This window comes from Gossypium hirsutum, chromosome D05 (assembly GCF_007990345.1).
Source record: "Gossypium hirsutum isolate 1008001.06 chromosome D05, Gossypium_hirsutum_v2.1, whole genome shotgun sequence".
Lineage (NCBI taxonomy): Eukaryota > Viridiplantae > Streptophyta > Magnoliopsida > Malvales > Malvaceae > Gossypium > Gossypium hirsutum.
The window spans coordinates 37,187,172-37,259,260 of NC_053441.1; the positions used below are offsets into that span (position 1 = coordinate 37,187,172).

General features: G+C 33.6%; 4 protein-coding genes and 1 non-coding gene across 7 annotated transcripts in view; 3 read left to right on the forward strand and 2 right to left on the reverse strand.

Moving 5' to 3' along the window:
* LOC107903943 (microtubule-associated protein 70-4) overlaps positions 1 to 3,637 on the reverse strand; it is a 6,007-nt gene extending 2,370 nt beyond the window's left edge. For all 3 annotated transcript variants that reach the window (XR_001686020.2, XM_016830168.2, XM_016830167.2), the window contains exons 1-8: positions 2,905 to 3,637; positions 2,705 to 2,790; positions 1,239 to 1,304; positions 989 to 1,159; positions 695 to 865; positions 416 to 571; positions 166 to 312; positions 9 to 80 (exon numbers count right to left, since the gene is read on the reverse strand). Coding sequence is in view for 2 of the 3 variants with exons in the window: in XM_016830168.2 (XP_016685657.2) it covers positions 9 to 80; positions 166 to 312; positions 416 to 571; positions 695 to 865; positions 989 to 1,159; positions 1,239 to 1,304; positions 2,705 to 2,790; positions 2,905 to 3,163 (1,128 nt within the window). In the remaining variant the exon portion in view is untranslated. The remainder of the gene's footprint in view (positions 1 to 8; positions 81 to 165; positions 313 to 415; positions 572 to 694; positions 866 to 988; positions 1,160 to 1,238; positions 1,305 to 2,704; positions 2,791 to 2,904) is intronic.
* A 2,799-nt stretch (positions 3,638 to 6,436) lies between these two features.
* LOC107903944 (E3 ubiquitin protein ligase RIE1) lies at positions 6,437 to 8,960 on the forward strand. The gene is made up of 5 exons (XM_016830169.2): positions 6,437 to 7,172; positions 7,308 to 7,427; positions 7,552 to 7,684; positions 7,776 to 7,934; positions 8,659 to 8,960. Exons 1-5 carry the CDS (start codon positions 6,598 to 6,600, stop codon positions 8,818 to 8,820), a joined length of 1,149 nt encoding a protein of 382 aa, XP_016685658.1. The 5' UTR covers positions 6,437 to 6,597; the 3' UTR covers positions 8,821 to 8,960.
* A 4,430-nt stretch (positions 8,961 to 13,390) lies between these two features.
* LOC121218033 (small nucleolar RNA R71) lies at positions 13,391 to 13,497 on the reverse strand. Its single transcript, XR_005914305.1, has one exon. It is a non-coding gene; the product is annotated as a small nucleolar RNA R71 (small nucleolar RNA).
* A 20,762-nt stretch (positions 13,498 to 34,259) lies between these two features.
* On the forward strand, positions 34,260 to 53,711 carry LOC107903945 (uncharacterized). The gene is made up of 4 exons (XM_041094801.1): positions 34,260 to 34,642; positions 36,142 to 36,228; positions 44,946 to 46,255; positions 52,527 to 53,711. The coding sequence occupies exons 2-3, from the start codon at positions 36,210 to 36,212 to the stop codon at positions 45,527 to 45,529; spliced, it is 603 nt and encodes a 200-aa protein (XP_040950735.1). The 5' UTR covers positions 34,260 to 34,642; positions 36,142 to 36,209; the 3' UTR covers positions 45,530 to 46,255; positions 52,527 to 53,711.
* A 14,087-nt stretch (positions 53,712 to 67,798) lies between these two features.
* The window catches only part of LOC107903946 (protein VAC14 homolog), a 6,877-nt gene continuing 2,586 nt past the window's right edge, over positions 67,799 to 72,089 (forward strand). The window contains exons 1-15 of the mRNA XM_016830174.2: positions 67,799 to 68,118; positions 68,235 to 68,348; positions 68,463 to 68,528; positions 69,102 to 69,191; positions 69,285 to 69,404; positions 69,498 to 69,526; positions 69,642 to 69,784; positions 69,863 to 69,957; positions 70,197 to 70,283; positions 70,487 to 70,594; positions 70,719 to 70,810; positions 70,981 to 71,062; positions 71,238 to 71,303; positions 71,639 to 71,754; positions 71,928 to 72,048. Of these exons, the coding sequence (XP_016685663.1) occupies positions 68,029 to 68,118; positions 68,235 to 68,348; positions 68,463 to 68,528; positions 69,102 to 69,191; positions 69,285 to 69,404; positions 69,498 to 69,526; positions 69,642 to 69,784; positions 69,863 to 69,957; positions 70,197 to 70,283; positions 70,487 to 70,594; positions 70,719 to 70,810; positions 70,981 to 71,062; positions 71,238 to 71,303; positions 71,639 to 71,754; positions 71,928 to 72,048 (1,419 nt within the window). The 5' untranslated portion in view covers positions 67,799 to 68,028. The remainder of the gene's footprint in view (positions 68,119 to 68,234; positions 68,349 to 68,462; positions 68,529 to 69,101; positions 69,192 to 69,284; positions 69,405 to 69,497; positions 69,527 to 69,641; positions 69,785 to 69,862; positions 69,958 to 70,196; positions 70,284 to 70,486; positions 70,595 to 70,718; positions 70,811 to 70,980; positions 71,063 to 71,237; positions 71,304 to 71,638; positions 71,755 to 71,927; positions 72,049 to 72,089) is intronic.

Below are 72,089 nucleotides of genomic sequence, written 5' to 3' on the forward strand. Positions count from 1 at the left end.
ATTATTACTTTCAACTGTGCTTCAGATTTTGCAGTTCGCTCAGTTATAGCAAGCTTGTCACGAAGTTGCTGCATTTCTCCCTATAAGAAATAAAGTCTGCAGTAAGAGAAATTACTAATTTAAGTGCCTATAGATTTATTTGATGGAGAAACTATCCACAAAAACCTGCAAGCATCTCCGCTCTTCAAGCCATTGTTTTACAGGCATCACTTTGTCATTAGCATCTTTCCACTCATTTGCTACAACTGTGGCCACTCTATTAGCACTTACTTTTGCACGTGCCAGCTCTCGATCAAGTGTTTTTCTTTCCTCCTAAGAAACACCGAAATAATCATTCATTTTGGGAAGAGCTTTAAGAGTATATCGCCAGAAAGTTATCAGGAAAGCTTGGATAGTTAAAAGCTGAGCACATTACATTCATCTCCTGAACTTTCCTCTGGTAGTCCCTCACTGCATTTGCAGCAGCACCACCAGCAAGAACTGCCTCTTCCAGCTCCCTAACTGTTTGCATAAGCTTTTCAACCTCTGCAACCTTTTGGCGATGCATTTTGTCCAAAATTTTGTTTTCTTCCTACCATAGACAGGTCATAGATATGTTACTTTCTTAAACATATGGCGTACTGAGTGAGCAAAAACCTATATACCCAACTCTTGATGCACCTGAAACAGGAAACGCAAAGAATGATGGGAATACCTGGCAAATTTCTATCTGCTTCATCAATTCCTGGTTTTTATTTTGGAGATCATCTACCATGGAAGCTTTCGCCAATGCAAACTCTACAGTTCTTTCAGCATCAATTAAAGCTGCTTCTTTTGATTTAGTTAGACGATCGAGAGCTTTGTTATCATCTTGAAGCTTTGCAATCTGCAGAGAACCAAAAAAAAAACCTAATCAGTGGGGGAATAACCTATCACATATAAGTTTATAAAACATTCTCCAATTCCCTTGGTGAGACAGAACCAGTTGTTGAATTGTCCCAAGAAATACCTCTTGCCGAGCAAGCTTCAGCTCAGCCTCCAAGGGTGCAAGAATTGCTTCAATTGGAGGCATATCATCGTCCTTTTGAGCAGCATGAACCCTCCGCAGAGTGGCCTCAGCTGCAAACTGAGCAGCCATGGATGCCTTCTTCTCATCATTTATTTTCTTGATTTCTAGGTTCTGGAGAACATGTTTCACAAATTAATATAACAGAACAACAGAAAAATAATATGGCTTGAAGAAATTTTTGAAATCATACCTTGCTTTCCAGAAGAGATTCTGTCAGTTTAAGCTTCTCCGCCATTTTTGAGAGATCATCAGTGAGCTATGATACAAAAGAAAATAAATTTGAAATAAAGTCAGTCTCCATCTCAATTACAAAAGGTGTTACAAAAATTCTGGGTCAGAAGACAGATATAAAACCAAATTTCAGATGTGTCCAACACCTTATATTATATATTGAATTACTACCGAAGAAGAAAAAAAAAAAGATAAACTAAAGCCTTTGATGCAAGAGCGTTGCCAAGTGTTGAAGACCTCTAAAATACATAAAGATCAGGAATTCTCCCGAACAAGACAAGATCATTTGCAATACGCAGAAATAGCAAGTCATAAAACAAAAAGGACAATAGATCATTAGAATCTCTCAGCATGAAAGCCAAAATTTCAATCATGAGATCACATGCTACCCTAAACCTCATCAAACAATTAAATTTAGAAAGAAAAAAACATATATAGAAAAAAATTTGTTAGTTATAGGAAGAAGATAACATGCATGGAAGAACATTTGATCTAATAAAAGAACTAACATAAGTTTTAGATTGCACGTAGCACGAAATCTTGTAACAGCTTTAATAGTGACAAGTCAAACAACATTAGAAGACAGGACAAAGCAACTGAACGATGCAAAACCTTAAATTAATTTGCCATAATATACAATCTTAAAATGAAAAGATACAGATACTACAAGGAATCTGACAAAGAAGTCTGATAAAGCATTAAAAAATTATTCATACTGCTAGATGAGACGGCCCATCACTGACTTTCTAAAATTACTAACCAATAACAATGATGAAAAACTCTACCAAACATGACTTCAAGAGTAAAATGCACAGTAAATTGTTCACCCAAAGACCAGAAAGCCAACTTTTCAACCATACAAAGAACAGAGATTTGCTATCAGCAATGTAGACAGAGGCAGGCAGAGCAAATTTACATATAAAGTTTACAGGATCTACTTCAGTAAAACAACAATATACAGTGAAATACAAACAGCCTATGTTACTGGGACACGAAATGAGTGTCAGATAGGAGTAGCATTCGACATGGGTATGTTAGTTTTCTACGTATTTGGAGAGTCCGTGGAGCGTCATCATCTCCATAGACCAATGTATGGATACGCATCAGCACTAATAATTCATGAAAATTGAAGACTGGAGAAACATGGCAAACAGCCCCTTCTTCCATCAGTTTCAGCAGATTATCCATCACTAAACTTCAAACAAATTAAATTCTTTTTCCCCAGAAATCAAACATCCAATAAAGGGGAGGAAAAGCAGTGAACTTTCCACTAAGAACAGACATAATTTAACGAAAAATAAGAAAATTTCAAAACATTTCGAAACAAATTATTACTTTTAACTACCAGTATTACTAAGGCGTTTTCACAATTTAATTATTTTATTAAATTAAAACCTAATAATTAATAATAATAATTTAATCAACCTCTTCGACAGCCTTTTCTCTTAGCCTTTCAGACATCCTTAATGCCTTAATTTCGGCTTGTGCTTCTCCCAATTCTCCATCTTTATCTGTAAACATATCCAAAATATTAAAATAAAAGGAAACGGTTAACCGTTAACTAAAAGCAGCTAAATTGAACCGAATCGAGGCGAAAAACAACTAGATCGAGCCACATTCCAGACCTCTAACTTCATTCTCCAACCGATTAAGCTCAACTTTCACCGGATCCGAACCGTGAAGCAACGTAATGAAGTCGTTATCCGCATCGAAGCTAGGTCTGACAGTTCTCCTCCTCGACGAACCTTTCCCTCCACTCTCCTTAAACGACGCCGACACCGCCAAAGGCGGAGGTGCTCCCGACGTGGTCGAAGTCAACCTCACCGGCGACTCACTTCTCGCATTGCCTGTTACCTCTGCCGCTTCGCCGGCAATCTCCGCCATCTCCGATCCAAACACTTCCTCTCACCACTTCAAATACAAAACAAAAAAAAAAAAGAAGAAGAAAAAGAGTAACTCTTTCCAGGCAGAGTAGTTTTCTTCACATCTAAACCTTGAAGTGGATCCAAAACGATAGGGTTTGAAAATCAGTTGAAATACACAACTGCTCAGCAAATTCTCAGATAATAGAAAAGATTGAGAGAGTGAAGAAGAATGGCTTTAGAGCTGAGAGAGAGATAAATCAGTTATATATAAAAATAATAATAATGTTTTTTTTTTCTCTCTGTAGATTATAGATTTTAAAATCTGGTTACAATGACAGAGTGAGGAGAGAGAAAGGAAGAGAAATGAGTGATGGAGACTTAATTAATTAAATTAAATTAAATTAAATTAAATTCGAGATTACTGTGTGTGTTTAAGAAGTGAAAGCTGCTGCTGGTTGCGCTTCGAAAATTGATTCCACCTCTCTTTTGCCGATGCTTAAAATTGCGACAGCCTTTTTCTATTTTCTCTTTTCTAAAATTACGTTCGCATTAAAAATTAAAATATATCTTCCAGAATTTTCCAAATATTTTTTGACTTCTGATTATTTTTTAATTTAAATAAAAAATTACATTCACAATAAAAATAAAAATAAAAACAAATTATAACTGGGATTCGAAATTTCCTATTTTTGTTAGCTGGCGTGTCTCGGTTACTTTATCCAAAGGGGAAAAGTTTGATAGAAAATCTCTTTAATTATTATTGGCAACTCGGAACTTTGTCCTATTTGTAATTAATTATAAATATAATATTGTGTTGTGCACATTATGATTACAGTTACTCATTAATCGGATCGATTGAAATTCAATTTCAAAATATATTTTGAGTTAGACTGTTGCTTGTTTTATTATTTAAAAATAATAAAATAATAAAATATATTTTTATTTTATATATTTTTATATTTTATTTTTATTTAAAAAAATTTTATTATTTAAATTAAATTTAAATTGAGTTGAGCTGGATCGACTCAAAGTAAAAAAATATTATCCAAACCTGACTCAAATTGGGTTAGGCGAGTTACTCAACCCTTGGACAGGTCTAATCGTAACTTATTGTGAGATGTGAGAACATTTCTGACCAATAAAGTCAAATGCTAAGGTTTTAGAAAATATAATTTAAATCAAAATAAATTTTATTAGAGACTCACACATAATTTATATAATGTGTAACTCGAATTTTTAATTTTAAAAGCTTTATCTTCTACAATTAAATTAATATCTTATTAAAAGAATTTGAGTTTTTATTTTATTTTTTAAGGATGTATTCAAAAAATTACTTAGCAATTGGATTTGTTGCAAGTTTTTGTAAATACAAATATATGGTATGTTTGATTTACACTATCCACTTCTCAAATAAAGTGTGAGAATTGGGTAATTACACAAGTAATTATAGATAATTACACTCAAATTAAATCATCATAAAATTTTTTAAACATATTCTTGAATTAAGTTTAAAATGTTATTTTTATACACTAATAATATTAGTGTCTTAATTTTTTTTAAAAGTTATATTTTATTTACTAATTTCATTAAAATAATTTGAAATTTTTATTAACAAAAGATAATTTTTCATACATTTTGACATGCTAAATAATTAATAAAATTATATATCATTTATACATTATGAAATGTTAGAGTAATTAGATAAAATTGCATCATATTGTCAAATATTTTTTGGTCTAGCATATTACATACGGTGATTTAATTTTAAAATTTTTATTTAGAGTTTTTTCTTCAAAATTATTATTTTTATAATATTTTTAAAATTTAAAATTATGTAGTTGTATAGTTATTATTGGCACTATTAAATAATATAATTAGATTTAATCAGCCAAACATATCTAAATTTTTTTATAATTAGAGATATAATTATGTTGATATTAATTACAATTTTATTCTAAAACCATGACATGCCCAAAATTAAGAAAGAAAGAAAGATACATTATAATAAAATTTGAATTATGCTTGAAGTTATAATGTTTTAATTCTTATTAAATTCAAACACGTCCAAAATTTTAAAATACATTTAAAAAATTGTATATATATTAACTGATGGGAGGAGGCTATCTTATTACATATTTAGATCTTTTCTTTTCTTTTTTTTCCTCAAAATTACTTATTTAGATCATCCTGTATAGTATTAGAAGTATTGATTAGATTGTGGTCCAAAAGATTTATTCATTTTTTGTCTACACTTGAGTAGGGCAGCTGCAATATCTTTTTTAAAATTGTTTGCTAAATGAATGATGGGTATTTATATTAAATGTTAAATTGTATTTCATCTTTTTTTTATTAAAAATATGTAAATTAATCTCTATATATTAGATTAAATAGTAAAATAGTTATTTCTATTAAAAATTTCATTCATTTTTACAGTTAAAAATTTGACTAACAGAATAATTAGACATCTACACATGGTGTGCCATCATGTTGACCTATAGAAACCAATTTTTAACAGTGAAAAAGGATGGAAGTTTTAACAAAATGACCAATTCGCTCTTTGATTTAAGGTTTAATTTTCTCATTTTTTGAGTAGATGGGACAAAATAAAGCCCAACTCATAATACAAAGTAGTACTTTTACCAAAATTGCTCTCATATTAATTTATACATATGTTATATGAGTTAATTGTACCATACATCCGTAAACTATAACCTTCATTCTAAATTGATCTCCAAATTCTAAAACATTCTAATTATATCCCTAAACTATTGAGAAAATATCAATAGAGCCCTCCAATTACTAAAATAATTAATTTAAGTTAAATGAGAAGTCAAATATTACACGGAATAGTTTAAAATAAAAAGTTTAAAGAAAATTGAATATTGTGAAAATCAAGGTATTGAGATTTTCAAAACTCATACAAGAACTTTATTTTACTTTAAAATTTTTATTTTAAATTAAACCATATAAAATTTGATATGTGATTTAAGAGCTAAATTAAATAATTTTAATAATTAAAGGATTTGGTCGATATAAAATGGATTGTATTAGTTTGTGTTAAGAGTATAAAATAATTGAATTTAAAGTCGAATCAAAGTTGGATGTTTTAGTAAAAAAAAAAAAAGGAATTAGTTCAGACAGCTGAATTCGCATTACTTATCCAAACAAACTTTTTGAATATTGAATCTAATTTACTGTTACAGCTGAAGGATTGTGGAATTGTGATTGCAATCCAAAATGGTTGTACGGTTATACAAAAAATTATAAGAACACTTGTACAATGAAGAATTAAAAACAATTGGGATTAGAAAAGAATACCAAAAAGAACAGAAAACGAACTGACAGTAATACCCTCTTTCAAGTTTCAACCATCGAAAACCAAACCAAACCAAACAGAATCTCTTTCTAAGCAGTCACCTCTTTCATTCAAACATTCCCTTTCCATTTCTATAAATGATTTTCCATTACTTTCCCCTTCTTTCAACCCCAGCAGAATTTAGAATCTCGAAATCAAATTCCCACATGTCTTCCACGTACTCAACCGAAACACCAGCAACTCCCGCCGCCGCCCCGTCTGATCCTCACGCTCCACTCCTCAGCCCCCGCCACTCGGATGCTGCTTCCGCCGCTCAGCTTGCAATGCCGGGTCGGCGGCGTGGAGGGCCGGTGCTCGCGAGGGAGATGGCTGCTCGTGAGCAGGAGGAGCAGAGAGTGGACTGCGGGTACTCGAAGTCGGTCGTGGCGCTGGACATGATGTGGAACGCGGCGTTCGTGGCGTTGTCGGTGGTGATGTTACCGTCTACGATGGATGAGAAACCGAATACTCCTATTAGGCTGTGGGTTTGCGGCTACGCTTTGCTGTGCATGCTGCATGTTGTTTTTGTGTTGTGGGAGTATAGGTGGAGCAACACAAGAACAACATCTGCCGTCGATGAGGAGAGAGGAGACGCTGCTGCCGAGCATGTTAATGATAGTGAAGATGAAGAAGATGGAATTGAAATGAGTCTTTTTGGTTCAAATCAATCTAGGTCAGTTTTTTTTTTAATTTATTTTCATGAAAGCGTTGCATTTTCTTTACATTGGAGCTATATTATGTCTAGAAATTGAAATTTAGGGTGATTAAACTATATTATTCTCACACGGATTTGCTAATGAATTGACAGTGTAGCTAAACGATGTGAATCCTTGAACACAATGGTATCGTTTCTTTGGTGTATAGTAGGCTTCTATTGGGTTGTTTCTGGTGGTGATATCCTTCTGCAAAATGCTCCACGCTTATACTGGTATGTCTTTTTACCAACCTGTTCTTCCACCAAGCAATTTATTTCTCCGTATTTGGTACTTTGAGAGAAATAAAGAGTTGGAGAGAAAGACTTTAGGATATTTAATTGTGCGATATATGTGCAGGTTGGTTGTGGTTTTTCTGGCATTCGATGTGTTCTTTGCAGTCATTTGTGTTGTTTTAGCATGTTTGATCGGGATCGCTCTCTGCTGCTGCTTACCCTGCATCGTCGCAATTCTTTATGCTGTTGCCAAACAGGTACTTAGAAACGCGCACACACAGACACACACACATTGAATAAATCGTTCATAGCTAAGTCATATATTTAATTTCTTGTGCTATTGATTAGGAAGGTGCAGCAGAAGCAGATCTGAGTGTCCTGATGAAATATCGATTTCAGATTATAAACAACGGCGAAATGCCATGTGTGGGGGCAGGGAAAATGGTTCCTGTAGAAATGAGCGGTGGATATTTGGCAAATGAGCACTTACTCTTACCAGAGGATGCTGTAAGTTACAACTTTATCATAGATTTGCATTGTTCTGGTATTAGTTTGAAATCTTTGTTGTTTCAATTCTTCAATTTTCTTAAAGCATCCATATGGATACGGAGATATGAGCTTTCAAAGATCCTTCAAATACTTAAAAAACTAAAGTTAAGCATAACCGTGTAGGACAAATACTTTGTATCTAACATATACTGAACTCCTAGTAACATAGGATTCAATACACTAAAACTCAGGGGTGAGTGTCAGACATGGGTATGTGTTGAGTAGTCGTGTGTTCAATTTTTTCCAAGGTTTCCATGCATTTGGAAAAGGAGGATCATATCCCTATACTCTTATCTCTATATGCAATAGACACGAATGCTTCAAGAAAAATAAAGAGTCGGAGCAACTTAGATTTCTGCTGTCTTGATGCATAAATCTGACTATTGCTAGAATGATAGATGACAAATCTGTGCACACTGCCATTATTAACGTGTCCGGTTATGCCAATCTCAAATGCTGAGAGAGGCACAGTCATTTACTGGGAACTAGCCTTTGAATTTTATCTACTTTTCTTGATTCTGGCCTTACTTCCCTAGCCCGGGGCAGACGGAAGGACCAGTGATGCATTCAATGTTCTTGTTTTCTTTTGGCAAACGAGTTCGTCGACATTTTAGTATCTGCTGAACTAAAACTCTTTTGAATGATTGCTTTACTAACATTCTCCTTTTTCTTCCTTTTGTAGGAGTGTTGTATATGTCTAAGCTCATACGAAGATGGTGTTGACCTCCATTCTCTCCCTTGCAACCACCATTTTCATTCAACATGCATCTTGAGATGGCTCAAGACGAATGCGACATGCCCCCTCTGCAAATACAACATATTGAAAGGAAATGAACACTTATGATGAACACTCATTTCTGGATATATTTATCGGCACTTCCCGCTTATGTACATAGGAGAGTAAATCACGAAGAATAGCAGCACTCAGATAAGTTGTTAGCTTTTTGTTTTCCATTTCTAATGGCATGTTAAATATTGAGTTGATTCTTCTTGTCCCTGCCTGAGTTCGTCCATATAACCCTTATGAAAAAATGGAAATTATTTTCATTGCTTAAGAGTTTTTGGTTGTTCTTGTTTCATCATTAGATAGAATGAGAAATTAATGGATCATTGTACATTTGTCTATAAATTAATGGATTAATGTAAAAAAATAGTTTTACACTAACTCAAAAAAAAAAGAAAAAAGAAAAAGGTTTACACACTTGTATATAATTTTTATTTTAACAATTCAATAGTTTTATTTTATGTTCTATAAACTTAGATTATGCTTATCAAAATTTGAGTATATTAGATAGATTTGAAATTTTATATATATGAAAAATATTATTACTATAGTGTTTTAATCTTTTACATACATTTGAAAATCCTTAATAGAAACCACATGATAAATTTTTTGTTTATCATGTTTTAGTAATAGAAACCACATGATAACATTGGTTTCTTAAAAGGTCTGAAAAATAATTAGTGACTAAGACCAACTTATCAAATATGGGAATCAAAATAACCTTAACTGAAAAAAACTTTTTTTTTTAACTTTAGATTTTATATTTATTTTAGCTTATTAAAATGGAACCAACAAGTTTTTTTTTTCTTTCACCGTGTAATTGAAGTAAAAAAATAATAATGATCTTTACTTTCAAATTTAATTTCATTTTCTTTAGAAAAAAAATGGAATGAAAATTAAAAGATTAGGCTTATTATAAGATTAATCAATGTGAGTGTTAGGTATTTGTTTTTCTTCGTTGAAAGAATTAGTTGATCATTTTATTCTAAAACTTTTAGATTTTTTTTTGTTGATTTCAAGTACTCAAAAGAATTTTAAGCATAAAAATTTAGAAGTTACCTCGTTTTTCTTGTGATATGCTTGAAATTCTGAGTGCTTGAAATCAATCAAGAAAAAAATCTCAAAATTTTTTGAATGAAATTAGTCGACTAATTTTGGTTCTCGTTATTTTCACTTTAAAAGTTGTCACTATAATTACCACCATTATCAAATAACATTTTCAGTTTATTTCATTTTACTTTATTTCTTTTAACATTATATTATATTTTAAAAATTTTACGATCAAATTTTAACATTATTTAGATAAAATGAAATATTTTAACATTATATTATATTTACGATCATTATTTAAAATATACATTTATTAAATAATCATACTAAACATATTTTATAACCTAAATTCAATATTTAATTTTTCAACACTTAATTTTCCAATACTTATGATTTGTACTTAATTAATATTATTCTTATTTTGGCCAACTAATACTGATAATGAAGTACAAATCTAGACTCGAAACTTAACTTGAGTTTAATTATCACATTTATTAAATAATCATATTAAACATATTTTATAACCTAACTTAGTTGGCTCGGGTTCAAATCTTGTCACTCTCATTTTTCACCCTATAAAAAAACCTAACTAATAAATATTGTAATATTTGATAGATAAATTGGAAAGCATATAATAAGAATATTTTACTTTGTTTGATTATTGTATTAGAAAGTAAAACATAAATATTATCTTATAAATTATCAATTTTGCCTTAAAGGGAAAAAAAGCTTGATAAATTTTATCTATATAACACCGCGCACTCGACTTGGTTGTTAGATTCGAGTGCGAGATGTCGATGTCACAATATGTTGCCAGAGAAACTCAAACATTATTCATCAATAATTAAGTTAAGAAAGAAACTTCTAAAATATTTTTATAAATTTTAGAAATATTTTAAAATCATTTATAGATCTTTAAAATCGATTTAAAACACTTTAAGTTTGGTTTCTAGGTGATCAGAAGTGTTCGGGATCGAGTAAGGATCCCCGAGGGTCAAAATAGCACAAAATAATGGAGAGATCCTATTCTGCCTGACTTTTATCGGTACAAGTGGGTACTTGTACCGATATAAGTACATGTTATTGTAGCATTGGATATATTATTTGACTTGTACCAATACAAGTGACCCCTTATACCTATACAAGTTTGTCTAAACCCAAAACTCATTTAATTTGTCCAAAAACATTAACATATCAAAACCAAGATTTGTAGTACTTAAAAATCAAGTTTCAATCACTATTTACACTCATACATACTCAACCAAACATCATGGACTCAACCATGTTCATTAGTTACCAAACTTAAACATCAAGTTAACATAGTTGACAAACAAGCAACTAATCATTTACATACATAACATAATATTTAGACTTTTAATTTCATCATGCTTAACCAACAATCTCTTCAATTAAACATATCATACATGACTTTCTAATTGTCTAAACCTAGGTACATGTCGTTGATAACTCTTGGAAAGAGTTATATTTCAAGTCTCTAAACTTGGTTAATTATTTGTATTTAAGTAGATGTATTTGCATTTTAGGATATTATATTAGTATTTTTAGAACATTGCATCATGAAGCTTGGATTGTGCTTAAATGTTATTATGTTACTTTTACTTGTGGTGGAAAGGGTTTGTTTGTGTTTGAATGACAGGTGTAGAATAAAGTAAAGAAATGAATGAGTGAAGTTTTGTTATGGCAAAATGTTGGACGGATTGCCAACATTATTGCCATGGAAATTCTAGGAAAACATTGAGTTAGCATTCAATTCGTGCCACTCTCAGTCAGCTGTACTTATACCAGAAAGATCTACCTGAAAAAGAGGGAGGAAAAATTGTGTACTGAAAGGGGGATCTACCCTATAAAAAGTGAGGAAAAAATGAGAGAGAAAAAGGAAGGAGAAGCCTTTCTCAGAGGAAAGATCTTGAGGTGGAAATTGAGGGTAGCAGTAGAGTCTAAGCAGCAGAGCAAAACACAAGGGAGAAGAAAAAGGCAGTCAGCCTGGTCTTTGTAAGGCATTGTTTCACCGGAGTTGAGGGCTGGATCGGGGAAAGCTTCTTGAAGTTCTTCCTTTATTTTCTTAAAATTACTTCTTTGCGAAATTAATTGTTAACGATGTTGAATGATATTTTGAATTTTGATTTATTAACCAACCCATGAGTTAAATCTCATTGGGTTGAGATTACTGGATGATACTTGAATTTTCCATTAATGTTGAAGCTTGGATTTAATCCATTTTAATGTTTCATTCAATTTGTTCTTTCGAATTGCATGCATGAAATCTCTAGACATAGATGAATGCACATTATGCTTATAAACATAATCTAATTTTGAAAAGGCTAGGTTAGTTAGACCACAATTGATTGATACGAGTGGATGTTTGATAGAATGCCCATAATAGTCTCTAGACATAAAGTAGCGTTCGTGCAATGTGATGAGTAATCGGTACTGGGATTCTGATTTAAGGTCTATGTCTATATATCCCTTTAGGTGAGGTATCCTAAGGTCTTGCTCTCAAAAGAAGCAGACCATTTCAAATCCATTCTGAGCAGTAAGTTGATTAAGAATTTGCCGAGACATTATTAGTTTATAAGGGTAGATTCATAATAATCCCAACCTTCCCATTCAATAGCGTAAACCCTCTCACTTTTATCTTGTTATATTTTCCATAGCATATTTTCAAAAATTTGTTTGTTTACATATTACGCACATCATCATTATTTTGATTACCTTTGCATTTCTGTCATTGTTTTAGCTTAACATAATTCACACACTTCATAACAACAACTTAAGCTAACTAATCTTATTTAATCCATGTGGAGACGATATTACTTATCATTATATTACTTGATTCGACGTGTATACTTGCACATTAGAATACTATATTCACACGTGACAAGTTTTTGGCGTCGTTACTGGGGATCGACAATTTGGTAAAATTTAGTTTTGTTACTGCTTATCTAATTCCATTAGTTTTATCTAACTTAGTTGTCTTTAATTTTTCCAGGATTGCCATTAGTGTATGAGAATAGGCATTCCTGTTAACGAAGAATATCCTCTTGACCCAGAGATTGAGAAAACTTTACCAAAAAGGAAAAGAGAACTGCGAGATATGGCTAGGATCCGAAATGATCTAGGTATGGAAGATCCATTGCATATGAATGGCCAGGATGTTGACATGCTTATTCCTCATGTGATAGATGACCGAGACAGGCCTATTCGTGAGCATATAGTACCAATTCTGGATTATTTGAACCCAGGGATAGTCAAACCACCTATTCAAGCTCAACATTTTGAGTTGAAATCGGTAATGTTTCAGATGTTACAAACGGTAGGACAGTTCAGTGGGTTGCCTACTGAAGATCCATGACTGCATTTAAGACTTTTCCTAAAAGTATGTGATTCGTTCATGAAACAGGGTGTTCTTGAAGACGCCCTGCGACTTAAACTGTTTCCATATTTATTGAGAGGTCATGCTAGAGAATGGTTGAATACTTTTCTGTTAGGGACGGTGGCATCTTGGAATGATCTTTGACAAAGGTTTTTGCTAGGCTATAATCCGCCTAATATGAATGCCAAGCTTAGTAATGACATCACATCTTTTCGGTAATCAGAAGATGAGATGTTGTATGAAGCTTGGGAAAGATTTAAGGAATTACTTTGGAAATGTTCGATGCATGGAATCCACCACTAGACACAGATATAAATGTTTTATAATGGGTTAAACGTGCATACAAGGATGGTAGTTAATGCTTCTTCCAATGGTACCTTGTTGGATAAATCCTATAATGAAGCATATGAAATTTTGGAAAGGATAGCCAATAATGATTGTCAATATCCTACCAGGAGAATTGGGGCTGGCAGAAGAGCTACTAGCATTGTAGAGCTCGATGCAATCACTTCATTAATAGCCCTCGATGAAATCACTTCGTTAATATCCCAGGTATCATCTTTAGCTAACATGATCAAAATAATGGAGAGACTGACTATAGTTTAGGAGATAAAATCAGCCGAACTTCTGTATCTATTGTGGGGAAGATCATGTGTTTGATGAATGTGCATCAAACTCAGCCTCTGTGTATTACATGAGCAATTTCAACCGTATCCCTATTCCAACACCTACAATCTAGGGTGGAATCAACACCCAAACTTTAGCTGGAATAATAAAAAGTGGGAAATTCCAATAATGTTATTAGACAGAATACCGTAAGTGCATCACCTGGTTATAATCAGCCTATGCCGCGGCAGAATGTTCAACAAAATTCAGCATCATCTTCTTCAGCTATTGAAACTTTGTTGAAGGAATACATGGTCAAAAGTGACTCCGTGATCTAGAGTCAAGCTGCATCCCTAAGAGATTTGGAAAATAAAGTGGGACAAATCCGTAATTCTCTAAATTCGAGACCACAAGGAGCATTTCCAAGTGATACTGAGAATGCGAGATCACAAGGGAAGGAGCATTGTAAGGCAATCACTCTCAGAAGTGGTACTCAGCTGAATGAAGTTTTTAGAGATGCCACTGCTGAAGAGGAAGATTCGAGTCATAATCAAGGACAGATCGCTGAACCATCTAAAAATCAACCTACAACTGAAAAGGCCAAACAAAAGAACAATGCAGTAGAATAAAATCATATGGTCAAACTGAATGCCACAGCAAAACAATATCACTTGTTTGAAGGAATGCCACTGCCACATTTTTTCTCAGTGATTTTAGAATTTCAAGCAAGATTTTTAGTTCAAGAGATCTTTGAATGTCTTGAAACAACTTTATATCAACTTACCATTGGTGGAAGTTTTGGAGTAAATGCCCAATTACGTAAAATTCATGAAGGATAAATTGTCAAAGAAGCGACGATTGGGGGGATTTGAAACTGCTGCTCTCGCTAAAGAGTGCACAACGATGCTGATGAACAAATTGCCTCCAAAGTTAAAGGACTTAGGGAGTTTTACTATCCCTTGTTCAATTGGAAATCATTATGTTGGTAAAGGCATTATGTGATTTAGGATCAAGTATAAATTTAATGCCTATGTCTACCCTAAAGTACTGGGAATTGAGAAGACAAGCCCACCATAGTCACGCTGCAGTTACTTGATCAATCTTACGCACATTCGAAAGGTAAATTTGAAGATGTACTGGTAATAGGAGATAAATTTATTTTTACAACCAATTTTATTATTTTAGAATGTGAGGCTGATAAAGATGTGCCGATTATTCTTGGAAGACCTTTTCTTGCTACAAGTAGAATGTTAATTGATGTGCAAAAAAGTGAGTTAACAATGAAGGTAAATGGTCAACAAATTACTTTCAATGTATTCGATGCCTTGAAATGTGCTAATGAAAATGAGGAGTGTCACGCCATTGGGTTGATCAAAACAGTAGTGGAGGAGAAGTTTGCAAAATTTTGTCATGATAATTTTGATGATGATGATGATGATCTATCTAAGCTAAGTGAAGCAGAAACGCTTGTAGAACTCGGTGAAGTCATGGAGACCAAGCAATTGATGGATAGACTAGGGAAAAAGTTTGGATCCTTGAATTTATCAGATCGTTCTTTTAAACTTTCTAAATTTTCTATAGAGGAACCTCCCACACTAGAGTTAAAGCCTTTGCCATTGCATTTAAAGTATGCCTACTTGGGAGACAACAACACTCTACTAGTAGTTATATCTGTAGAATTGACACCTAATCAAGATGTCAAGTTGCTAGATGTTCTAAGGAGATACAAGAAGGCGTTGGGATGGACAATTGCCGACATTAAGGGAATCAACCTTGTTATATGCATGCATAAGATATTGTTGGAAGATTGCCATAACAATTCTATCGAACAACAAAAAAGGTTGAACCCAATTATGAAAGAAGTTATCAAGAAGGAGATAGTTAAGTGGCTCAACACTGTTCAGATAGTTCGTGGGTAAGCCTTGTACAATGTGTACCCAAGAAATGAGGTGTCATAGTAGTTAGCAATGATAACAATGGGTTCATATCAACTCGTACTGTCATGGGATGGAGAGTATGCATGGACTATCGCAAGCTTAACAAGGCAACTAGGAAGGACCATTTTCCCTTTCCATTCATCGATCAAATGTTGGATAAATTAGATGTAAAAGCCTTCTACTGTTTCTTGGATGGGTATTCAGGGTATAACTAGATTGCCATAGCTCCTAGTGAATAAGAGAAGACCACTTTCACATGTCCATACGAAACTTTCATGTTTATACGAATGCCATTTGAGTTGTGTAATGCCCCAGCAAAATTTATAGGTTGCATGATGGCGATATTCTTGGTCATGGTGGAAAACTTTCTGGAAGTTTTCATGGACAATTTCTTTTAGTTTTGTAGTACCTTCTAGAGCTGCTTGAAGAACTTAGAATTTGTTCTTTGTCACTGTGAAGAAAATAATCTTGTTTTGAATTGGGAAAAATATCACAGCAAGGGATTGTAGTAGACAAAGTCAAAATTGAGGTGACCAAAAAGTTGTTGCCTCCACTGTGAAACGCATTACGAGTTTCTTAGGCTACGCAGGATTTTATAGAAGCTTTATTAAGGATTTCTCAAATATATCCAAACCTCTCTATGTTTTGTTAGAGCATAATAGACCCTTCAATTTTGATGAACCTTGCTTGCAAACATTTGAAGAATTGAAGAAGCAATTGGTGACAGCACCGATTGTAATACTATCGGAGTGGACACTACCATTTGAACTTATGTGTGATGCCAGTGACTTTACGATAGGTGTAGTATTGGGGCAAAGGAAAAACATAATATTTCATGCTATATATTATGCAAGTAACAAACCCGTAACTCAACTACACTGCCATTGAAAAAGAGTTATTGGTTGTGGTATTCGCGTTTAATAAATTTCAGATTTTATTTAGTTAGTACCAAGGTTACAGTTTATATAGACCATTCTGCATTCAAGTATTAGGTGGCCAAGAAATATGCCAAGCCAAGGTTGATTCGATGGATACTTTTGCTGCAGGAATTTGATCTAGAAATTAGAGATAGAAAATAGACTGAGAATCAAGTGGTTGATCACTTGTCGATATTGGAAGGTGGACTTAAAGATGACAATATTCAAATCATTAAGGAAGACTTCCCAAATGAGCAATTGTTAGTTGCCATGGCATTACCTTGGTATGCCAATATCTTGAATTTCTTAGTGTGAGTGAGTTGATGCCCCCTAATCTCAATAGCCAAAGAAGGAGAAAACTTCTTCACGATGGCAGACACTATTATTGGGATAAGCCTTTCTTATTCAAGTATTGTACTGATCAAATAATTAGGAGATGTGTCCTTGATGAAAAAATTCAAAGCATTTTGCAACATTGTCATTCAACTCCTTATAGGGGACATTTTGGAGGTATGAGAATTGCTATTAAGGTTCTTCAATCTGGCTTTTGTTGGCTGAGCATGTTCAAATATGCTCATGACTTTTACCAGGATGTAACTGTTGTCGAAAGACGAGCAACCTCTCTAGGAGGCATGAAATGCCACTGAAAATATTCTAAAGATTAAGTTGTTTGTTGTCTGGGAGTAGAATTTATGGGTCTATTTCCACCCTCCTAGAGAAATTTATACATACTTGTGGTAGTTGACTACGTATTAAATTGGGTTAAAGCTGTAGCTCTCCCTACTAATCATGCCAAATTAGTGATGAAGTTCTTGCACAAAAATATCTTTACAAGATTTGGTACACCTTACGCACTTATTAGTGATAAAGGCTCTCATTTTGATTACAAATTCGTTGCTAATCCCTTGCATAGGTATGGGGTGAAACATAAGATTGCCATGACATATCATCACCCAAAAAATAGCTAAGCTAAAGGTTCTAATAGAGAAATTAAGTAGATTTTGGAGAAAGCGGTGAACCCAACTCACAAGGATTGGTCATCCAAACTGGATGAAGCTTTATGGGCTTACCATACTGCGTTCAAAACACCATTGGAGATGTCACCTTTTAAGTTGGTTTATGAGAAGCCTTGCCATCTACCTGTCGAGCTGGAACATAAATCATTTTGGGCTATTAAGAAGCTAAACATGGATTGGATCACTGCTGGACATAAACAATTATTAGAGCTGAATGAAATGGATGAATTCCGAGCTCAGTCATACGAGAACGCTTAACTGTATAAAGAAAAGACCAAGCGCTGGCATGACAAAAGGATTATGCCACGAAAATTTGAACCCATACAGCAGTTGTTTTTATTCAACTTTAGGCTCAAATTGTTTCTGGGCAAATTAAAATCTTGCTGGTCATGACCTTTTGAAGTAGCCCACATATATCCTCATGGAGATGTGGATGTTAAAGATGTTAAGACTGGGCTCACATTTAAAATAAATGGGCAATGCTTGAAGCATTATTGGGGGTGCTCCTATGACTTAAGATAAACAGTCCATTGATCTCCGAGATGTTTAACTTCAGCGTCTCGTTTATTTCTTTTTATTTTTAGTTTTGCCGATTTTTAATTTCTCTTAGATATTTCATTTACTTGATTTAATAAATTTTATTTTGTATTGCAGGTATTTGTGTTTTTTATGGTAATAGAGGGTTCAGGCCCTACGTTGCTCTTTGGCCCATCGGCTATTGTTTCCTAAATATTTGGCTTTCCAAATATATATTTTTTAGTTTTTGCTTTCCCTCCAATTTCAATCACACCATAATCAAGCCAATATTACCACTCATCCACTCGTCCACATCACCCTATTACTTTGCCGTCGTGTTATTTTTCTTTTACCCAAATCGTTTCATATTCTTTTACAGTTAACCTTAGTTTTCTTTTTCTCCAAACTTACTTGTATTTCTTTTACTCCTGCAAGTTTTCACATTTTTTGTCTACCATTTGCTCTACCTTCTCCTAATGGCCAAACGTTTTACCGCAACCATCTACTTTTCCACCACGCACATTTTTCAACCAAACAACAATAGATTGGTACATGCACAATATCTCCAAGCGTCCTTTTTGCTTGGAAAAAAAGCTTCTTTTTTCGAGAATAGCCCTTTATGGGATATGATGAGTCTATTTCTTCTGTAGTAGAACAACTTGGATGGTAAGTTTTCTATTTACATCTAGAAGATGTTTTGACAAATGTGGTTTGTGAGTTCTATGCTCATCTTACTTATCCTAATAATGCTTTTATTTATGTGCAGAGAGCATCAGTGCTCTTTGATGAATAGTCCATCAATACTCAGTACGGTCTATCTGATGTTCAAAATGAACACACTCAGTTTACCACTACAATCGCTACGAATGGTCTGAATCAAGTTCTTCAATACCTATGTGTAGCAGGTACTAAATGGACGGTGTCAAGACAGGATTGTTACACTGTAGAGAGGGCCCATTTGAAACCCAACTATAGGGTTTTGTACCACTTCTTTAAAACATGCCTAATTCCTTCCACTCATAACTCCACGATTTCTAATGAGTGGATGTTGCTGCTCTATTCCATCATAAAAGGAAGTAAGATAAATGTAGTAAAAATTATATTCAAAGAAGTCTACTGGTACGCCCAGAAGAATTAGGGAGCCTTAATTTCCCTCTCTCATCACCGCGTTATGCTAGCGTATGAATGTCTTTGTCCAGGCCAATGAAGATGTTATTCCAAATGAAGGGGCCATTATGAAGCAAATTGTTGCAAAGTTTTCAGAGGAGGATTTGCCATGACATCTACCCTCTGGTTCTGCTTCTACCTCTTCTACCCCAACCTATGCCACTACAACCCCATCCACCTCTAATAGTGTCTTTGAGCAGCAAGTGCTCACTTCATTCAAAGATTTGCAAAGGCGATTCACTCTATTTGAGACCTAACAATTGAGGATTGTTATAGACTTGGCACGGACACAGGAATAAATGGCCATCTTCTAGGCTTATGTAGAAAGGAGAGACGTTGTGATAAAGAGGTCCCTGCAAAAGAATTTCACCAGGCCTATGCCTGCGTCTCCTAGCTTCCTAAAGGAATTACACTTAGATGTAGATGAAGATAAAGGTGAAGCAGAGGCCGGTGAGACAGACCCTGCACCTATACACCCTGTCGTTGGAGGACAAGAAGCACAGAAACTTGCGTAGGATGACAAAATTGAATCAGTTGGTATTGCACCTGATAATGAATGCAAAGAAACAGCTAACCCAACTTATGCAGCACTTGCGGATGGCCCTGCTGTTGTCCCACCTCTATTAACTGAACAAATGACAAAGCAAGATCGTGAGATCAACAAGATTATTGATGACTTCACCAAATCTGATAATGTAGAGGATGATGTGCCAATCCATTCATTGAAACAGAAGACGCGTTACAAGCATGCTGCGCAAAAATCCACTTGCTCTAATTAAATTAAAAAAAAATTCACTCCAAGTATTCATAATTTTTTTGCCATTTGTTTCTCTTTTCATTCCATCATGCATTTATTATTTTTGTCATATCATTTTCTATATATATATGTTTTTGCATTTATGATTCTTGTTTGTTCATGGATTGAGGACAGTGTATCCCTTAGGTTTGGGGGTGTGTTGTGCATATAAGATGCATTACATATTTAGTTAAGTATGTTCATTTTAGTATTTTTATTCATTTTCCGTTCATTTTGTCATTTATTTTGTCATAACATACATAAATTCCAAAGATTGTTAGACTGTGATGAGTATATTTTTGCTTATGATGTTCGATAAAGAGCTTAATTCTTCACTAAACCTAGAAAATTGTGACAGTGAATTAGGTGAGTTTAGCTTAGGATAGTTGCTTGAAATTTAATCCCTAAAAGTAGAATGTCCTAATTCCAATTACAATTAGTCTATTGTAAGTTTCTTTTAATAAACTTAGAGATTCTTGAAGCTAAATTTAGTAAAATTAAACTACTCAATCACGAATAAAATGACAAAGTTTAAGTAAAATCAAGAGAAAAATCAAAGAAATGCCATGAAACACTCCAACACTCCAATGCTTGAAATTACCGAATAGGTCAGCAATATTTTGTTTACTCCATTGTGGTATTGATTAGAAAAGCAGGTTTAAGTAAGAGTGTGTTAAAAAGAGGAGAAGAAAGTAGTTTAGGGCACACCACTCTAGTAACAGGCTGAGTAGCTAAAGAGGTAGTTGTTTGCTCCATCCATCTTCTAAGCCAAAAACCTTAGCTTCATGAGTGAGTTCCATTCAAAATTTGATCTATTTTAATGTTTCATTCAATTTGTTCTTTCAAATTGCATGCATGCAATCTCTAGACATAGATGAATGCACAATATGCTTATAAACATAATCTAATTCTGTAAAGGTTAGGTTAGTTAGACCACAATTGATTGATATGAGTGGGTGTTCGATAAAATGCCTATAGTAGTATCTAAACATAGAGCAGTGTTCATACAGAGTGATGAGTAATCAGTACTGGGATTCTCATCTGAGGTCTATAGACATATATATTTCCTTAGGTGAGGTATCCTAAGGTCTTGCTCTCGAAAGAAGCAGACCATTTCAAATCCATTCTGAGTAGTAAGTTGATTAAGAATTTGCGGAGGCATTATTGGTTTATAAGGGTAGATTTCTAGTAATCCCAGCCTTCCCAATCAACAGCGTAAACCTTTTCACTTTTTTCTTGGTATATTTGCCATAGTATATTTTTAAATATTTGTTTGTTTATATATTGCACACATCATCATTATTTTGATTACCATTTCATTTATGTCATTATTTTGCCTTAGCATAATGCAGATACTTTATAACACAAACTTAACCAAATTAGTCTTATCTGATCCATGTGGAGATGATCTTACTTATCATTATATTACTTGATTTGACGTGTATACTTGCACAATTTGCATACTATTTTAACACGCGATAGTCATTACCATAGAAATTTTAGAAACACTATAAGGACCTTAATGAGTTGAGTTGCAATACATTTGGATGCCTTTGAACTAAACAATCATGATCTAACTTTGTCAATATTTGCATACAGAACAAACATGTTTGCATCCTGAGCATTAGATGGTCAGTGGTGTTAACACAATTTGAACTCAAAGCAATAGAAATATTAACTATACAAGCATACAATAGATCACATATTTAATTAACAAGCTAAAGTCAATATTTCACATGTCATTCAAAAGAATTTTGTCATGTTAAGTTGGGTCATATTTCTAATATTTCGATTGATTTTATAGGCATGAAATTCATGACATTTCTCCTTTCATTTCATAGCATCTCATATGTGAAAAACTATACATAAATAAACATATACATACATTTTTGAATCACATAAATAATCATGTTATCGAAGCTTTCTCATGTCTTTTGTAGTTCATATTGAACGTATAGTCCTTTGTTTCTGTGGGAGAATGCATTTTATTTTGACCAAAAATTTATTTTGGCTTTTTTTCTCCTAGTTAAACTTTGTTTTTAGTTTCCCACTTGAACTCTAATTAAAATAGAGTTGTTGTAGTCATATATGCTATGACTTTCAGCCTTTAAATAGGCCTTAGTTACTCTAGGTTTTACATAATGATAAAAATATTTAGATTGAGTGAATTTTTCTTTCTTTCGAAGGGTTTTTCTTGTGAGGCTTCGGGTTTATTTTAATTCTTTCTATCTTTTGTACTCTTTTTTATTATTGTGAAATCTCAGTTTTCCATTACTTTTTTATCCCCTTTTGAGCAGTTTTTCCACATAAAATTTGCTTGTTCAATCTTTTTGGTTCTTATTTTCTTCACTTTGTTTGTTGTTGAATCAAATTTATCCCCTACAAATTGGTATTAGAGCTAGTTCAATTTTCGTAGTCAACTTGCTCAGATATGGCAGCATGAAGGTTAAATATTGAGAAGTTTAACGAAATTAGAAATTTCAATTTGTGGCAAGTTCGGATGATGATAAGACTGGTTCAGAATGGTTTAAGAAAGGTCGTTAGAGGGGATAAGCCCGCAGATATGGACTAATCAAAATGGAAAGAGCTCAATGAAAAGGCTCTATCCACTATTCAATTATGTCTCATGAATAATGTCTTATAGGAGGTTTTGAAGGAGAAAGTGTCTACGTTATGAAAGAAACTATAAGCCTTATATATGACACAATCTCTTGCCAACATGTTAGTATTAAAATAACGTCTCTACACATTCAGAATGGTCAAAGGTGAGTCCATCAGAACTCATATTAATGAGTTTTTTACCCTTCTTAATGACTTAAAAAAATCTCGAAATAGAGATTAGTGACGAGGATTAAGATATGTTGTTGTTATCTATTTGCCTTCTTTTTATAAAAAATTTAGGGAACCTCTGATTTATGGGAGAGATCATCTCTCGTACAAGGATGTGAAGGGGAATCTTCTAAGTAAGGATAAACTTTACAACGAGTTTGGCCCAAACAAAAAATCAGATGGGCAAGCCTCAGTTCTAGTTGCAGGAGACAGACAACAAACCAGAAAGACTAATTGAAACTTGTCTAAAGTAAGGTCCAAATCCATAAATCGTGACAAATATTGTGACTATTGTAAAAAAGTGGGTCATGTTAGGGCAGAATGTTGGAAACTTCAAAATAAAATCAAAAAGGATGCCAAAAACAACGAGAAAGATAAGTAAAAAACCAAAGTTACTAATGCTAGTGTAGCCGAGGACAAAGGTGATAATTTCTTGTTGGGTCAATGAACGAAAGCTCTCATCTTACTTCCGAATAGATATTAGATTCAGGGAGCTCATATCACATGTATCCCAAAAGGGTTGGTTCTCCACGTATAGTTCAGTTGAAGGTAGAGTTGTATTGATAGGGAATAACTCTCTATGTAAAATATCCGGAATTAGAACAATACAAATTAGGATGCATGATGGAATTATTTGGACACTGCCAGATGTCAGATATGTTCTTGATTTAAAGAAAAATCTTATCTCATTGGGAATTTGGATTCTAAGGGTTGTAGGATAGCCATTGAGTCAAATGACTTAAAAATTTCTCATGGGGCTTTTGTTATGATAAGAGGACAAAAAAATGGTAGCCTATACATTCTACAAGGGTCAACGATTACTGGTGCAGCTACGATTACTGAAGAAAAGCCGAAATAGCCACCACGTCGTAACGAGAATCAACCTAACATCGCGATGACATGACGTGACTCTTTCTATATCAATTTCGATTCAACCAAACTTTGGCACATGTGACTGGGTCATATTAGTGAAAAAGGTATGACAATCTTGTGCAATAGAGGATTTCTCAGAGACACTGGTGTTGGTAAGTTAGGTATCTACGAGCATTACATTTTTAGAAAACAAACCTAAGTCAGTTTCGATTCAATAATGCAAAGAACAAAAGGGACTTTAGATTACATTCACTCTAATTTATGAGCTCCATCTTCTGACATCTCAAAAGGAGGTTGTAAATATTTATTAAATTTTATTGATGATCACTTCATAAAAGTTTGGGTTTATTTCTTGTGACAGAAAAGCGAAGTCTTCGGAATCTTCAAACAGTGGAAGAAACTGTTAGAAAAACAAACAAAAGAATCTGTGAAGTGGTTTAGAATGAATAATAGTCTTGAGTTCTATTCGTCAGAGTTTAATGATTTCTGCAAATGGAAAGGAATTGAAAGACTTCGAACCGTTGTTGGAACTCCATAGTAGAATGGGATTGTAGAAAGAATGAACAGAACGTTGTTAGAAAATGGCTCAATGCATGCTTTCAAATGCAGGCTTAGGGAAGGAATTTTGGGCTGAAGCCATAAACATGACAATTTATTTGGTAAATCGATCTCCTCGTTGAGCATTGAATGGTAAAGTTTCAGGGGAGATATGGTTAGGTAATCCTCTCAATTATTCTAACCTTATAATTTTCTGTTGTCCTGCTTATACTAAAGTTAGTAAGGGAAACCTCGAACCATGGGTTGTTAAATGCATCTTTCTAGGATACTCTATCGGTACAAAAGGTGTTGTGGTGTTTAAAATCTAAACAAATAGTTGTTAGCAGAGATGGTACGTTTGATGAATCTGCCATGTTTCGATCAGAAAAGGGAACTTTTACTTTTAAATACATAACAAATCAGAGTGTGTTGAGCAAGGTGGAGTCAAAAGCCAAAATAGAGGATTATTTCTTAATGAGAAAATGCCCAATGTCGCAATGACACGACGAACAAAGGTCTTGTTTCGACGAAGAGTCACATGACGTCATTACGACACGACAAAATTTTTTATTGTTGCAAGTTTGAAGCTGTTTCAGATATGTTTGGGGCTCCATCCAACCCTCAAGTACCCTCAACATCTTAGTTAACTAAGTATATGACTTGTGACAAGAAAAGACAAGAAACCCGACCACCATAGAAATATTGTAAAGGAAACCTAGTGGCTTGTGCTCTAAGTGTTGCCGAGAGCATTGATTCAACTGATCCTTCTTGTTATTATAAGGTAGTTAAAGCCTCCAATTCTAGCAAGTGATTCGTTGCAATGGAAAAAGAAATGGAATCTCTTCAAAAGAATGAGACTTGGAGGTTAGTTAAACCACCAATTGGTAAAATAATTGTTGGTTGCAAATGGGTGTTTAAAGAGAAGGAAGGTTCGATTCGTAACGACTATAGGTACAAGGCAAGACTGGTTGCAAAGGGCTACAATCAAGTGGAGGGAGTTGATTTTCATGATGTTTTCTCTCCCGTTGTGAAACATGCATCCATTCGAGCACTTTTGGCCCTTGTTGCATCAAATAATCTTGAGTTAGAGTAGTTAGATGTAAAGACTACTTTCCTTCACGGTGACCTTGAGTAGGACATCTAAATGCAACAACCGGAAGGCTTCAAATTTGAAGTTAAAGAATATCATGTTTGTCTATTATAAAAGTCTTTGTACGATTTGAAACAATCTTCTCGAGAGTGTTATAAAATGTTTGACTCCTTCATGTTGAATATTGGTTTTTCTTGAAGTAAGTATGATAGTTGTGTTTATCTACAATGTCTTGATGATGGTTCTTTTATATATTTGCTGCTTTATGTTGATGAAATGTTAATTGCAACTAAGAATCCATCTAAAATTGATCGTCTTAAAACCATGCTTAATTCTAAGTTTGAGATAAAGGATTTAGGTACAGTAAAAAAAATTTTGGTGATGGAAATTTTGAGAGGTAGACATTCCGGGAAATTGTTTTTATCGCAACAAAGGTACATTAAAAAGTTCCTTGAGTGATTTGAGAAGCAAGATGTAAAACTGATAAGTACTCCTTTAGCTACACACTTTAAACTCTCAATTTCAGATTCCCTACAGAATAAAGAAGATGAAAGGTATATGTCAAAAGTACTTTATTCAAGCACAGTTAGAAGTTTGATAAATGCAATGGTATGCAGTCATCCAAATATTTCCATGCTATTAGTGTCATTAGCTGATACATGGAAAATCCTAGTAAGTTACACTGGCATGCAGTTAAGTGAATTTTTAGATATTTATGAGGTACTTCTAACAAGTGCTTAAAGTTTGGAAGAACTCAAAAGGGCCTAGTCGGATATGTTGATTCTGATTATGCATGAGACTTAGATCAAAGAAGGTCTCTCACAGGTGACCTATATTTTAAGAATTGTGCCATTATTTTGAAAGCGACACTTTGAGCTTCAGTTGTAACACCCCAAAACCCGACCTAAAAGTTTTTATCGAATCCCGAAGGTTACATTGATCACTAAAGTGATCTAAAAGCATCTTACAAAATGAATTATCGAAATCTCATTTCAGATGCAGTTTGATTGATTCGAACTAAATCGTTTAGCCCTTTAGGATTCAAAACATAAAATTTTTAATTATTTCAAAAGGATTAAGAAATCAAGTTCCGCAGGTTCTAGATTTCAGTCCAAAGAAAACAATTTACAAAAACCCAAATTAGAAATGTACCACAGTTCCTATAGATTTTTATAGTCCAAAACAGTTCACAAATTAAAATATTCAAAGAAACATTTTATTAGTCTGATTTATGACGCATCACTCCGAGACCTCAGATGTGCCGAGTCCAGCATCAGAATACAAGAGTACCTGAAAGGGGAAAACTAAAGGGGTGAGCTACACAAGCTCAGTATGAGTTCGAAAACGATAGAGAATGAAAAACCAAGTGTCACAACCAAATAGATGTCAACCACAATCCAATTCATGAATAGTTATCACAAACAAATTAAACGTATTGATGTTATTAGTCCATACACTCCTATATCCAAACACATCAGTATAGAAACTCATCGATCTCTATACAGTTAGTCTCACAATCATACAGGCAGATTTAACAGAATGTGATATGAATGCATCAATATAAAACCCACCTATCCAACCAAACACCTCTCCGACCGCCCAACACACCACATATGAGCTAATCAAGCTCAACCAACCATGCACACCACATAGGACCTTGAAAGACCCATCCAACCCTACACACCACATATGTGGAACTAAGCCACGCAAATGACAATATGCAGCTGAGCTGACATATGTATAGTACAGAGTGGTAAACCGCTGTACAGATGTATTATAGCTGAAACTACAAAATCAAATCAGTCCTTTTTTTGTGCAACCAAACCCAAATATTTTATGCAAATGCATGTATGCAAACAAGCTTGCAGGAACAACGTACACAACTTACAAACAGTCAAATAGAATTAGAGGTGCATATATCCAGTCGACCAGATTCAGAATAAGATATGTCGATACTAAAGTATTAGGCAACATCACATTAAAAAATCATTAAACTAGTCCAAAAATTATATATAACGCATAAGTCTGAGCCAAAACAAAGTCTCAACTACCCTTACTAAGGCCTAGCCAAGGGTCAAAACAAACAGGAATACAATTAAGTTACAATCCGACTTAGAACCAAAGTTTGCGAAACAAGGCCACAGAGTCGTATGCCCTGGTCATGTGGAAGTGCCTTGGCCGTGTGAGGGTCAACACACCCATATGAAGGAAGCACACGGTCATGTGACTATGACACACACCTGTGTGACCCGAGAACATGGTTGTGTGGACAACCTGTGAAACTCTCTGTCCATTTGTGTTAAAACAATGTGCAGGGCAGACACGGCCGTGTGGAAGTCTAACACACCCTTGTGCCCATGGGAAACGACTGTGTGTCCAAAACACACGGTCGTGTGGCACCAAAATTTGCCTAAAAACCCTAATTTCCAAAGGCATACCGCCATGTGGATTGCCCCTGTACGGCACACGCTTATGTGGCCACCTGTGTGGTCACGAAACCACCTCGAAATAGCCTACAAATCATGAATTTCATCCCCAAACACTCCCTAAACTCCAATAATTCAAAAACATACAATAATAAACTGAATTTGATGCAATCTAATATCAAAAAATGTTACAACTGCACCATTACTGAAACACACACGAATTTGCCGAATCCAACCGTATTTTGACACCAAATTAGACAATTCACAAATAAAGTTGAAGAGTTTCAAACCCACACTTGATTTTACGATCAAAGCACCACACCCTCGATATGGAACTCAATTACCCATCGTCCCAAGACCGTATTGAAAGAAATAGTAAAATCTCCCCAACAAAAAAATAGTTTCAAACCAAAGAAAGTGGACAAATCTCACGTAAGGAAGAGGGAGAGAATGAGCTGACAAATGAAAATAGAAGAGAAAATTTTGAGAAAATTTTGGCCTTTTTCGAAATAAAATAATTGATATAAATAAAAATAAAATAATAACTAAATATTTAGATTTTATAAACAAAACAGAACTAAGTCAAAAATAATCCCTCAAAACACACCTGAGAACTCGAACTGGGGACCCAAAGGTACATTAACACAAAACCAACCACCAAACCAGCAGACCCATTCTGACATAAAACACAACAACATCCCAATTGACCGATCTAGCCACTAACCCTACCTACCAATCTTAAAATTTCTAACCCCAAATTTTGGGTTCTTACAACAGTGACTTTGTCAACTATTGAAGCAGAATATATAGAAATTATAGAAGCAGTAAAAGAAGCAATTTGGTTAAGGGGCCTGTTCAGTGAACTGGTTAGTGAAAAATGAGGAACTGCTGTATATTGTGATGGTTGAAGTACCATACATCTCACCAAAGATCAAATGTATCCCAAGAGAATGAAGCATATAGAAATTCGTTATCATTTTGTTCGAGAGCTGATCATTCAATGGGATATTCAGATTCTTAAAATTGACACAGAAAACAATCTGGCCGTCATGTTGACAAAGAGCCTTCTAGTTTCAAAGTTTGAGTATTGCTTGGACTTGGTAAGTATCGGACGAAGAATTAGTTAAGCCCATAACAGGGCTTGGGAGGGGAGTTGGTCCAAATACGAGTCAAGGTGGTGATTTGTGGGAGAATGCCTCTTATTTTGACCAAAATTTTATTTTGGCTTTTCTTCTCCTAGTTAAACTTTTCTTTTAGTTTCCCACATAAACTCTAATTAACGTAAAGTTGTTCTAGTCATCTATGCTACGAATTTCAGCCTATATATAGGCCTTAGTTACTATATGTTTTACACAACAATAAAATATTTAGATTGAGAGAGTTTTGTTCTTTGTTTCAAAGGGATTTTCTTGTAGGGTTTCGAGTTTTCTTTTAATTCTCTCTATCTTTTGTACTCTCCTTTATTATAGTGAATCTCCTTTTTGCATGCGAGTTTTTATCCTCTTTTAAGGAGTTATTCCACGTAAAATTGGCTCATTTGATCCTTTTGATTCTTATTTTCTTCACATTGTTCATTATTTAATCGGGTTTATACCTTACAGTTTCACTGAATCTATTGCACATTCATATCAATTATTCATCCAATGCAACCTTAGTAAAAACAGACTCGAACATGCAAGGAAACTACATCACACCATGATAGCTCGAATGAGCATGACCTATACCACACCAAAGCACATAAGTGCTTAGGTTGTGACCAACATATATGTATAGACATATACATCCTTCCACCACACCAATGCCTCAAAAGAGATGATACATACCAATTCATCCAATGACGTAACTGAGTCTCCAAATCAAATATCAATCTCGTACAAAAATCACATATGACCTTATTAACATCCCAACTGTATCCTAGCCATTCTACCAAGTTTATAGAGGAAATTATCATTCATTTACATATATACATATATTATGTCAGTCACATTTCAATTTCATTGTTCACAAGCCATAGCTTGAACAAAAGCACATAATCATCATGTGATACTTGAGAATATCATTAGTTAATCTCTTGGCCAATTTTTCACAAAATATATCACTTGACATATAATCATTATTTCCATCTCTTAGTTCACATTTCATGTCTATTTTCACAAGTCAGTGTCTCATATGCAATACATAGTTACCAAATCACGTACAATTAGATCCTTAGTAATTCACTTAGCCACATTTCATTACATATCAAAGTTGATTAATGAGTTGAAGACCTCAACTAAGATCCTTAGACTATATAAATTTATGTCATGTTTCATTCACATTAAATATCACATATATCATGATTATACCATGCCTTAACATATCATAATCATTTACTAAATTTTAACATCTCAATTCATAATCAAATCTTAATATAACATCACATAGTCATTTAATACATTAAGTAACATGCTTTACTTTTTTTCATTAAAGATGACCTTCATTCATTTATTTCATCAATTAACTTAGTAAATCAATTTCATTAAGCTTTATATTTTAGATGTTATTGAACCCTGCGCCCATAAGAAAAATGCTTTAAAGCACAAATTAAGTAAGCATAGCAACTTTCAAGTGAACTTCCCCATTTGCTTATTAACTCATTCTAATAACACATTTATACATAGGGTTATATCTTATATTATCAATGATTCATTTGACTTAGTCATTTAATAAAATCATATAATAAAATAAATTGAGTTAGCATAAGTCGAATTTCTTGTCCATCGCTCATTTTTGCCTTTGTCCCTCAACATTCTAACCTCATCATTAACTACGTATAATAGATTCGATCATGAAAATGACATTAGTTCCTCATTCAATAAAGATAAATTCAACAACCAAATATAATCATACACTCTTGTAATTAAGTCTTTTTTAACTTTAATATCTAAAATTTCCATATCTTTCAATTTTTTGATCGGATCAAAATTCGATTTCATATTTATTCACTAGGAACCTCAAGCTCTCATTATATACTAAAAATTCCAAAAATTTCCATTTCTTTTGATTAGGTCCCAAATGGCTCTATAATTATTTCCTTAACAACCATGAAATTAAACATTGTCTCAACATTGTGTTCTTTATTTGTAGCATTTATTTCACCTAAACTAAACTTAACTACTATTTTTACCATGGTTCTTGTCATGCCCCAACCTATAGGTTAAATTTCGGATTAAAATTATAGACTATTGAATTTAATTTATATTCTGCTTGGGCATGAAATTGGGCCACTGTCTAGGATAGGTTTGTTAAGAACTTCAGAAAAGCCTGAAACCCTAGTTTTCCTTTTCATATTTTCCCTTGTGTCGCATATTCATGTGCCAAAAACCCTAGGTATTTAAATCTGCTTTTGCTTGGTCAGCCCCGTCTTTTACATTTTTGTTGTTTTTGTTGTCGCCCTAACCCTAAATTCTCTATTTTTTCTCCTTTATTTTTCCTAGCCGCCTCTCTTTTCCTCTCTTTTTTCCCTTGCGGTGTCTCCCTCTCTTCTCATTTCTTTTCTATTTTCTTCTTTTCTTTTCTCCTTTCTCTTTTATTTCTTTTCTCAATCGTTGTATCTTCAATGTTCAAATTATTCCCCTTGTCATTGTCGCATCTTGTACCACCTTAAGCCGTCGATTTCACTCTACTTGTCGTATCACACTCTGTTCATTCAAATCGCATTAGTGTTTGGGACTGTCAGTGATAGATCTGTTTGCATCTTAAATTGGTTACACTCCAATTTTGTATTCGTAACGGGGTTGCAATTTACTCCCTTCTGACTTGTTTAAACAATTTCTTTTAGATCTTCTCAAAACTATTAATGTCGATTATGATATTGTGTATTTTTATGTGTAAGTCAATTGAATGGCCGAATCTAAACAAGAACCGATCATATCTAAATTGAGGAAGTGCCACACGAGAGTGTGGATGAAGTTGTGTCTTTACATGTCATTTAGTGTCAAAACTCAGTGTGTTTTGCCTTGGCCAAATGTGTAAATCCCCAGACCGTGTATGTATGCTGCTGATTTTTTATTTTATATTGTTTAAATGGTCCTAATGCTTTTGCTTTGGCTTAGAACATCATTTTTTTATGGTGACGACCTTTGTTAGGATTCTAAAAGTCCAAAAATTTGGCATTATTGAAACTCTAACTCAGTACGATAATATATGCTGTGATATGATACTATCTTTGTTTTGAAGCTTGTGACCTGTATGAATGTGTGTTGTAACATGGTTAAATCATGATTTTATGTTGCTATTTACTGGTTGCTTAAGTAACTACTATTGCACGCATGAGATTCTGTTGTCACATGCCTACTGTCATTGTTGAAATATTAATCTGTTACTGCTCACATGTTAATGTTCGGTTGGTACTATTTTTGTTAGTTTTTTCTGTCATCGATAGCATGCCATACTATTGCATTGGGGTTGGGATGTTGAAGGATGAAGTTTAGGCTTTAAATGTCAGATCAGTTCACCAATCAAATTTACTGATATACTGGCGGTTCATCTGCAAAATACTATTTTGCTATGTATAGTTGGATGAGTTTGGGGAAACACTTACTGTGGTGTGAAGGGCTGGATTGGGTAGTGAGCTGTACTGTCATTCATGGGTTATTATTATATACTGTGAAGTTTGTGATCATCGTGATTTAAACTTATACTTTGTACTGCTTGCTTGTATGCTATAATTTACTGCTTAAATGATTGTTACTCGTATGTTAAGACCATACTGAGCTTTATAGCTCATCCCTTAGTTTTCCCTCTTTCTAGATAACGCATAAAGTTAGGGCTCAAACTCGACAGTCAGAGCACTATCATCAGTTTTGAACAAAAGTTTTTTAAACTTTATTTTATAAACTCTGTTGGTTTTTGCTCTTTATAAATAGACTGTGATATGGACTCGGTTATTCTTTTAGTTTGGGCTCTACATAATACTCTTATCATTACAATCAGATAAGGTTTATTATTTAATTTTGACATGAAAAAGGAAATTGTTTTTATAGTGATTAAAACTTTGGGCTTAAATTTCAATCATAAAATATGAGATAGAATGAAATTATTATTTGAACTAAAAAATAAATTCGATTTCAAATGGCTTAAAACCTAGCAATTTAATCCCTAAATTAGATTCCGAACTGAAAAGATAATGATTTTAGTTTAATTCATTAGAAGTATACTCTGATTTTCAAATGACAATCAAGTCGATTAAATAAAATAAAATAAAATAAACGAGTTTTTAACCTTTATTGAAATTAAGTTTTTTTATTGGGCCATTTTGTTTGCTAGTATGACTTCCATGATTCGGCATAACGTTTGGGCCGGGTTGAGGAGGTTACAGTTCTACTCATGTCCTCCAAATTCTTTAAATTCCATAAATGGTAAACTATCCCATACTTTATCAATTCAAAATTCTAAAGAGTGGGCTATAGATAACTATATTGCTAAGTTAAGAAACTAGCTAGAATTGAGAAGAAAATATTGCTTACTTGGTGGTGGAGCTCACGATAATGGAAGCAAAATGAAAGAAAAGTTCCTCCCTACTTTCCCTAAACATTTGGTGGAGGAAGAGATTAATGAAACTTTATTTTTGTTCATTCTCTCTGCCACTTATAAATATAACTTTAATGAAGTTTAAAAAGATATTTGTAATTAGAATCATCCTAAAAATTATGATTTTTAGGCATTAATAAATTTTTTTCACATCATCAAAATTTAAAGACATAAAATTATTATTATATACCCATGCATATTCAACCTCTTTTCCAACTCTAGTTTTTTTTAAAATAAAAAAAACCATAAGTAATTAAAATAAAATAAATCAAATAACATAGAAACTTTAAAATTTACACAATTCTTATTATTGAAGATTCAATGCAATATAATTTTTACTTTTAAAAAATATTTGACATGAAATAGAAGACAATTTAAAATGAAAAAAAAGGAAAAAAAATCAGTGTTTATAAACTATCTTTTTTTAAAAAAATTGGTTGCACAAAAATAAAAAATAATAACTTCTGGAAGAAAAACAAAATGATTATAAATTGTAAAAGAAGAAAAGATATTTTTTTATAATTTAAAAACTTAATTGTTTTAACTAATTTAATTAAAGTTAAATTAAGTTAGAGAAGATAATACATATAGATGAGTGTATAATAATACTTTATTATCTTTAAAATTTAATGATGTGGCACTATTTTATTGATACCTAAAAACTATGTTTTTGAGGATGATTCTAATATAAATTATTCCCTACATTAAATAATAGATTATTTTCAAAGCTTTTAATTAAAAAAAAATACAAGCATAAAACTCCAACACGTAATTTGTGGATTGAAAGGAAAATAATTTAGGGTGTGTTCGTTTACCTGTAAAACCTTTTACGAAAAACCCTTTCATTGTTTTCCCTTGTTTGTTTGGTAGAAGAAGAATTCCCACCACCGTAAACCATTCTCCAAAACACGGGAAAAGAAGGTTTTTTTTTTTAAGTAAGACATTTTCCAAATTTTTTTTCTCTTCACCAGCAAAGTTCCCCAAGCCTCATCCCCTTCCCCTTTCCTTACCACCCGGATCTAGTGCTTGCCGCCATCCAACAATGCTTCTTAGGACCAGTCGTTGGTGTTCATCTTTCATTTTCTCCCTTTTCGCCTTTCATTGTTGAAATCTACACTGCACCAGTTGACAACGGCGTTCATCTTCCTCTCTCGAAGGTAAGAACGAAAAAAAAAAAGAAATATGTGGTTGTTTTTTAGCAGCAACTTACTGTTTTGGCCCAACTGGTTGCTGGTTAGTCCCTATTTTTTTATAGGTCTTGTTATTTTATATTTCATCTTCCTGGAATTGTGCAAGCTAGATTTTTGTTTACTTTTAGTTCTTAAGCTAATTAGATTTATGGAACTTGATTTTATTCATTTTTAGCTATGTGGATGTTTAATTCATTTTGGGTTTCCTTTTTTTAGGGGTTTTGAAATTTTGCTTGCTTTTTTAATGTTTCAGGAAGATTTGAGCTAGGTTTTTTGATGGTTGCTTGCTTTGTGAAATTTTGGGTTTTGAAATTTTGTTTGCTTTGTGATGTAAATTCTGAAATATGAAAGGTCGATGGAACATTAGTTTAGTGCTATCATAAATGATCCACAAATATTTTGAAACTTTAATATGAAAGATTGAAGATAAATAAAGCTGCATGCTTCACCCAGTTGCTTAGATCATTTTGATCTGTGTCCATTATTATTCAATCTCTGCTAACAAAAGCAATCTCTAATAGTTTAGGTGGTGAAGGAGTTCGTCTGTTTAATCTTTGATTATTAACATGTCTTTTTTCTTTTTTTTTTACTCAGTTTCCTTCATTTTAATATTTTACAAAGAATTATAATTATTAAATTAAATATTTTAAATGCAAGGTTTGAGTTACTGATATTAGTAGCAATAACCACAAGAAAAGAAGAGTGTGGAACTAAAACATAAGTTGAGAAGTAGAGTGGCGGATGTTTTGGTTGATGTAGTAGCCATATTCAAGCTTAGCCCAAATGAGGGATGCTTTTACTTTATTTACATCTTTTCATGTTTATGGGAATTCCTGTTTTGTTTGCTTAATGTTCTGATGTAGCAAATGAATGAACAATTTGAAAAGGGTGGTTGGCTTTTTACATGAACCTAAATTATATATGGTCTGAATTTTCAACTTTATTAGTTTACTCGCTACGACTTTATGAAAATTGAATATGGAAATTTATTTCCAAGTGTTTCATGGTACAATGTGATAACTAAAGCATGTATTTTCTCCAAATTGACCTAGGAAGTAGGAACCATAAACAGTTACTAGTGACTTTTCCTTTATTATCATCTAACTCTTTTAGGAAATATTACTCTCTTTACTCTTAATGAGAACACGTGGTCTAAGATAGGACCATAACTTTATTGAGCATATAAAAAATGGAATATGAATGTTTGGTTGCTCTTACAAGCAAACTTCTAAGTAAATTGCATATAAAGTTAAGAAATCTCCGAGAGATGTTAATAGAGCTTTTAGTATGAATGGAAACACCAGAATATAGATATTACCATCTTATTTTTTTTGTTGATGAATTTTACTCTCATACTTTTTACTGATACATACTTTTCCCACTTTAATTTTCACATAGCTTATTGCACCAAGGCTTATCATACTGCAATTGATATTGAATGATCCTTATTCTATGTCTCATTTTAGGTTGCAGAAGCCACTGTTATTTTCGAGGTACAAAGAAGCTCCAAATCAAAAGCAAGAAAAGAGGAGCAATGCAAACAAGAATTAGAGGTATTTATTTATCTCTTATTGATGCTACTATTTTAATGGGTCCTTTTGTTTCATACAATTATCTGTTTTATTGTTAAATTAAGTAAATTATATTACCAAGACTTGTTTAGAGTTGTGGTTAGAGCTTCTGTTAAGTTTTTATGAAGTTTTAACTTGTTGTAGAGCTTAAAAATATGCTTGGTTTGTATTGTTTATTGTTTATTTTGGCTTCGTTAGTTCTTGGGCTCAAACACAATTTGAAATTATTTTTTGTAATGAACAAATATCTGTGTGACATTGTTGTGTGTAAATAACTAATACAATTGTACAAGTGTACACATCATTCAAGTAATAAAGTGATAAGTAAGTATCGTCACCACAGGGATAAAAAATTGGTAAGAAATTGATTAATTCATTATAATCCTATTAACCATACTAAATAGTAGGAACTACTTTTAAACTAAATAAGAATTTGGTATAATGAATTAATGTAATTTAATTTTAAAAATAGAAAATTGATATGGCAAATAAAATGTAGTGGCAAATTATAGAGAAAAGCAAGAGTAATTCTATTGTTGAATGAACAATGCTGGAATTATTCAGGTGAAATGCTCATATCAAAATATTGTCTAATCAAATTCTCAAAGAATTACTATTGTAACATGCGTCTTTCGATAGCTACATTTAAGCTATAAATCTAAGTTACTGTATGTCTATAGAACTCTAGATTAATAACTGCAATGAACAATCTTCTCTACACAATTCATAACATCTATGTCTAGAGTGCTATGAGTATTCTGTCGAATATTCGCTTGCATTACATGATTCTAGATCTAGTAAATTTAACCTTTTCAGAATTAAAAATATATCTATGAACACAACACAATCAACTATGTCTAGAGCTTGCATGCATGTATTTAAAATAGGCATAAATCAAACGAAACAGTGATATAGGCAATTTCAAATCATGAACATCAAAGAAGATAAACATCCACCCAAATAACTCCAACCCAGAAAAGATTTAGTTCATGGGTGGAAAAGTAAACACCAAATTTAAATCATTCATCAACATTTAAAGAAATTTGAATCACAGAAATTAGAAAAACTAAAGGCAGAACTGCAGGATTTCTCACCACACTCCAACTTCTCTTTTATCTTTCGATGGTTCGTGAATCCAGAATAGATGTCTCTTCCCCTTCTTCACATTTTTATTCTGCTCTTTCTAACTACTACCCTTTCTTTCTCTGAAATTCTCCAATGGAGTTTTTCTCTATGCAGAAGAGTATTGTTGTCACCAATCTTTTTCTTATACAAATTCTCCTCCATATTTTCTTATTCTCTCTCCTTTTATTAGGTAGATCCGTCCCACCTCAGCATACATTTTTTGTTCCTCTTTTCAGGTTGGTTTTTCTCGTACACGTCCAACTGGCTGAGAGTGACGTGGATAGAGTGCTAAGTCATTTTTCCGAAATTACCATGGCAATTCTGTTGGCAATTAATCTTGCCAATTGCCATGACAATGTTTCACTTTCCTTATTTTCCCTCTTCATCTTTTTGCTCTTCCTACACTTGTATTCACACAAAACCACACCTTTTTTCCCCAAGTGGTAAATGTAACAAATAATGGCCAATGTAGCGTAATCCAAGCTTTGTTATGCAATGTTCTAAAATTATCCTAAAAATACAGATGTATTCACTTAATTTCAAATAATTAATTCCATCTAGAGGCTTAAATATAACTTTTTTCAAGAGTTATCACACCCTCAAACCTGAATTATTGTTTGTCCTCAAGTAAATGATGTTTGAATATGCATGAATGCATGGAATTTCCAAAACAATGAATCACCAAATGTACTACCAAATTGTAATTACATACTGTGCATCTCTATTCTCAGCAATCTTTTACTGAAACAAAGAAAAAAATGCTAACAATTGTTGTAAACCTATTTAGCAATTGCAGTGCAGAAAATGGTTTCTAAAGGTAAAATTTTCTAAATATTTCAGTAATTAAAACTATAGCAGATCTCTCTAAATATACTTAGGTAAACTCAATTCTTTTTAGGCAATTATTCAAATTTCAACACAAAATTTCCTAAGGAATTCATATTGTCATACGATTATATACTTAACAACCTCAATGGAGAGTACACTAGAATGCTACATATTATATCATGTCACAATTTGAATATAAATCACTCATGAAACAAAAAATTTTAACTAAAAAGATGGATAGAGCAAACAACTACCTTCTTAGCAATTGAGCCTCAAGATTTAATGGTGTGTTCCTAGAATATGTGCATATATATATTTTAGACGAACACTCATATTTGAACTAGTTTTTCTGGTCAACAATATAATGGAGCAAACAAAATATTATTGACCTACTCAACAGGTTCAAACATTGGAGTATTCATATTATTATCATGATAAAAATTATACCCTATTACTAAACTAAAATTAAGTCAAGAAATCCTAATTTTATTCAAAGAATGCTATTATAGTCTAATTGCATTTATATTTCAATTATTCTACTTTTAGAAAGTCATTTTCAATAACTGTCCTATGCTAAATGTGCCTAAATAACTATCACTATATTTTCTAAGTTTACAAAGAAGAGTTATTATCCTTATTGAACATCATTGATAACCATATAATCACATAATCCAATAGTTAAATCACAATTAAATGTTATGGCAAAATGATTGTATAAACAATTAATAATGCAGTCTATATGCACAACACACCCCCAAACCTAAGAGATGTGCTGTCCTCAATACATGAACATGACAAAGTAGAATGAATAAAAGCTACATGAATGCATGAAACTAATAAGAACTAAAATAATGGATCATGAAAATATAAAAATCAAAGCTTGGAGCAGAAAAAAATTACTTCACTTAGGTTGGGTGGATTTTTTAGCGCTATCTTATAACGTTGCGGCCTATCCTGGTCATCACTGTCAACTTGAACGGTTTTACTAGCAGTTTTCTTAAATATTTTTCTCTTAAGCTGGTTGATGGGCACCTCTTCCTCATCATCATCAGAATCATCAGTATCTGACTTCGTGATTTCACCAATTAGTTGATGAACTGTACGTTCTTGGGCAGTTATAGTAACCTTGGGTTGTGGTGCAGGTATGGTAGTCTGATTTGTATCTCTTCCATCATCGTCAGATTCAATATGGACAGATTTCTTGGCTTAGTCTTGCTCTGGGTCTTGGTTGTGCTTGGGGGCAGTAGTAGGTTCTTCATCTTCTTTAGGATTCAATAACATTTCCTTAGGAAAAACAGGAAATTGTGGCATTAGGCGTGAGAAAGTTTTTTGCTGGGATTTACAAATGGCAATATCACGTTGGCGGACATATCCCTAAAAGATGGCCATTTCGTCTTGAACTTTGCCAAAGTCAATGACAAGCATTTTATGATGTTTTTCCAACACACACAACTATTTTTTCAAACCTTCTAGAACTTCAATCATTCATTGCTTCAAGTCAGTGTGGGAAGTTCAGGGGGGCAGCAGAAGCAACCCTAAGGGGAGAAGATGGAGGTGTGCCAGTTTGCATTGGCAATTCCTTGCCAGCTAGTTTCTGAGCAGTGTGTGTCGTAATAGCTCCTTTGTTAGGAAGGTGGTCTTCATTTTGTAATAAGGGAACCTTGACCCTTTGGCAGAGTGCAGTAATCAATGAGGGGAAATTTAATGTACCATCATTCTTTTGGGCACAAAGATGAATCTCACGAAATATGATTTTCCAACATTAATCTTTCAGCCCACCATTATGATGTGGAGAAGTAATAATCGGTCCTTAGAGATTGTAGCATTATGTATAGAAGGAATGGGATGAGTTTTTAAGAAATGGTACAAAATCTTACATTGAGACTTCAAGGAGATTCTGTTGGTGTAATAGTCATTTCTTGAGATGGACTATTATCTTCCCTCCACACAAACATCAATAAGAATCCGGGCTAGCTGCTTTGGGGACATTATCTTTACAAATTCAGTATGCTCATCAGAACCTTTGGACAATCTATATTGAGCATTGATGGCATTTTCATAAAATAGAACTGATACACCACACACATATATAAATGCATTGTCAGAAGAGGTAATTTGGGCATAAAACTCTTTCACTACCTTTGGAAGGACATTATTAGAATGTAGGCAGAAGATTCCCCACCTGTGCTTTTCAACAACTAACGAAACAACCTTTGTATAACCCATGAATGGAGCATCTTGAAAAAGGAATCATTTTTCTTTGTAGAATGGTCATTTTAAAATATTTTTAATGTGTTTCTCTTTAACAAGTTTACTAAAAATGGTGCATGAAAAGGTAGAGGTTGAAGTAGAAGTCTTTTGAGAAGCCATTGATGAGAATATAGATAGACAAAAAATGAAAAAAGTGAGATTTGATTTCAATTATGAGTGAAACAAAGAGTAAAAGCAGAAAACAAAATGAGGTGAAAATGTGGAAGAAAATTGAATCGGCTAGTTTAAAATATGGGGGATACGAAATTGTGACGTGTGTGATAAGACTGGCCTCAATCATGTGCTGACAAGGCAAAACACTTTAACATTTAATGGGAAAAATAAATGAAATTAGCGCAAATTAGGAGGAGTAAAATAATTTGGGCTAATAGCTCCAAGCTGTACTTATGCTGGCCGAAAGAAAAACTTGTAACAAGAAAATAAACAGTTAAATAAACTTATTGGGCAACAAGTAAAAATAAAATAAACAAAGAATTTTTTTTGCAAAAGAACAATTATTAAGTATTTCAAAGAGAAATAAATTTTTTATTGCGCATTATAGGAGCTCCAAAATAATGTTTCAAGCATTGACCATTGACTTTGAAAGTGGATCCTGTTTTTCCATGTTTAACGTCGACAGCTCCATGAGGATTTATATGCTTGACTTTGAATGGTCTAGACCATCTCGACTTTAATTTGACAGTAAATAGTTTAAGTTTGTAATTGAAAAGCAAGACTTGTTGTCCATGTACAAATTGTCGTGGAAAAATTTTCTTGTCATGCCAACGCTTTTTCTTTTCTTTGTACAGTCTCACATTCTCATAAGCTTGAGCTTGAAATTCATCTATCTCATTAAGCTCCAGTAGGCAATGAGTAGCAACAGCACCCCAGTCCATGTTCAGTTTCTTGATTGCCCAAAATGCTTTATGTTCTAGCTCAACTGGAAAATGACGTGGTTTACCATAAAAAAACTTGAAAGGTGACATTCTCAATGGTGCCTTGAAAGCTGTACGATAAGCCCACAAAGCTTCATCTAACCTTACTCACCAATCCCTGTGGTTGGGATTGACAACTTTCTCCAAAATCTACTTGGTTTCTCTGTTGGAAATTTCAACTTGTCCATTTGTTTGGGGGTAATATGTTGTGGCAATTTTATGTTTAACCTCACATCTATTAAAAGCCTTGGCAACTAATCTATAGTCAAAATGTGAGCCTTCATCACAAATTAAAGCACGAAGGGTACCAAACCTGGTGAAAATATTTGTATGTAGGAATCTTAGAACTGATTTGACATCCTTTGTAGGTAAAGCCACAACTTCAACCTATTTGAAGACATAATCTAGAGCGAGAAGAATATAGATTTCTCCCAGGATGGTAAAAGTGGACCCATGAAATCAATTCCCTAGGCATCAAATAATTCCACCTCTAGAATATTTTGTAGTGGCATCTCGTGTCTTCTTGATAAGTTACCAGTTCTTTGACAGCGATCACAGTTTTAAGGTTCCAAAATGTCAAAGAAATGGCAAGTCCCAATAAAAACTAGATTGGAGAACCTTTGCAGCAGTTCTCATGCTTCCAAAATGCCTACCATAAGGTGTAGAATGTAACATCCCGATTTAGGGCCTAGTCAAAACAGTGGTTTCGGGACAACAAATTCGATGAGGAAAAATTTATTTTTATTATATTTTTATGGCCTACAATTTCACGGAAAGATTTCGTGAAAATTTCGTTCAAAAATTTTGACGTTTGGGCACTCAATTTAGTCAAAAGGATTAAATTGTAAAAAGTGTAAAAATTGTGTTTTATATGTTAAAGGTATTTAATTGTTATGGAACTATAAATTAGGGGTCCTTATATGGTAAATATACCATTAGTTAGTGATGGACAAAAATGTAAATAAGATAAGTGAAATAGGATTTTTTTAAGTAAGGGCATTTTAGTCATTTAGAAAATAAATAGAATTAAAAGGGAAAAAGATGTAAAAATTGTGTTCATCAGCCTTGCTTGTTGCCAAAACTTGAAGGAAGCCATAGCTAGGGTTTCTTCACTTTCTCAAGCTCATAGTAAGTGATTCTAAGCCCCGTTTTTAATGTTCTTTACGTTTTTGGAATCCCGGTAGCTTAATTTAGCTTATTTTAGCAATAATTTAACCTAGGCTTCATATTTGGAAAAATAATCATAGGTGAAATATGTTTATTTTGATGTTTTATGGTAGAATTTGAAGTTAGAAATTATGTTAAACAACCTTTTCTAGTCGATTTTAAGTGAAAACGAGTATATTGACATAATCGACAAAAATACCTAATGTTCATAAGTAAGTGTTAGAGTAAGAATTTGATGTTGTCATAGAAGAGAAAAATATTCAGCATGTTATAAAACATAAGAATAAGAGATTAAGCTTAATTTTCGAGCTTTGGGAAAAAAGTGTAAATATGCAAAAGTTTAGGGGCAAAATTACACCTAGATTGAGTCAAGGACTGTTTTGATGAATGTGAGTATTAAATAAGTTAAATTTGCTATTATAGATCAAGAAGAACGAAATTCGGAGCTAGACCGAGGAAAGAAAGAGATTGAAGACTAAACTGTTAGATTTGATCACATTTTTGCACCGAGGTAAGTTTACGGTAAATAAATGCAATATTTTAATAATTATTATTAATTTTGTTATTTTCCAGCAATTATATATTTATTTCATGAATTTATTTAATGTTGACTCAAGTATGAGATGACAGAGAATCAGTGTTAAAAAGTCTCGTGGAAACATAAGGAATGTATCGGATACAAATGTCATGACATTTGGGTAAAGAGATCTTATGTAAGACCATGTCTGGGACATGGGATTGGCATCATTGAGGTTATGAGAGTTCCCATGTAAGACCATGTGTAGGATATGGCGTTGGCACCGAGATGAGAGGTCCCCTGTAAGACCATGTCTGGGACATGACATGAGCACCGATAAGAGAATTCCCATGTAAGACCATTCTGGGATATGGCGTTGGCAGTACAAAAAACATCCCATGTAGGACCATATCTAGGACATGGCTTTGGCATGTTATTATCATAAAAGAGACCCAAGTATCCTTATTATTCCAATGTGGCTCAATGGGCTAGAAAACAGATTATGTTCTATGAAAGTTCAAGTAAAAGTATAATTATTAGCAATTTCAGGTGAGTTATAAGAGTTAAGAATATGTTATGATATCAGTGAGAACCAATATTTTAGCAAGAGAAGAGTAAGTTGTAATCTTAAGCTATCTAAATAGGTAAGTAAATAAACAAGTAAATGAGAGTAAGTAAAGAGGAAACTTAAGAACATGATACTTGTATATCATTATTTGTGTTAAATGTTGTTATTTATTTACTTGTAAACTTACTAAGCCTTATGCTTACTTCTTTTATTTCTTTTTCTTTCATATAGTATTATCAAGCACAGTCGGGATCTTAAAGACGTCGGAGAGCGTTCACACTATCAACCACCATAACTTGGTATTTTAAAACAATAATTGTTTCGAGCTATGGCATGTATAGGAACTTAGTCATTTCGATTGTATATTCTTAAATTATGACCAAAAGGTGATATGTAAATATTTGATGATGAATAGTTATAAAAATGGCTAAGTATGAAGGTGTTTGTTGTTATAAATGTCTAGGTGATAAATTATGCATAGAAATCATGAAAAAGTAAAAATTGGTAGTGAAAGACAGCAGCAGTGACGTGACTTTGAAAAATCACCAAGGATAGTAGAAAATGAATTAGAGGGTGGATGAGATATATAATTAAATCTTATTTAGTCTATTTTCATAGAAAAATAATAGTGTAGACAAAGGAATTATGTATTCTGAGATATTTGCATTTTAGTTAGACAAGGTCAGTGGTTTTTGGATTCCCCTATTCTAAATTTAGAAAATCATTAAAAATTGTACAAAAGTAGTTATGAATTTTAATTTATATGTATATATTTCTTATTGAGTCTATTTTTTGTAGAAATAAGTGAGAACACCATATGAATTATGTACAATAAGATAATTAAATTTTAGTGACAAGAGGTTAGGACAGTCGATCAGTGAAATAGGGGAGATTCTAACTAATAAACTTTACTAATTGACTGAACGAAAAATTCTGAAAAGTTTATGGTAAAAAGATATATGAGTCTAGTTTCAGGGAAATTTTACAAATCTAAATTTTTAGTTTTTTATCCTGGAGGTATAATTAATTTAGTGACTACTACGCAGGTGGACAGCGTTGTTGTGAATACTGAAATTAATTTTAAAAGTAAAATTTTATACCCCAAACTTTTAAGTTAAGTCAAGTAACGCCTCATGCTTGACTCTGGCAATAGTCTTGAGTAAGTGGTGTTACATTTTATTTTTATTAGAGCAGGTTTAGTCGGTTGTCGGAATATTTAGTATGAATAAGAGTCTAGCTATACATGTCATACTTATATATTTTGATAGTGTGACGACTCCTGTCGATTTTGAAATGTTTTCTTTTACAGTTATGGATCCCCAAGGAGCTGGTACAGATGAAGTAGAGAGTAATGAGCCCGCTCTCGCAGAAGGGACGGTGCCACCAGATGTTAATGTTAGTGAAAGGCCCATTTCAGTTACTCAGGCAGGAGGGGCTCAAGAAGCCTTTTTCCAAGCTATGAATAATTGGTTTGCCGAGTTCGTTCACACGAATCCAGCTGTTAGACCTCCACCCCCTCATGATTCTCAGGTTCCCCATGTAACTTCTCCAGTCGCAGGTATAGTTATCAGGGAAAGGCCACCAGTTGATAAGATCAGAAAACAAGAGGCTAAAGAATATCGGGCTACTGAAGACGATGATGCAGAGAAAGTAGAATTTTGGCTTGAGAATACTATCAGAGTTTTTGATGAATTATCTTGTATACTTGAAAAATGTATGAAGTGTGTTGTCTCACTTCTCAGAGATTCGGCTTATCATTGGTGGAAGACTCTTGTGTCAGTGGTACCTAGTGAGAGGGTTACTTGGAATTTCTTTCAGAAGGAGTTCCGTAAGAAGTACGTCAGTCAGAGATTTATAGATCAGAAAAGAAAAGAGCTCTTTGAGTTAAAATAAGGTAAGATGACTGTGACCGAGTATGAACGTGAATTTGTTAGACTTAGTAAATATGCTCAGGAGTTTGTGTCCACTGAAGCTAACATGTGTAAGAGATTTGAAGACAAGCTCAATGATGATATTCGACTGTCAGTTGGTGTTTTAAAAATCAGAGAGTTTGTTGTTCTAGTTGAGAGAGCCTGTAAAGTAGAGGATTTGTTAAAAGAAAAACAAAAGGGCAAAGCTGAAATTAAAGCATAAGACATGAAGAAAAGACAGATGAGCTGGTCATTTCAGTCTACTTCCAAGAGGCCTAGAGAGTTCCCTAGTGGATCAAATTTTCCAACCAGATATTCTAGTCGAAGTAGAGGCAGAAGATTTAAGGGTTCTAGAGCTCAAACTACTACAGTTGCAAGTACGAGTAGTACTTGACCAGTAGGCCAGAATGTGCCCAATGCGGTAGACGTCATCCTGGAGAGTGTAGAGCAAATGAAAATGTCTATTTTAGATGTGGTGCACCGAACCACTTTATTCAGGATTGTTTCGAAACAACTAAAAGAGAAGTAATATTGAGTACGAGATTAGGAAATGCTCCTACTAGAGGTAGATCACAGAGGAACCAGGGAGTTGGAGCAAGTAACAGGGGTATGTCTAGAGGCTCAACAGCTAGATCAGATGTTAGAGCACCCGCAAGAACATATGGTATTCGTGCTCGGGAAGAGGTATCTTCCCCTGATGTGACTTCAGGTACATTTTCTCTCTATGATACTAATGTTATTGCTTTAATTGATCCGGGTTCGACTCATTCTAATGTTTGTATGAGATTGATGCCTAGTATGAACATGCTTATAGAATCCATTGAATTTGTAATTAAAATATCAAATCCATTAGGCCAGTATGTGTTAGTAGATAAAGTATGTAAGAGTTGCCCTTTGATGATTAGAGGTCACTGTTTTTTGGTCGATCTCATGCTATTGCCGTTTGATGAGTTTGATTTAATTCTTGGTATGGATTGGTTGACTGCCCATGATGTGATAGTAAATTGCGAAAGGAAATACATTGAGTTGAAATATGAAAATGGTAATATTATCCAGGTTGATTCAGATGAGTCAGATGGTTCTCTCTCTATGATTTCTGTTATGTCTGCTCAGAAATATTTGAGAAAAGGGTGTGAAGCTTATCTTGCTTTTGTATTGAACACTAAAGATCCAGAGTTGAAAATTGAATCAATGCTAGTGGTACGTGAGTATTTAGATGTGTTCCCGGAAGAATTGTCAGGTTTGCCTCCTGTTAGAGAAGTTGAATTTGATATTGAGTTGATTCCAAGTACAACTCCTATTTCTATTGCTCCTTATAGAATAGCCTCATTGGAATTGAAAGAATTGAAAAAATTGAAAGCTCAATTGCAGGAATTAACTGATAAAGGTTTTGCAAGGCCTAGTTGTTCTCTGTGGGGTGTACTAGTGCTTTTTGTGAAAACGAAAGACGGTTCAATGAGATTATGCATAGATTATCGGCAACTTTATAAGGTAACTATAAATAACAAATATCCACTACCTAGAATTGATGATCTGTTTGACCAGTTGAAAGGAGCTACTGTGTTTTCCAAGATAGACTTGAGATCCGGTTATTATCAGTTGAGGGTTAAAGAGTCAGATGTTCCGAAGACTACTTTCCGGACTAGATATGGTCACTATGAGTTTCTTGTAATGCTATTTGGATTGACTAATGCTCCTGCTATTTTTATAGACTTAATGAATCGAATTTTCAAACCTTACTTAGATAAATTTGTAGTTGTGTTCATTGATGATATTCTGATTTATTCTCGTGATGAGATTGAACATGCCGAGCATTTGAGAACCGTTTTACAGATTTTGAGAGATAATAAGCTTTATGCCAAGTTTAGTAAAAGTGAGTTCTGGTTTCAGGAAGTTAGATTCCTTGGACGCATTGTCTCAGGCGATGGTATTAAAGTTGATCCAAGTAAAATTTCAGCAATTGTTAATTGGAAGCCTCCTAAAAATGTATCAGAGGTCAGAAGCTTTCTTGGATTAACTAGTTATTACCAACGATTTGTAAAGGGCTTTTCCATGATAGTTATCCCATTAACAAGGTTGTTGCAGAAAGATGTCAAGTTTGAATAGACTTTAAAGTGTCATGTATAAGATTTTAATAATAAAGTTAGGTCATGAATGATTGATATTAATATAATTATTTAAGTATAATTCGAGAACTAAAGGTAAGAAATTATTTTCAACAATTGTTAGTGGCTGACCGTTAAGGAGCGCACTCAGCCCGAACTTTTGACCTGGGAGTTCTTTAAGACCGCCTTCTAGGGGAAATATGTCGGAGCTAGTTATGTGGATGCATGTAGGAGGGAGTTTTTTAATCTTACACAAGGGGATCGATCAGTGGCCGAATATGAGGCTGAGTTTCTAAGACTGAGTTGCTATGCGCAAGGTATGGTGGCATCTGAGAATGAGAGACGTGTCCGCTTTGAGGATGGCTTCAGAGATAATTTGATAGTTCTGATAGCCCCGCAGAGGGAGCGAGATCTTTCTGTCCTGGTCGAGAAGGCGAAAATCACTGAGGAGGATATGGAGGTAGTCATGATCGGAGACCGTCGGAACTACTTATCTAATGTGATCTCTGCACTGGTGGTAGAAAAGTTGGTTTGTAAGGGATGTGAGGCATTCTTGGCCTATATAAGTGTTTCGAATTCTAAGGACTCTACAATTAAGGATATTAGAATGGTAAAAGATGTTTCAGATATCTTTCCTGATGAGCTATCGGGTTTACCTCCAAATCGTGAAGTGGAGTTTGGATAGAGCTCATTCCTAGTACAGCTCTGGTGTCCATCGCTCCCTATAGAAAGACACTGGAGGAGCTTGTGGATCTTAAGGCTCAGATTCAAGAGCTTTTAGATCATGGGTTCATCTACCCTAGTGTGTCTCCGTGGGGAGCACCGATTCTATTTGTAAAGAAAAAGGATGGATCCATGCATATGTGCATTGACTACAGACAGCTGAATAAATTAGCCATTAAGAATAAGTACCCCCTATCGAGTATAGATGATCTGTTTGACCAGTTTCGAGGAGCTTTGGTTTTCTTTATAATTGAAATTTGACCTGGATGTCATCAATTAAGGGTTAAGGAGGCTGATGTTCATAAGATGGCATTTACGACTCGTTATGGTCACTACAAGTTCCTAGTGATGCCATTCGGACTGACAATGCACCGACAGCTTTCATGGATTTAATGAATCGAGTGTTCCAGCCTTATCTGGATCGTTTTGTAGTGGTATTCATCGACGATATACTGGTTTACTCGAGGACTGAGGATGAGCATGATGAGCACCTTCGAGTCGTTCTTCAGACTTTGAGGGAAAAATAGCTCTATGCTAAGTTTAGTAAGTGCGAGTTCTGGTTGCGTGAGGAGACATTTCTTGGTCATGTAGTTTTGAGTGAGGGGATTCAAGTTGGTCCTCGAAAGATTGAGACTGTGTTGGAGTGAAAGTAGCCTAGGAACGTGTCTGAGATTCGCAGTTTTTCGGGACTGGCGAAATATTATCGATGATTTGTATAGGGGTTTTCATTGATTGCAGCACCCTTGACTAAGCTACTATATAAGGGTGTGCCATTTAACTAGACTGATGCACAGCAAGAGAGCTTTGAGAAGCTTAAGACTATACTGACTGATGCCCCTGTTCTGATACAGCTGGAGCCTGGAAAGGAGTTTGCTATTCATAGTGATGCATTACATGTCAGTTTAGGATGTGTGTTAATGCAGGATGGTAAGGTGGTAGCCTATGCATCTCGTCAACTTAAGACCTATGAGGCGAATTATCTGACACATGACTTGGAGTTGGCCGCTGTGGCATTCGCACTGAAAAATTAGAGGCATTATTTGTATGGTGAGAAGTGTATCATCTACACTGATCATAAGAGCCTCAAATATCTCCTCACTCAGAAGGAGCTTAATCTTAGGCAGCGTAGAAGGATTGAGCTACTTAAAAACTATGACTGCATCATTGAGTACCACCTTGGTAAGGCCAATGTGGTGGTTGATGCACTGAGCCGTAGGGTTATGACTGATTTGAGGGCGATATTTTCTCGCCTAAGTGTATTTGATGAATGGTAGTTTATTTCAAGTTAAGCCGTCATGGATTGAGCAGATTAAGGGTAAGCAATTAGAAAATGAGTCGTTGAGTCTTCGATTCTGGCAGATTGAGAGTGGTAATACTATGGATTTTGGACTAAACAGTGATGGGGTACTCTGTTTCCATTGGAGAATCTGTGTTTCAAATGATACTAATTTGAGACAGGCCATACTGAGAGAGGCGCATAGTAGCCCTTATGATATGCATCCTAGCGAAAATAAGATGTACCGAGACCTCCGTGAGTTATATTGGTGGCCAAGGTTGAAATGTGAGGTTACTGATTTTGTGGGTAGATGTCTAACATGCCAGCAGGTTAAGACTGAGCATCACTTAGTTTTGGGTTTACTGCAGCCGGTTAAGATTCCTCTTTGGAAATGAGAGCACGCAACTATGGATTTCGTTAATGGGTTATCTCTAACACCCACTAAGAAGTATTCAATATAGGTCATCGTAGATCGATTGACCAAGTCCACCCACTCTATACCAGTTCGTACTGATTATTCTCTGCACAAGTTGGCAAAGCTTTATATTTCTGAGATAATGAGACTGTATGGAGTACCGGTTTTGATCATCTTTAATAGGGATCCTAGTTTCGCGTCTTGATTTTGAAGGAAGTTACATGAGGCTCTGGGTTCAAGGTTAGACTTCAGTACTGCATTCCATCCTCAAACCGATGGTCAGTCTGATAGGGTGATTCAGATATTGTAGGATAAGTTGAGGCACAACCGCTCTAATCCTACCCATATTGTCCCTGTTGAAGAGATTAAGGTTAAGCTAGATTTGACCTTTGAGGAAGAGTCGATTCAGATTCTGGATCGCGACGTTAAGGTTCTAAGAAGGAAATTCATTCCACTGGTAAAGGTTCTATAGCGTAATCATAACACTAAGGAGGCCACATGGGAGCCTAAGGATGCGATGTGCCAGTAGTGTCCTCATCTGTTCTGATCAGGTAAATTTTGAAGACGAAATTTTCTTTAGGGGGTAGAATTGTAACGCCCCAAAATTTTAATTTTGGATATTGTGAATGTGTGACGCAAACATCTGCTAACTTTAGTGGTAATGTGTTCTGGGAGTGTTTGGGAGGTCCCAAGTTCAAGCCAGGACTTGGGCAAATTTTGGTATTTTTATGAATAAGCCCTATCTTTGGTCAGTAGGCTTTTAAGTAAAAGTTGGAAAATAATTAACAGAATGGGCTTGCTGGTATGGTGGATAAGTGGAGTGTTGGTGTGAGAGAGGTCATGGGTTCGAATCTTTGGGATGGCAAAAATTTTATTTTTGCTCCTAATTTCGGCAAGAGTTGTGCTGAACTGGGTTTCTAAGTGGTGGATGTGTAGTGGGAAGTGAGGGAACGATTTTAGGAGTGAATTAGGAGATTATGGGGGAGAATATACAAAATCTGATATCTTTTTCCTTTTTCGAAAAAAAAAGAATCGTTTTTCTCTCCATCTTTCTAACGTTTTCTCTCCCCCATCTCTACCGAATTTTTATTCTTCCTTGTTTCTTACTAGATTATCTTTTCTTTTATTTCCTCTACTGCCGAAACTCCTTTGTTCCCCCTAAGCCATTCTTTCATTGTAATTTCGTAGAGTTAAGCAGCACTTGTGCAAATTCAGTAAGTTGTTGGGTACCATTTTAAGAGATTACTTTGTGTTCAATAGTCTAATTTCGGGGTGTTGGCAGCAGCATTTCACGAGGATTAAGGCTCTCATCGTGATTTTCATAAATGTACCAATTTGAAGTTTTGCGATAAGTGTTCATCGTTTTATGGGTAAGTATTTTGGTTTCAGAATTTTGATTAATCGCGAGGCAAGACTGATTATGGTGTTATTTGTTCAATTATAGGCTTTGGAGTACCCCGAGGACTATTTTAGCATCAAACAAAAGTAGGTGTGTACCTGAAACAAAAAAAAAAGAGATTCGGGGAAAAGTCGAAATTGCTTATTGTTTGGACAACAGCAGTAGACTAACTTTGAAAAATCACCATAAATTGTGGAAAACGAATTAGAGGGTGAAAAAAATAGGATTAAAGATATTTGAGTCTAGTTTCTCATAGAAGAAACAAAGAATGCAAAATAATTTCATATTATTTGATGTTTAAATTTTAGTGAGACTGGGTCAAAATGATTTTGGAATCCTCTGTCCTGACTTTGGAAAATTATTAAAAATTGTATAAAAATAATTATGGGTTAGAATATATTTTAAAAAACTTGAATGAGTCTACTTTCGTGAGAAAGAAACGGAAACATCATTCAAATTCTTTACAAGAAGATAATTAATTTTTAGTGCAGAAAGGTCAAAACTGTTAGACAGCAGAACAAGGGAAACTTTAAAGAATAAACTGTACTTATTGGCTAAACCAAAAATTCTGAAAATTTTATGGTAAGAAGATAGGTGAGTCTAGTTTCAGGAAAAATTTACAGATCTTCATTCAGAATTCTGTAGCTTAAGATACAAATAATGTAGTAACAGTGACTCAAGTAGATAGCTTTGAAGGATCATATAAGTAAATAGTGGAAACACATATGAATAATTAACGAGCACGGGTTACATTAAAATGGATCATGAGGCCAAGGCCAATTTAGGTCATGTGGGCCACACGGGCAAACATCATGGACTTGTAGGCCCATTTTCACTGTTTGACTGATAAGGTTGCATGGCTCACCCAAGTCGACTGTGAACCTATTGTAGGGTCGGTAAGTTTACCTAGACCCCTAATTGACTGAAATGACTATATGACTGATACTGATTCTGAAAAGAGCTTAAGCCCAAACTATGATTATTTGTTTACTGTTTATTCATTTGTATGGGGATTACACACTGAGTTTATGTAAACTCACCCCTTTTGTTTAATCTGTACAGTTAATCCCTAGATATAGGCGTATCGGTGCAGCGGAGGACTCAGTGGTGGCCACACGACTTCTTTTACACTGTTTACTACCTATTTATGATTTTACTTTTATTTGGGAGTATTTTGCTGTAATTATGGCCTTTACGAATTTTGGTTTAAAATTTGGATTTTATACGGTTTTATGATTTTAATCTACTAGTGTTAGGTAAAACTTGATTTTCAATTGAAATTACTAATTTATAAAAAAATACCACGAATAAGCAAACTGTTTAAAAGCTTCCGCAATAAAAAAACGTTTTGAAATTGAATAATGATTTGTAAATGAATAATATTTTGAAAACGAACGACACGATTTGAAGTTAACATAAGATAATAAAAAAATGGTTAAATAGAAAAGAGTATTTAGCGACGACTTATTTTTCGAAAAGCACTACCATGTGACATCGTCAGATTCGGCCATAACATCTAGGCCGGGTTTGGAGTGTTACAAAATTAGGTTAGTTTTGTAATTTTTGAGTTTTGGATTAAATTATATAAAATGTAAATGTTTGGGGGCACATGTGTAAAATATTAAATAAGAAGTTATATGTATTGAATTGAATATTATATGAAATTGAGGTTAATAATTGAAATAAATCATATTATAAATCAAGAACAATTAGATAACCAATGAAAAGGGAGGGTTGTAGAATAGTCCCTAGACTTTGTCCATTACTGCAGTTTAGCCCTAGTAAGTTCGTTTGGTTTAATTTAATTTATTTTAAATTGTATATTAAATGAGAAATTGAATGTTCAATGTTAAATTAGAGTGAATTGTAGTAGTAAATTGTTTGGAACACTGTTCAATGATGTTATTTCTTAAGCTGGATAAATGTAGGATAGAGTACAATTGGCATGCCAAAAATTTATAAAGTGCATTGTACGGGTTTAATATGTGATGAGGTAATGACACTTGACTTTTTTTTGTACACTGAGTATACCGAGGTTCAACATTTGAATGATATTTGTCCTTTGATGGATTTTAGTACATGTGAATATGATTTTGGTTTTGGTATGTATATATGTTTTGAAAATTGTTTGATATATTTGGTATAAGTCATATGAAAGTGTAAGAATGTGGAAATTTGAATTATGGATTGATTGGAATGGTGATTTTGGTATGATTTATTAAAGGTGTTTGAGAACTTTGAATGCAATTACTTTGGCTTGAAATGAGATTTTGGTTTGGTAATTGAATTGTGGTGTCAATGAGGACACATTGGTTACGCACTTAGGATGAATGTTTTGGCATGTTTTAGGCTTGTTAAATATGTTTTTAAGCTATGGAATTGGTTAGTTTTGATTTGGCTTGGTACCTAAGTTTTAGATGAAAATGTTCCTTGTTTTGCAAACTTTTTAAGGTACACACTGGATATCACACGGTCGTGTGTCACCCACGACCTACTCACACGGTCATATGCCTTATTTGTTTTTAGTGCAGGCTAGTCCACACGGGCACAAAAAGTTACACGGCCGTGTGACTGTGAGCTATACGGTCACAATGAGTTACACAGTCTGGCCACATAACTGTGTGACCTTATGTTACACGGGTATAGTTAGTTACACGGTCTGCGTACGCGAGCGCGTAGAGTAGACACATGAGCGTGTGGAGTAGCCACACGGCCATGTTTCTAAGCCACACGGTTTAGGCTCTATCATATAGCCTCACACGGCCGTGTGACCCTTATTTTTAAAATTTTTCAAATTTTCCATAATTTTCTATTTTGTTTCAAAGTGGTCTCTGATTGATTCCAAACTATTTTTAAGGCCTTGTAGGCCCGGTTCATACATGTATTCTATATTGATTAAAATGAGTTATTGAATGTTATTTTATAATTTGTATAATTGTTTTGAATTGAAGTTAAATGTTTTGAATTGTACTATAATACTCTGTAACCCTAATCCGACGACGATGATGGGTTAGGGGTGTTACACCCTTTCAAACAAGAAGGAGAGCTTCTAGTTCCAAAGTGCAAAAAGGAATGGAACGATGAAGATAGAAGGAGTATTCAACTTAATGCCAAGGCTATGTACGCTCTATTTTGTGCGCTTAGTCTCGATGAATATAGTAGGGTGTCATCATGTTCCAATGCCAAAGAGATTTGGGACAAATTAGAAGTCACTCATGAGGGAACAAGCAAAGTCAAGAAGTTAAAATTTGGAATTTTGATCTGTCGTAATTTTGTGTAGCATATTAAACTAATTTTTGCACTTTAGGAGCTTGAAGACAAGTGTTTTATTAAGCATTAATTATGTTTTCTTAAAATTTCCACTTAGTTAATAAAATGTGCAAATTGAGTCTTTTATTGACCTTAAAGGCCGAAAAAGGTTTAAGCGTGAGCTAAGGCACTTTGTGAGCATGTACGAGACTTTTAAAAGGCATAATAAACTGATATCGGTCGCTACGTTGCAACACAGGATATCCGATGTCGCAACATAGGGAGCAGAATGGAGAAAGCTCAAGACTGCCTTCAATGTCGTGACATAGACCAAAGGTGTCACGACATACCCCTGAAGATATCCTAAGAGAAGTACCCTGACTGCTATGTCGTGACATAGGTCCTGGTGTGTCACGACATCAACTCTAGACGAGAGATAAACACAGAATAGGGTCGTTTTGGTCTGCATAACCAAACTTAAAGCTCGAGAACGTCCGCTAACCTAGTGTTAAAGACGCCGACCCCTTAGAATCTATAAATAGGCTCTTTTGGCACATGTTATGGACATCATTCAATTAGCCTAAATTCTCTCTTTTAAATTTAGTTTAGTTTTCTTTCTTTCTTAGGTTTTTAGAATTTATTTTCAGTTGTTCTTTATTTTCAAGAAATCTGATTTGTGGAGATCGTCAAACTCTGTGGATTCATTTCCATCTTTAATACAAATCAGGTGTTTTCTTAAACTCCACACTTTAATCCATTTATCATGTTCTCTCTTTTCATCTACTCTATATTGTTTATGAAAGCCGTGAGGAACTAATCCTCCTATGGGGATTAGCGAGTGGAGGTATGATCTATTAATTATTTTGTAGGGTTACTCAACAGATCAGTTGTTTGGGAAAGGAAGAACGTGAAACGAACCCTAAGCTTGACAACCCCAGGAAGTCATCAAGGTGGGAATTAACCTAAAATTGGTATGGCCCATCCGTGAACACCTTTACCCCAAGCCAGTCTGGACTGTGATGTCGAAAGATAAGTTGTCCTTGCTGACTCATTATGTTATTGGAAGTTCAGAAGATCTTGTTAGGGTGGCGAGTATTGATTGACGAGGAACCCAAAACGACTGTTGATGAGGATTACCGAAGCAAGCTAATCACACATAATCAAGATTTTATTCATTCAACTCTTTTGTCTCTTGAATTTTGTTTTATGTTATTTTATTTTATCATTATAGAAACTTTAGAAACTCTTTTATTATGTTCTCGTACTATAACTGATTTAAAGTACTAATTAGATCTTTTAGTGTTTAAGTTAGAATTGATCTAGCACTCACCTCCTTTAGGTATGATCCTCGGAGTACTCACCTATTTTATTGTAAAATTATATTACAACTTGACCCGTATATTTGCAGATAACACCTCGTATTTCTATATTTTATTATAGTATTCACACTCTGGATGTTAGTACGTCTAGAGACGGTCAAATTCTCACACTTAATTATGAAACATTCAAGATGAAGCTCAAGGAGGATATCAAGGCAATGTCTGATCGGTTCACAATCATCACAAATAGGCTCAAGTCATATGAGAAGACTTATCCCTATGAAGAAGTAGTGAGGAAAATGCTTCAAATCTTGCCAAATTCATGAGAAGCTAAAGTGATTGCCATAGAAGAAGCAAAGAACTTGGGAACACTTTCACTAGACGAGTTGGTTGGTCATTTAGGTACACGGCATATTTAGGAATTTTATCAATCAAGTCCAAGAGTGGTAAATTGACATTGAGGGATTTAAACAACATGAGAGAACTTACAAAATCAGCTCCATTCCTCTTTTGTTTATTGTCTAACCTAGACGTGAATGGTACATTTGTCATGCTTGAATCAACTTCACCCCTCTTTTGTTTGTTATCTAACCTAGACGGGAATGGTACCTTTATCATGCTTGATTTTGATATTACCAATTCAGCTATCAATTCTACGATTTCTTTTATTGGCTCTTCATGCTCGATTCCTTTCATGAGCTTATTGATAGATTTAGACAACTTCTCCTTTTCATGTATGGGTGCACTTGGGTTGTTAAGCTTCTTACCGGATCACAGGGCGATTGAATTCACATGTTCCTTCCCATCTCTCCGAGGGTTATTCTCCATGTTACTAGGGATGCCTTGGCTAATTTGTTTTTGTAATAGACCCATTATCTAGCATATGTACTCCTTCATGTCATTCATATCTGCACACATAGCTTGCATCTTCCTCTCAATTTGATCGAATCTTTAACCACATGCAATGCGGTCATATTCCATGGTTCTTTCTTGAGTTTTTTGTACATGTGGTGGTTGATATAGAGAATTTGGTCTATTCTGCACTTGGTTTTCTCTTCTTTGATTACCTCCCCACTTGAGGTTCGGATGATCCTTTCAACTGGGATTATATGTGTTCAAATAAAGATTTCTACCCCTATTATCGATATAGCTAATATCCTCTGGTTGGTTCTCCACATATGGCTCTATTCTTGTAGGTTTGATAGTCATTTCCAACCGGTTTAGCTTCTCTAAATTTTTTTGATTTTTGTCCTTTTCTTTGATGGCTTTCATGATTAGAGATTTTGATTTATACGTGAATATCTCATTTGGCCACATGTACGAGTTCATCGCCATATCATTTATGATTTAATATGATCTCTCAAATGTTGGTGCATAAGAGATCCTTCGACTCCTCTATATATACTAGCCTTGATATTTCTGTCTACGTTATTGTAGAAAATTTAGATTTGAAGCCATTCTTGCAATCCTTGGAGGGGGCACTTTTGTATCATTGACTTGAAATGCTTTCATGCCTCGTTCAGTGTTTCACCTTCGAATTGTTTAAAATTGGTGATATCATGTCTAAGCCGAATAGTTCTGCTTATAGGGAAAATTTTATGAATAAATTTTTTCGCTAGTTCGTACCATGTTGTTTGGAACATGGTTCTAGTGAATCTAACCATTCGGCTGCATTATTGCATAATGAGAATGGAAATAATCGAAGACGAACAACATCATAGGTTACTCCATTATATTTGAAGGTGTCACAAAGTTAAAGGAACCGCTTCAAATGTTGATTCTGATTCTCCATCATATTTACCTTGAACTACAATGTGTTTTGGATCATCTAGATTGTAGCCATCCTTATCTCAAATTATTAGCATTGATCATCGATCTTTCAATACTGCCTCGCACGGCATCTAATGTAAGAGTGTGAACTCATGCAAAGTTTGTTAAGCCATCAGTAGCTCTCTAGGGATTTGTTCTTGTTGTTTGGGTGGATTGTCAAACAACGGGTTCTCTTGAGGTAAATCAATTACCATGACTAGGTCATCTCTTCTTACTTGATGGTTACACCTTAGGAGTTGCTCCGGATCAGGATATGGCTTGATTGCGATGCCTCCACTTCGAGACATACGCTAAAATCCGAGACAGAAGAATAAAAGCTAGTAATTAAAATAGAAAATAAAAGAAATCATATATATAAATTTTAACTTTCCTATTTATCTTATTAATTATAGAAAAAATTGATTTAATATCAAAACCTCCCTAGCAACAACGCGAACAACTTGATCGCCGCCAAACGTGCAAATGTTTGACTAGAAAATACCACACCAAAAATATATAAAATTAAGTGGTGCTCACAAGTATATAGGTCAAGTTATAATATAGATGTGTACAATGGAACACAGGGAAGTATTTTGGGGATCGTACCCAAGGGAGGACAAGTTAAATCAGAAATCTACTTCTACAATAACAAGTCTAAATAGTAATAATTAAAAAATTATATTATGATAAACAATAAAATAGATAAAGAGCATAAACTAAAGTAAAAGAAACAGTAAATAATTGATCGATTAATTGAATCAGATGTGCTCGGAGTTGCATAATTTTGTGATAGTTAACTGATCTTGATGTTTGCAAAAGAAAAATAAAAAAAATATTGAATACTTTAATAGAAAAGACTTAAATTCAAGCCGAACCTAGTTAAAAAGAACAAAGTATGTAGAAATGGAAAATAAACGAACTAAAACCTAAATCTACTACTACGGCTCCTCAAGCCTTGCCTACATATTAGCACTAACCTTTCTATTTGTAATGATATTTAGAAATCCTAAATAGGTTTATTACAGGCCCTAATCTCATAAAATATTGATTGTGCAGATGATTTTAGCCTTTTCAATTCTTGCCTCCCACGCTTAGACCTATGTCGCGACAAAGCCAAGGTGTGTCGTGACAAGACACCGATTTCTTGATCTTGGAGTTCTAGTTTCACGTGTTGCATCTTGGGAAACTTGTGTTATACTCTGTTGTCATCCATAAGGTTGTCGGGCTACTAAATATACATCATGCACACTCAATTAAACATATTAAAACTACCTAAGGCCTAAATTGGCCTAATAGGTCAACTAACATAAATTCTTACGTAAAAATGCTTATTTTGCACATAATTGAATCTAAACTACGAAAGCTAAAAATGTGATAATTAAACATAAAATATCCCAAAAACAAACTAACTAAGTACCGAAATGTACTAAAACCACCACGTTTGGCAGCAGGTTATTCATAGGATAGGAAACATTTACATGGTACATCTAGATAACTTACATGATTCAAATGTTTGCCTTATAACCAAGAACGAAAAAACTTCTTAGTTATGGCATAGGAAATTAGGACATGCTAGCATGAGCATATTGCATAAATTAGCTAAAAATGACTTAGTAAGAGTATTACCAAAAATTGATTTTGATTTTGATAAAGTTTGTGATACATGTACTAAAGGCAAACATAAAAGAGTTTCTTTTAAACCTATTAATGATGTGTCTACTAGTAGAGTTTTACAACTTATTCACATTTATATTTTTGGACCAATTAGAGCAACTAGCTTAGGTGGAAAATAATATGCATTTTTAACTGTAGATGACTACTCTAGATTTAGTTGAGTTCTTTTCTTAAGTACTAAAGATGAAACTTTAGAGAAATTCATTACATTTTCAAAAATTAATCAAAATGAAAAAGGTTACTCTATCACTAGTGTTAGAACTGACCATGGAACCAAATTTTAAAATCTTGGTTTTAATAATTTTTGCAACTCAAATGGTATTAGCCATAATTTTTCAGCACCTAGAACCTCTCAACAAAATGGAGTTGTTGAGAGGAAAAATAGAACTTTAGAAGAAATGGCTAGAATCATGCTTTGTGAAAAAATTTTGCCAAAATATTTTCAGGCGGAAGCCACAAACACCGCATGCTATATTGTAAATCGAGTAATGATTATGCCTATTTTGAAGAAAATTCCATATGAACTTTTCAAAAACAAAAAGCCTAACATTAGCTATTTTCATCCTTTTGGAGGTAATTGTTTTGTTTAAATAATGAAAAAGATAATATTGGAAATTTTGATGCAAAAAGTGATGAAAGAATCTTTCTTGGTTATTCTTTAAATACTAAAACTTATCGAGTCTTTAACAAAAGAACTTTAGTGGTTGAAGAGTCTATACATGTTTTTTATGATTCTAACCCTCCTCATAGAAATGGTTCTTGTATTGATGATTATGATATAGGAATGCCTAATAATGGTGAAAAAGTTTATCAATCATCAAGTGAAAAAAAATACAAGAGCAAACTCAAGATGCTCTAAAGGAGCTTACTCTAGAGGAAATGGAAGTCAATCATCTAAGGGAGTACAACTATGTGAAGAATGGTAATATTTTGGGAGATCCATCCAAATGGGTAACTACTAGATCTTCTCTTAGAAACACATGTAATTATGTTACAATTATCTCATGCATAGAGCCTAAAAATATCAAAGAAGTATTAAATGATGAATATTGGATATTGGCTATGCAAGAAGAGTTAAATCAATTTGAGAGAAATAAAGTATGAACCCTAGTTAAAAGACCTTGTGCTAAATCTACTATAGGTACTAAATGAGTTTTTAGGAACAAAATAGATGAGAGTGGTAACATAGTGATGAAAAATGCTAGTTTTGTTGCTCAAGGTTACACTCAAGAAGAAGGAATAGATTATGATGAGACTTATGCTCCCGTAGCTAGAATAGAAGCCATTAGAATGCTTTTAGCTTTTGCATGCTTTAATGATTTTAAATTATATGAAATGGATGTTAAAAGTTATTTTCTAAATGGTTTTATAAATGAAGAAGTGTATGTTGAACAACCACTTGGTTCTGAAGATTCAAAATTTCCAAACCATGTTTTCAAACTTTTTAAAGCTTTATATGGTTTAAAACAAGCTCCTAAAGTTTGGTATGAAAGATTGTCAAATTTTCTTATTGAAAAAGGTTTTTATAAAGGGAAGGTCGACACAACACTTTTTATTAAAATGAAAGACAAAGATTTGTTAGTAGTACAAATTTATGTAGATGATATTATTTTTGGTACTACTAATGATTCTCTTTGTAAAGTATTTTCAAAGTTAATGCAATGTGAGTTTAACATGAGCATGATGGGAGAACTAAATTTCTTTTTAGAACTCCAAATCAAGCAAAGGAGGGACGGCATCTTCATCAATCAAGTTAAGTATACAAGGGAGATGCTCAAGAAGTTTGATATGGATATCCTTAAACCACAAGTTACACCTATGAACCCTTCTACAAAGCTTGACAAAGATGAGAAAGGTAAATGTGTAGATAAAAAAATTATATAGGTCAATTATTGGTTCTTTATTCTATCTTAGTGCAAGTAGACCTGATATTATGTTTAGTGTTTGCTTGTGTGCTAGATATCAATCATGTATTAAGAAATGACATTTACAAACCATTAAGAGGATCTTTAGATACCTTAGAGACACACCTAACTTAGGCATTTGGTATCCTAAAGACTCATCCTTTAGTTTGCATGCTTTCTTGATTGCATATTTTGAAGGTTGCAAATTAGGTAGGAAAAGCACCTTTAGTACTTGTCAATTCCTAGGCAACATGCTCATATCATGGTTTTCAAAGAAACAAAATAGTGTTGCATTGTCCACCACCGAAGCGAAATACATTTCCACCAGTAGTTGTTGTGCTTAAGTTTTATGGATGAAACAAAAACTTATGGACTATGGAATTGATGTAGATACCATTCCTATTAAGTGTGACAATACTAGTTTTATTTGTCTCACTAAAAATCTCATCTAACACTCTAGAACTAAGCACATTGAGATTAGGCATCATTTCATCAGAGATCATGTCCAAAGGGGAGACATAGTTCTAGAATTTGTTAACATTTTACACCAATTAGCAGATATTTTTACTAAACCATTAGATAAAGAAAGATTGTGGACATTTAGGAGAAAACTAGGTATCACTACCTTACCTTGACTTTGTGTTCATTTGATTTTTAAGCACTTTAAATGTTTTCAAAAATGGTTTTACTTGATATTGAGTAAAAAAGCATGTACAAATTATTTGTATGGCTCTTATATGCAATGAGTTAGGGAGAGTCAAAAGTTGCATATTTAGTCTATTTTGACCAATCTAATCTAATATGCAAAATATTCTCTATGCCTATGAATGTGCTCGTATGGATTTTACTTAGTGTTTTAAACCAATTTTTGATGTACTTTTAATGTTCTATGATTCATATGCATCATACTTAAATTTTGTATATTTCAACATATGAAATCATTAGAATTTGCTAAAAAGTCATTTTAGGACAATTTAAAGTGTCTTAGGACTTACATTTAAAGTCGGGGAAGTTTTTTCTGCACTTAGGAACCATTTTGGGCATTTAAGTATCGATATTTTTGTTAAAATATCGATACTTAAGAACAAGTATCGATATTTTAACAAAACTATTGATATTTAATCAAAAGTATCGATACTTAACAAAAAATATCATTACCATCAGGTTTTTAAATTAAACTGTAGTGTATTTAAAATAGATTTGGCAAAAAAAAATTTCAAAACCTTTCTCTCTAACGAACGAAATCCTCTAAAACCTATATTTCAAAAACTTCAAAATCCTTTGATCATTCTTCAAAATTTTTTATTAGAACACCCCACATTTACATCTCTTCAAAGATTCAACAAAGTTGTACTAGGATTTCACCATTTCAAATTCAATTTTTAGGTAAAAATCCACTTGCTTTAACTTTGAAAAATACAAATTATTTGTGTTATTTGTTGGTTGAATCTTGTTCATTGGAACTGTTTGAGACAAACAAATGTGTTTTTGTTGCAGAAAGTCACCCAAACTTAAACATTTTCTTAAAAAAAAAATTCAAAACCCTTGCCCACCAAGTGTTCGACAAAATTCCCGAGTGAAAATTCTAAGTAGTTTAGTGTGTCTATAAGTCTTAGTTTGTCATTATGCCTTTAAAGAAACAATATCATACCGATTCTTCTTCGCCCAACCCACCTATTGGCCGAAATAATTTTTTAAATAAATGTTTAAGAAATTTCGTAGAGAGAATGTGTTTTAATACAGATTTTTCAACTCGCAAAGTTAACGTCTCTCGATCGCTTGATTTAGACTAGTTAGTCGATTTTAACTTTGCTTATCTCCAAACTTTAGCCTATTGGTATTGAGTTTATTTTTTGAAAATTCGATCTTCCACCCATGCCAACCTCGTATGAGCATTTTATTTGAATGCTTTGCTCAAACATGATCCTATGGGTGAGACCATTATTGCTGTAAATTCTTTTCTTTTGAACACTCTCATACGTCTCACTCTTAAGGATTTCGATGAATTTTTAAAACTTTCTCCCGGTGGTGAATTAAATGAGAAAGGTCTATTTTAATCCTACTCTAATCGTTCCTAGCTCGAATGCTTCGGAACTTAACCTTCATGATCATTTTCTACACTTGATTCTTACATGAATTTTATGCTCAATTTCAAAACATGCTATCCTTCGGTCCATTGATTATAGGTGGATTGAAAGTTTTCAAATAAATAAGTGTCTTGACCTTGCTTTAATCATGTTCAATGATATCACTAAGGTCATAGGGAAGGAGCTTACTAACTCTATTACATTACTATTTGGAACCTATCTTTCATTCATCTTCAAAAGCCTTAATATCCTTACTTGAGGTGATTCTCCTTTAGCCTCTCCTACACTACTAAGCTTTGGTGTGCTGCGACATGCTGACTACAAGAAGGATCCCCATATCGGTTAATGGGTTAAGGGTGCACAACCCAAAATCGATGAGGATGAGGATGAAGATGTTAGTGGTGCTCCCGATTTGGTTCCATTTTAAGAGCAAGTTTTGCCTCCTTCATCTGCTCCACCACAAGAACAAAACTTTTCGGCTGATACTTTAGCTATACTTGGAACAGTTGGCTCTTTGTGATATGGCATTAGAGGCTTAGACCTTAAGATGTTCAGGATGGAGGACAACATTGCCTATATTATGTCTCAATTCCCTCCACCTCCACCACCTCAAGAGGATTAGGATAGGTTTTACTTTGATGTTTTATTTTATGTTAGCTCCTATTTCTTATTTGTTTCATCTTATGGAACTAACCATTTCTTTCTTTCTCTTAAGCTTTATTTCTTCTCATATCTTTTATATAACAAAAAGGGGGAGAAAAAATGTAAATTGGTTGATAAGGTAAATGGCTAAAAGTCTTAATTTCAACAATTTTGTGACAATTAAGTGGCCAGTTTTTCAAACCATAAAATCAAGCCCTTGATTAAAATTGAACTTTAAAAAAGGGAGTAGCTTATTCAAAAATAAATTTACCAAAATATTTTGTTATATCAAAAGGGGGAGATTGTTGAACTAAGTTTTATTTGATGAATTATTTTGATATAACAAATAAAAATGTTTTTGAATAAAAATTGTTTTTGAACAAAGAATCAATGAAGTTCAAAGTAATCTTTTTTAAGGACTCTAAATACCTTAGAGAGTACTTTGAATACTTACAAATATTTGGGATAAGTTCAAAACACTTCAAATATTTTTAACTCAAGTGAAATAATTTTTAAAATCAAGTGAAACAATTTTATATCAAGTGAAACAAGTGAAAAACCGCTTAAAACAAAAAGTATCAATATTTTTTAATAAGTATTGGTATATTTTAATAAGTATTGATGCCCAGATATTTTTATCAATACCTTTTCTGGTATCGATACTATGATGTTTTTATCGATACCTTTTTCAGTATCGATACGAAATTGACATTTTGACTTCGAAGAATTTTTTGAACAAACACATTTAGTATCGATACCTTTTATCTAGTATCAATGTAAATAGGGCTAACGATCACTAAATTGATGCATTAAATGCTAATAGTATCTATATTGATAAAAAAAAATTGATACCTATTGTTGCAAGTGACATAAATGTACATGTATTGTCATCCCCAACGGCTCTATTTAATATCCCAACAGCCACAATGGTTGGAAATCAATTTGGGAGTATAAATATCATCCTCAAAAGGTTCTACAATAACAAAAGAGATCAAAAAGCTAAAATTGTCATTCTATCAACCTTAGAGCTCATTTTTTTCATATGTTTTATATATGCACTTATTGTTTTCATTTAGCTCAAGTGCTTTTCTTTATATTTGTGCTTAATTGGCAAACACTCTGATCTTGTAAGGATTATCTATTTGTTTGCTTATTTATTTCTCTTTAAGAGGGTTTGGGGCTTAAGATTTGGGTGGAAATCTTAAAGGGAGTTGTAAGATTAAACCTTGTCTTCAAAAGTTGATCAAATTAGTAAATTTAAGAAAATCCTTAGTTGTGAAAAGCTAAGATAATGGAATAAGCAATTGGGGTTGAACCACTCTAAACCACTGCGTTCATTATTTCATGTTCTTTCATTGCTTATATTGAATTTTTAAAGGGCCAATTCACCTCACTTTTTGACTATTTTGATTGAGTTATCGAGTTAACAATAGTAAGAATGATTTAAGAGGGACCGCATACTTAAAGCATGGTTTGGTATTCACAAAGCCCTCAATTCTGCAAAAAATATCATCAATATCAGAGGAAATTCGTGTTAAAAAATTGTGCTTGGAGAACTAATAGATATTAAAGAAGAAAACAAGAGTTTTAAAAACCCAAAATAAAATAAATTCATTATGTTAAATTAAAAAAAATTTAAAAATTTAAAAATTTAAAAAATTTAAAAAATTAAAAAAATAATTAAACTAAAAGTAATTGAAAATTAAAAAAAGTTCATATCATTTGCCAAATGTTGGTCATACGTTGATTTTTTATGCTGTCTCATAAAAATAATACTATTAGTATATTAGATTAATTTGTATAATGTTTGACAAGTTTAGGTATAAAATTAGACAAAAAATAATAATCTTAGGTACCAAATTAAGAAAAAAAATATCAAGTTCAGATGCAAATTGGACCCCAAAAAACTTAAGTACCAAATTAAAACAAGTGTCAAATTTGAATACCAAATATTATATTAAGCCAAAAAATATTACAACCTTACATAATATTTTTTAATTGAGATCTTTTATTTCTCCTTTTTATTTTTTTATTTTTTTCTCCTCACTCTTTTTTTTTTTAATTTTAAAGATGACTAACTTCCTTTTTTTAGCCCGAGATACTTCGTTGAATTCTTTAATTAAGCAAAAAAATATAATATAATTGATATTGTTAATTACTATAACAAATGATAAATTTGATTACCTATCTTACCTTGAAGGGAATAACTTATATTCGGACAATCCTAAAAATTAAGGTTTCTAGGTACTAATAAAATTTAGTCACATCATCAAAATTTAAAGATATTAAATTATTATTACATGCCCATTTATATTTAATTTACTCTCCAATTCTACTTTTTTTAAATAAAAACATAAGTAATTAAAATAAAAAATTAAATAACATAAAAAATTTAAAATTTACACAATTCTTATTATTGAAGATTTAATACAATATAATTTTTACTTTAAAAAATGTATAACATGAAATAGAAAACAATTTAAAATGGAAAAAAGAAAGAAAAATATCCAATTGGTTTGAAAAAAATAAAAAATATTAAATTTTAGAAAAAAATGATTAAAATTGTAAAAGAAGGAAAGATGTTTGTTTATAATTTTAAAAACTAAAATTTTTAAGTAATTTAATTAAAGTTAAATTAAGTTGGAGAAAATAATAGATAGAGATGAATGTATAATAATATTTTGTTATTTTTAAAATTTAATGGCGTGGTACTATTTTATTGATACCTAAAAACTATACCTTTTGGAATGATCCTAATATAATTTATTTCCTTATTTAAAATTTAGGGAGGGTAAGAGGTAAGTCACCATTAAAAATGTGTTTGGACGAAAATTTTAAATTTTTTCAAAATTTTAAAATGTTAGTATTTTAGAACACTAATTTAGAATTTAGTAGTTCAAAATGTTAGCATTTGTAATTACTTTGGATAAATAATTGTTTTAGAAAATAATAGATTATTGAAATTTTATAAGTTAAAAATAATTATAAAAAAGTAATACTTATGTTAAAAATAAATAATATAAAAAATATTTAATATGAATGTGATTAGACCTGTCCATGGGCCGGGCGGCCCGGCCCAGCCTGACGGCCCGCCTAAAATATGGGAGGATTCGGGTAAAAATATAAGCCCGAAATATGGGCTTGGGTAAAAAAACGAGGTTCGTTTAAAAAATGGGCCGGGCTCGGGCTCAACTTTTTTGGCCCGAGCTCGGCCCGGCCCGGCCCGAATACAATAAATATATATATTTTTTATTTTTATTTTTTAATTTTAAAATACTTTAAAAATATTTTTATTTTTAAAATATTTTTTTGTGTTTATTAAAAATTGGGCCGGGCCGGGCTCGGGCTTATTATTTTTTCTCGGGCCGGGCCTAAGAGTCGGGCTGAAATTTTTTTTTGGGCCCGGCCCGAACCCGGCTCGGCCAGGCCCATGGACAGGTCTAAATGTGATCATATTTGTAAAAGGTTATAAATAGTTTTTATGTTATAGTGAAATTTTGAAATAAAATTATGTGAAATTTTGAATTTAAAAAAGGACATTAAATGATTGAAATGCTTTTTTGAAATTAATCGTGAATTTACTTTTAAAATTTTTAAAAAATTGAAAAAAAAAGGTATTTTACCAAAAAATTAATAAGGAAATTAGAATATCATATCGTATTGACTTTTGTAATGTTTCTTCTTTAAACTATTCGTTTCTAGTTTCTACTCAATTTCACCAGATCTTAATTACCTCGATTTTTCATTTTCCGTTCCCGAAAGGAAAACATCAAACCCTAAAAAGACCAAAAGGGATGTTCAGGTTCGAATTTGAAAAGATCAGGAAACGAATTTGATTTCATCGAAGGAAAAACTTTTTGTTTTTTTATTAATTTCTGTTATGGCCGACGCGTTCTCCGTGATTCCTGCCTCCGTCCTTCGTAATCTCTCCGACAAGCTGTACGAGAAGCGCAAGAATGCGGCCCTAGAGGTTATTTCTCCTTTTTTTTTAATTTTTTACTTTTTGAATTTTCATGGAATTTGATATCGAGGTCTGTTTTTTAATGATTGAATTGCTTACTCTTTTGTCACCATAATCTTGTGTAGATTGAAGGAATTGTGAAACAGCTGGCTTCATCGGGAGATCACGAGAAGATATCGGCGGTGATCAAGTTATTAGCTACTGAATTTACCGGCTCACCACAAGCCAATCACCGTAAGGTTGGTGCATGATGAATAATTTTCAAAATTTTGAACCTTTTCGTGAGAATTTTTTTTTTATCTATTCAATTTGAATTTTGGCTTAGATTTGTTTAAGTTGTTGCGTATATGCAGGGAGGATTGATAGGTTTAGCTGCCGCCACTGTTGGGTTGAGTTCCGAAGCTGCCCAACATCTTGAGGTAAGAATCAGTTGTCTTTAAATGCTGTCTATTAACATGTTTAAACCTTATGACTACTAAGGGTAATATTTACCATGGATTCGTCATTTAAGAACCAAGATTTCTGTTTTAAGGTTTAAAGATTTGTGCCTTATGCTTCTAATGTTTTAGTATTGTTAATGTGTGTATGTCTTTGTCTATGAATAAGAAAGCAACTGCTGTAGGCATACATTTGGTGTGCCTTATTAACTGTTACCTGACATAAGCTATCGGCTATTCCATTGTAGATTTAATGAACTTTATATTTTTGACCTGGTGACCTCTCTGATCTCTGGTAGGGGTTGAGATTTTATATGCTTTTGCAGTTAAGAGTGGATTAGCATTACTTCAGATTATACTCCTTCCCAAAGAGAATAGAAAGGAAAAATGGAATATTGTTGCCTGTTGTGATCGCCGATGTTTATGTTTTCCTGTTTTAGATAAGGCAGTTCTTTTCTCAGCTGTTGTTGTTGTTGTTGTTGTTTAAACACTTCTTTTTCTCCTTTTCTTTTGTTATTGTTTAGTGATTTATTTGCTTTCTATGCAATCTCCCAGCAAATTGTGCCACCAGTGCTTAGTTCTTTTTCTGACCAAGATAGCAGAGTTCGTTATTATGCTTGTGAAGCTCTATATAACATTGCAAAGGTGAAAGGAGATTGTGTTTCTGTTTTTTTTTTTGCTACAACTTCTTGTTTCTTGACTAATATTGAATTGGAAATGCTTTTTTCTGCCTTACAGGTTGTCCGAGGAGATTTTATTATATTCTTTAATAAGATATTTGATGCTTTATGCAAGCTTTCTGCTGATTCAGATGCCAACGTACAGAGTGCTGCTCACCTTTTAGATAGGCTTGTGAAGGTTAGTGAATGCCCCCTCATCTAAACGTTGGCAACTTAATAATTATGTGAAATATGGAAATTTATTGCTCTTCTATTTTACAATGTGAAACAGGACATTGTTACTGAAAGTGATCAGTTCAGGTTTGCTTTATTTGCTTCTAGTTTCACTCCATGAATATTGTTATATTTAGAGGTCTCGTTTTAATTTTCTGGGAACCATGTTGATAATGTTGTCATATGGTTGTTTTCTCCTCAGTATTGAAGAATTTATACCATTGTTGAGAGAGCGCATGAATGTCCTAAACCCCTATGTCCGTCAGTTTTTGGTTGGATGGATAACTGTACTGGATAGTGTTCCAGACATTGACATGTTGGGTTTCCTCCCTGATTTTCTTGATGGTAATAAAGTTTTGGTCTTTTAAAATAATATGCTACTCTCTATGAGGAGTGATTAAATTAGCTCTTGATAACTTTCAGGTTTGTTTAATATGTTAAGTGATTCTAGTCGTGAAATACGGCAGCAAGCTGATTCAGCACTTTCAGAGTTTCTCCTAGAGATTAAGAACTCTCCAGTAAGACTTCCTCAAAGAACTTGTTCTTTTAACTGTGGATCAGCTCCATGGTCACTTTTCTTGAAGTTTCTTATGCCAAGATTGTCTTTTTACAAATGTTTATATGAATAACATGATTGGTAACTTATTTAGTAAAGAAATTTATGGCTTTATTGTGCATCATTTATGAAAGTTTCTCATAAAAAGAATATGTTTTTTTCATTTGTAATTTTCTGACTCGAGCAGTGCTACTCTTGAAGTCTGTAGATTATGGTCGCATGGCTGAAATATTGGTGCAAAGGGCAGCCGCTCTTGATGAATTCACTCGATTAACAGCCATCACTTGGGTAAGTGGAATTGGACTTAATCTTGCCCTAGAAAGGAGGACCCTATCAGAAAAGAGGAGAAGAATCTGAAAACAGATTCTGCCCGTCAATATGTTTGTCCAGACTATGATAATCTTGACTTTTCTTGCTGTTCATAGACTTACTATTCCGTCTGGTACATTCATTTTTCATAGACAGTATCAAATTTGATTGTCATTGTACAGATAAATGAGTTCGTAAAACTTGGTGGAGACCAGCTTTTTCCCTACTATGCTGACATACTGGGAGCCATTCTCCCTTGCATATCTGATAAAGAAGAGAAAATTAGAGTGGTAAGTTTATTTCTTCTGCAGTCTCCTTAATGCATCTTAATTATCTGCAATTGCTTATAGAAACTCATGTGTAGTTGTTTTCTTTCTGTCATTTTATGTGTTTGTCTTAATATTCTCATACTAGGTTGCTCGTGAAACCAATGAAGCACTTCGTTCAATTGAGGCTAATCCAACAGAAAACTTTGATGTGGGTGGCATTCTCTCCATTGCGAGGAGGTATAGTCTTTGTTACCTGGGAAAAATGCTAGGTTTAGAATGTATCTGGCAGTTTGCACTTCTATGGAAATATATTGCATTTCTGAATTATGAAGAGCTATGGAAAAGTGCTTAAAATGATGTTTTCTAATACTGCTGAAATAGTTTCACTTTACAATGATTTTGATCAGGCAACTGGATAGTGAGTGGGAGGCTACCAGAATTGAAGCATTGCACTGGATATCAACCCTTTTAAACAGACATCGTGCTGAGGTGAGGAAGCACTTATTTTGAATTTATGTGCATCTAGTAGATGCAAAGTATAAGGTCATGGTCTATATTAGCACTCGTGTTCTTTTAGTTTTTGTAGTTGCTTGTTATTCAGTTGAATTTTCTGATGCTAGTGTTTCTCCAATAAAAATGATGTTAAAATTTTCACCTGAAATAGGTCCTGTGTTTTCTAAACGACATATTTGACACCCTGTTGAAAGCTCTATCTGACTCTTCTGATGAGGTAAAGTTATGCTCCTGCTTATGTGTTTCTGATTTGATTGTTTCATCAAGGGTTTTTGCTTCTATTTTTGTTTTGCTATTCTGTTTAGCATCATTATAATTACAATAGGATGTGCCCTTTATGTATTATCTTATTTCTTGAGTGGAACTGTTATTGGAACTTCTAGTTAACTTTCGCTAATATAGTCATTTTCCCAAGAGCCTAGAAAGAGTTTTGCTTTTGCAAAGAGGACTTCTACTCCCATTGTCTATTAAAATGTTTCTTTGTACTGTTAACCTAAAACTGCTCTTGTTTGTGTATACTAATTTTATCTTGCATTTGGATTTCTGCACCAGGTGGTGCTCCTGGTTCTTGACATTCACGCTTGCATTGCACAAGATCCCCCACATTTCCGCCAACTTGTTGTTTTTCTGGTGCATAATTTCCGGATTGATCATTCTCTTCTGGAGAGGTGATTCTAGGACCCTCAAGCCCCAAATTTTCTTATTTGAAATTATTATTGTTTTGAACTGTTTTACTGAGCTGAGCACTCATATAGATTACATGGCCAACTTGCTCTGCTTATTTTAATTTTATACATATGTCTCACCTTTTCTTTTGCAAATCATCCTCCTGTTTTCTTAGGCGTGGCGCTTTAATAATCCGTAGACTTTGTGTTCTCCTGGATGCTGAAAGGGTTTATCGTGAGCTATCCACCATACTAGAGGGAGAAGCAGACCTAGATTTTGCCTGCGTTATGGTTCAGGTTCTGTCATGTAGTTAAAAAGCTTATCTAATGGAATAGTT

What these genes read in the sequence shown, in the direction of transcription:
- LOC107903944 (XM_016830169.2), top strand. Translation starts at nt 6,598, where the DNA reads ATGATTTTCCATTACTTTCCCCTTCTTTCAACCCCAGCAGAATTTAGA. An exon ending in AATGCTCCACGCTTATACTG is followed by an intron (nt 7,428 to 7,551) that starts GTATGTCTTTTT and finishes ATATATGTGCAG; the next exon opens with GTTGGTTGTGGTTTTTCTGG. An exon ending in TACTCTTACCAGAGGATGCT is followed by an intron (nt 7,935 to 8,658) that starts GTAAGTTACAAC and finishes TTCCTTTTGTAG; the next exon opens with GAGTGTTGTATATGTCTAAG.